This window comes from Gigantopelta aegis, chromosome 6 (genome assembly GCF_016097555.1).
Source record: "Gigantopelta aegis isolate Gae_Host chromosome 6, Gae_host_genome, whole genome shotgun sequence".
NCBI classification, from domain to species: Eukaryota; Metazoa; Mollusca; class Gastropoda; order Neomphalida; family Peltospiridae; genus Gigantopelta; species Gigantopelta aegis.
Window position 1 is genome coordinate 65,052,652 of NC_054704.1, and position 72,089 is coordinate 65,124,740.

The window sequence follows — 72,089 nt, forward strand, 5'->3', positions numbered from 1 at the left end:
GCAGTTGTGGTATGATAAATTGATGATGTCACAATGATGTCATTATATTTTGTTTATTTTAGTTCTTAAGTCCAGTCCAATCTGCATCTGGTAAGAGTTTATCTATTCTGTGCCCTATGTATCCATTTTTGATATCTATATATCCATTATACCACTATATATCCCATTTCTTTATAGATGGTCGTATAACTGTTAATCATAGCAGTACTACCAGTAGTGATAGTGGAGTGGTAACTGGTCTGTCCAGTATAACCAGTCCTGAATTCCAGTTTTCCCTGTCGTCTCCTAGTGGTTCTCTAACTGAATATGCTGATCAATATCAATTTGGTTGCTCTACCTCAACTCTCAGTCCATCTACAACTTCGCTAAGTTCTCTAAGTGCCACTCCTAGTTCTAGTTCAATTAATTCTGGTCAGAGTGGGCGGAGTCCTGCAAAACTTAATGTATTTGCTAAAGAGTTTGTCCCGTCTACTGTGTCTAATTTATCAATAATTACAAAAAATGAGGTAGGGGTTGGTCCCCAAGGCAGTTTTCACGTTCCTCCATTCCAACCTATACCAACTCAACCATTTGTGTTTCATCCTTTTAATCCTGTCATGGTCCCTTTTATGGCTGACCCTGCCCCCTTTCCACAGCCTTTTCCTCTTCACACAATAGGTCATACTACAGCTGGATTTCGCTCTACAGGACCACAGGTTGCCGTGGTTGCACCCTACCATCAGACTCCAAGAGACCATCGCCAGTCGGTACCTCCAGTTTGACAAGAAAAATCGAGATAAGTACAAAAGGTCAAATTTTACATCAGATCAGACTGTTCCTATTTCAAATCAATCCCGCCCCATTTTTAAACGAGACTGAAGGTATTGATATTAGTCAGGTCAAATCTATCTCTCTCTCTCCTCCACCTGCTTCTTCTTCCTCCTCTCGTCCTTCTTCAATAGCAAATAGAAGATCATCATCAACTGGTGATATTGATACAAGAATATTAGATCATGACAATAGTCCTAATGATACACCTAATAGAACCACACCTACTCCAGAAGAACTTGCTGACGCACACCCATCTATTGAACCTATTTCAACCACACCCACTAGTCCATATAAAACTTCACTTTTGCCAGAGGACTCAACTTCACCTGATAAACCTGTTAAACCTGATAGTCCTGTTGATAAACCTGACTGTCCTGTTGATAAACTTGACAAAATTGACAGTCCTGTTGATAAACCCGTTAAAGTTGACAGTCTTGTTGATAAACTTGTTAAACCTGACAGTCCTGTTGATAAACCTGTTAAACCTGACAGTCCTGTTATTATACCTGTTAAAACTGACAGTCCTGTTGATATAACTATTAAACCTGACTGTCCTGTTGATAACCCTGTTAAACCTGACTGTCCTGTTGATAAACCTGTTAAACCTGACAGTCCTGTTGATAAACCTATTTCTAATTCACCTGTCCACTCTGATAGATGCAACAACAAATCACCTACACCAGTCTCTAAATCACCATCACCTACATCATCTCCACCTAGTATAGAATCTACTACTACCCTTGTCAATGTGCCTACTCCTGTTATTAACACTAGCAAAAATGATCAAAAATCTCCATCACCCATCAATTCTCACACTAGCACTATTCCACAAACAACAAAGAAATTCATTCTCCCAAAATGAAAAAGTCACGGTAACAGCAGTTATTGTTACTGATAAAAAGTCTTCCACTAAACCTCCACCATCAAGATCATGGGCGTCAGTTGTGGGAGCTGCTTCCTTAGTTCAGCCACCTAAGACACTTACTAATGTTGAGGTGCAGGTACCAGGAAAGCCGCTAGCTGTTGTAGGTGTGGTTAATAAAGTTAATGTGCCTGAAGTTAGTCAAAAAGAAAATGAGTCTGAACTGGAAGAAGTGAATAGAGAAAGATTAAAGTTTTTTGGTGGTATGTGTTGATCCATTAATATTGTGTTTATCCATAATATATTTACATGCATCCATTTGTGCAATATTTCCATCTGTTTATGTGTCCATTAATGGAGTGTTGATCCATATAACATTTGCTCACTGTATTCATTTGTCCATTGCTTTTATTATGTATCCATTACAGATCAAATAAAGGACAAAGCTATCAATCATGATCCAGTCTCTATTCTCCCCCGTGGTCTAACCAATAGCGGCAACATGTGTTATATGCATGCAGTATCCTAATAAATAGTAATTAATTACTATACCACACCCACTAATTAAGAACTATAACACACTCCTTAACTCCACCCCCTAGACTCTACAAGCTCTTATTAGTTGTCCAGCTTTTAGTAATTTATTGCGTTATTTAAAGTTACCCAAGGAGTCTTCCTCATTGTCAATAGCAACCATTGCAACAGAAAACATGTAAGTTACATGTAATTATAAAATGAAATCAATTTTAATTATATCTTAATTAATAGGGTCAAATTTATGCAATATTTTCAGAACTATCCCAAACCTAGTTTGACTGATGGTATGTAGCCATGCCCCCATTTTTAGTAATAATGGTTTTAACATATTCTCTAGATGCTAAGAACAATGGTCGACGTAAGAAAGGAATGAGAGATTTCTCATATGAAAATCCATTCAGACCAGAATTTATGTATGAAATATTACCTAAAATAAAATCACATTTATCAATTCAGGTAATACTGGTAATGGATGTATGATTAAGTAATGATGTGTGAATGGATTGATAGATGGATGAATGGATGAATGAATGACATATAAAATAGTCTGATTTTGATTTATGGATAGATACTCTATAAAATGGAAGATGGACAACGCTAATGGATAAATAGTGTTAAGATTGTTATCTCTCTCTCTTTTGTTCAGGGTCGCCAAGAAGATGCTGAGGAGTTTCTGGGTTGTATTTTAAACAAACTACATGATGAAATGGTAGCTGCTGTACAGTCTGTAGCCACACCCACTTCAAGTGAAACCACTGATTCAACAACTGAGGAGGAGGGGCTTAAAGATGAAGAAGAGGAGTGGCAAGAGGTGGGGCCAAAGAACAAATTAACAATAAAACGTCAAGTGAGTATATTAGTTTATTACCAATTAGTGGGTGTGGTTATTGCTGTATGAGAAGCCATTTTTAGCACATTCATTTAATGAGTGTGGTCTATCAATGGAATACAAAGCAGCAATAATAATTATTTCTACTATGTGTGGGTGGGCTATTGGATGTGATAATCACAGCTCCTTATAGTAGTAAAAAACATGGGTCATTAAACTCTCATACCCCTTTAATAATTTGGTTTAATTAACTTACTCTAGACCGTCCATGTTGATTCACCAATTAGTGAAATATTTGGGGCAAGCAACAATCCTCTCTTCATCGACAAGGCATGAAAGTTTCAGCTACTGTAGAACCATTCTTCTCTCTACAACTAGATATTCAAGTATGTGTTCATTCCTTTTATCATCTAGCTAGCTATCTATTTATCCATTTATCTATTCCATCTATCCATTCATTTATCTATTTATCCATTTATCTATTCCATCTATCCATTCATTTATCTATTTATCCATTTATCTATTCCATCTATCCATTCATTTATCTATTTATCCATTTATCTATTCCATCTATCCATTCATTTATCTATTCATCCATTTATCTATTCCATCTATCCATTCATTTATCTATTCATCCATTTATCTATTCCATCTATCCATTCATTTTTCTATTCATCCATTTATCTATTCCATCTATCCATTCATTTATCTATTCATCCATTTATCTATTCCATCTATCCATTCATTTATCTATTCATCCATTTATCTATTCCATCTATCCATTATTCTAGTCTGATGAAATACGAACAGTAAAAGATGCTTTAGAATTTATGGCTTCAAAAGAGGCTATTCATTTTTCTGACAAAGATGAGGTAAGACCAGTTAATTATCATAAATATTTATCAATATTTGGTTAACTTGAGTCAAACAATCACACACAGATTAATGTCTGGTTGCTTTCCTTGTCTCTCTCCTATTGTGTTAAGTAACTAGATCTTTTATAGTATTGTTTCTCTATTGTCTTGTGCGTTAACATATCATGCTGACAGATATTAAAAATGAATTGTCACAATGACTCTTTGTGATGTTATAATGATGTCATCAAGTCATTAATATTATGTTATTTAATACTGATCATTAGTAGATATCATATTTCAAGTTCAAGGTTAAATTGTCGGGACATTGTTTTTGACCCAAATAACTGTACGACATATTGTACTACATACTTGGTCATGTTAATGCTAAAGTACAGCTGAAATCAGAAATAACTGGTTGAAATATTATTTCAAGATATGTTAGTATAATATATCTCACCTTTAATAGTCTAGTCTAGCTAAATGCTTTAAGACATTACTATAATGATGTCAGTAGTAATAATATCTTTAATTCTTGTGTGATATTGTTTATAAGAACTAACTGGTCTGCTATTGAGTGATTGTCAAATTAGTGAAAACAAATTAGATTAATTAATAATTAAATTACTAGGATCTTTCTTGTAACAATATGACTACATTAGAATGAGGACAATCTACTAATGTAGTTTAATATACTTTTAATATAGTTAAAATCTTAATCATTATACAAAGAAACATAATGTTATATTATATTGCACAATTACATTATATTATGTAATAATTATTATTACACGCTTCATTAATTCTATATTAAATAATCTTGCATAATACGAGGACATACAATAGTCCAGTCACTAACCTCATTAAATTGTTATTGTAATGATTACTGACTAATGGATACCCAGACTAGTCTAGTAGACTCGTTTCTATAGTAATAGTAACCTTGTTTTAATTTGAGGTTTGTAATTGTGACATGTGGTAAGAAGTAATAAGTATATGAAGTCTAAACATATAATTATATATACCATATAATATGTGGGTACATGACATGTAAATGTATTACATGTAATTACATATACCATATAATATGGGTACATGACATGTAAATGTATTACATATAATATATATATACCATATAATATGTGGGTACATGGACATGTACATGTATTACATGTAATTACATATACCATATAATATGGCTACATGACATGTAAATGTATTACATATAATTATATATACCATATAATATGTGGGTACATGACATGTAATGTATTACATATAATTATATATACCATATAATATGTGGGTACATGACATGTAAATGTATTACATATAATTTATATATACCATATAATATGTGGGTACATGACATATACATGTATTACATATAATTACACATACCATATACATGTGGCTACATGACATGTACATGTATTGTACATGTATTACACTACATGTACATTTTTGGCATTTAGTTAATTGCTATATAATTAAAATGGATGATTTATGATAATATGGATTATTCCATATAATACATCCTGGTACATATATGTATGTACATGTGATGGCTGAACTAATGAATGTGGGTAGATATTGATTTATTCATCATCGGCTATTGGATGTCAAACATTTGGTAATTTTGACATATTCATGTAGTCTTCAGCTAGATTTATACCTCACCTCCGACTCTTGTCGGCAAGTAGTTGACTCGCCCAGTCCACCTCCTGTTTAAACCTAGTCATAATTTTTCAGTCAATTCAGTATGATTTTAACACAGTTCATATATTTTAGTGCGTGTTCGTTTAACGCTTTTTAGTTTACCTAATAAAAAAATAATTAAAAAAATCAGTTGCTCATGAGGTCAGCGATCAAAGTAAGCCTATGAATTGACCTTTAGAGAGAAAAGCCGCTATTTTTTTTAGTAGTAGCAAGGGATCTTTTAGGTCCTGTATGCACCACTCCACGTACATGATCTTTTCAATCATTTAAAACGCATAGAATATACATATATTAATATTCTAAGTACTACTTTAAAAGCAATATAACTGTTTGTAATTAAAAAAGACTGTTCACGGGGAACATAATTGCAATGGCTACAGATTCAGGACAACCCCTTTCAGTGAAACGCTTTTATAGTATAAAGTTACAAATACTAAAACTATATTAATACCTTTTTACAAAAATATATAATAAAGTACACGTGTCCATGAATCTGCGTATCTACCTCACTAAAACTTCGAAACACATTTCAACTTATTTTTGCGCTTATATCCAATTAAGGTTCAAGCACGCTGTCCTGGGCTCACACCTCAGCTATCTGGGCTGTCTGTCCAGGACAGTGGGTTAGTAACGTTGTTAGTTGTTAGTGAGAGAGAAGTCGGTGTAGTGGTCTTTAATACACCAACCCACTGAGTCATTAAAACTCACTCTGGGTGGGAGCCGGTACCGGGCTGCGAAACCAGTACCTACCAGCCATATCTCCGATGGCTTAACCACGACACCACCGAGGCCGGTGAAACACATTCAGAACTGTTAACAATTACAGTTTCGAAATTCACTGTTCACACATTTTCTTTTCTGAGGTGTATTTTTTGCAGGTGTAATGCATAACATTGGAACATACGCAAGTAATATAAATTAAAATTCTTTTGTGGTAAACTAAATAATACTAGTAAATAATTATTGAAATAATTACGTGCATTAACAATAATGTTGTTAATTCCAGTTAAAATAAAAAATATTATTATAATAGATTACAAAATAAATTGTGTTATGTGAACAAAAATCCATGTAAGGCTGAGTCACTGTAAAGGCTGTGCTCAGCCTTAGGCGGTTTTATTATATCGTAGGCGCTAAGATAACTTATACAATTTTTAGCCAGGTTATTAGTCGCATTCAAAACTGACCTCGGTGGTGCCATAGTTAAGCCGTCGGACATAAGGCTGGTAGGTACAGGGCTCGCTAGTCTGGTATCGGCTCACAAGTAGAGCGAGTTTTAATGACTTAATGGGTAGGTGTAAGACCACTACACCCTCTTCTTTCTCACTAACAACTAACAATTAACAACTAACACACTGTCCTGGACAGACAGCCCAGATAGCTGAGGTGTGTGCCCACGACAGCGTGCTTGAACCTTAATTGAATATAAACACGAAAATAAAATGAAATAATAACTGAATGATAAAGTTTAAGTTTCTTTTGTCACCACTGGAACACATCGATTAATTAATCATCGGCTATTGGAACTCATATATTTGGTAATTCGTAGTCATCATAGGAAACCCGCTACATTTTGTGTTCTAATGCAGCAAGGGATGTTTTATATGCACTTTCCCACATACAGGAAAACATACACCACGGCCTTTTGCCAGTTGTGGTACACAGGTTGGAACGAGAATAAACCCAATCAGATAAATGGATCCACTGACGTTGTTCGATCCTGCGACGCAAGCACCTCAAGCGAGCACTCAACCGACTGAACTAAATCCCGTCCCCTGTAAAGGTATGACTTCAGCTTATTTGTCGGAATAATTACCTAAAACAGTTGTGGAACATTCTCGATACCCATTACGTGATTCCTTCTTCCCTTCAGGAGTTAAATCATGGAACAAACTACCAATCAATATTAGAAATTCTTTATCCATAAGTTGCTTTAAAGAACATTTAAATGCAATAAAATTAAAATTCCATCATATTTTTACACATGTGAGAGGCGATCTGAAATATTACACTGTCATCTTCGCCTAAGTATTAATGATCTTAATGGACATAAATTTACACGTCTTATCACAAACAATCCAATTTGTGCCCGTGGCCATCCTATAAAGAATTCTGAACATTTCTTACTCCAATGTCCAATCTACGACAGACAATGTTAACAGTATTTATCTGCCTATTCCAATTTAAACTTCAGAACACTTTTACTTGGAAACTGAAATTTCAACGAGCAAGAAAATGCTGAGATGTTAAAAATGATTCAACAGTTTATACATGTAGTTGCAAGCTTATCTGACAAATCTCTCTCTCTCTCTCTCTCTCTCTCTCTCTCTCTCTCTCTCTCTCTCTCTCTCTCTCTCTCTCTCTCTCTCTCTCTCTCTCTCTCTCTCTCTCTCTCTCTCTCTCTCTCTCTCTCTCTCTCTCTCTCTCTCTCTAGCAAAGGTCTGGCATCCAATAGCTGATGATTAATAAATCAATGTGCTGTATTGGTTAAACAAAACAAACACACTCTGACACTCTTACACTAAATGTGTAATAACCATTTGTTAGCAGACGCGCGTGCGTGCGTGTTTGTATGTTAGGGGTTGAGTGGGGTGAGGTAGGGTTGTACCTCCCACTGCTCCAAGAAAATTTCTTTATTTAATGTATTTCTCGAGGGAGCATGATCCGACTCCCCTTACCTAAATTCTTTGCTAGCCACAGTGTATATCCACCCTTTCAATAATGTTCCAGTTAAATACGTATTTGCTGACGGGTTTCTTCCTGTAGTGTGTGTATTAGTGATTAATATGTGAAAATATTTTTATCAGGGAGCTCGAAAATTATCGATGTAAAGGTATTACCTATTACCAGATGGTAGAGTCCATTATGATGTCAATTGTTTACACTTCACTCCTCTGAACACTAGACTTACTGACTACACAAGTATAAACCTATTTATTAGACATTCATCAGTAATATAATATATCTATTAATAAACCAAACTATCTTTAATACGTGTGTGATATGTATCATAATATATTCCACCTCCAGATCTTCTTGCTCCAACTGTTAAAGGAAGTTAACTCCATCACAACGTTCCTATAAGTTGTGGGCAGTGAGTAAATTTAGTACATATTATGATACATAGTAATTTGATACTACAATTGAATAGAGTTGTTTGTTATCAGACTGTTATAAGAGTAGCATATTTATAGTTATTCTAGACGTGTCACTGTATTCCTTGTATACTTGTTATGGAATGGGTTAAGTGTCAACATTGGTGGTGGAGTGAAGGTACTTAGTAATATGTAGGAGATAGACGGTGGTCTCCTCCTCTTTCTCTTGATAAGTTATATTGAAAGTGGTGATGATGGTTATAATATCACACCTGGATTAATTGGTGGCAATAGAGAGTTTCAACAAAATGTAATATTAGTGTAGTGTGTACTAGACCAGTTGATGTTGTGATAGTTATATATACTGGAGTATCAGTTATATTTATATTCAGTGTTTTTTAATGTATTACTGGAATGACTTGATATTTTATTAATGGATCATATGTTCTGTAGTAATTTAATGACAAAAATAATGTTACTATAATCACTAGTACAATAATGGCTACAATAAAATTGGCTAAACAACAATATATTTTTAATGTCTGGTTTGCTCAAATTTCTAGCTCCACCTGTAAGTCATTGTAGGAAGAAATGTTTATTTAACAGTGGTCTTGTAAATATAGTACTGCCTTTGATGTTCTGTTAAAATTCTCAGTACTATATATCCTTATGTCATTCCTATGAGAACAGAACTAGGTTACTATGACGAGTAATTTGTCTCTAGACACACCCTTGCCTGAGATCACCATATTGATGATTAGGTTATTATTAAAACTAAATTACAATTGTGTTAATGTCGTTTGTTTATTGTTACGCATGCTTGATCTGAACTTAGACTTAAGCTGGCTATAATATATATATGTGCCAGGATATACATACATGTACATGTATGATATACATGTACATGTATGTGTATTTATTTGACTGTTATTGTATGTGGTATTTATGATTGAGATCAGTGCAGTGAGGACATAACAGTGGTCAGAAGTATGAGGTGAATCTTCAATATCCCTATCATGTAATGACTATATTACACTTAAAAGGAGTTAGTGTTTCTATAAAGGAAATAAGATCTTTCAGTGTGACTTATGTACTGAAGACATTCTTGTGGTCTTGTGGTTAACAGATATAAGTTTTCGCATCATAAAGCCATTAGCTGTTATTATTTGACTAAAAAGGTATTTGGCAATTCACCTATTGTTAAGTATATTAGCTACGAAGCCTTTCTTTGGGAGTTACCTTGATGTTTCCCGTGATCAGACGTCCCTCATTATAACATCAGCATTATCGTATCGAATGACGCTTTGGCCCTTTGACTAACTACTGTTGTGTCTTTTAGACTATAGGATGTTGTGTACACATTAGAAGTTAATGTAATGACCATTTTTAGCAATGTGTTGTTTATCTATTTATCTTGATACATGTACATGTACCAGCTTATGTTTACATGTACATCTATTGTTATAGGTTCATCTTACACCGTAAATTACATGTACATGTACATTTACATGTAATTCTTTAAAAGCTCTATTTGTTAGTAGTTTGTATCTATTACTACAATTATAATTGCTATTAAATTATAACAAATTAAGGAATCTTCCTAGTAACTCATTTCTCTTTGTCCCTATCTCTCTCTCTTTTTAGTTGTTTATCATAATGGTGATACACCCAATGGTGGCCCATTACACATGTGATACCTACCATCCAACCGTCGGGTGGATGGCTAAGGTTTGACGACAATTACGTAAAACCGGTTTTCTCCTGATCAAGTTTTCCACCCCAGGCCATCGTGTGCCATATCTGTTTTTTTAATCGACAGGTAGATACCATACACAGTCGTTGATATGTGATTTGGTGGTTGCTAGGCAACTAGTTGTCTTGTTCATTTAGCTTGAATACTGTTTTTTCAATTCTTCAATTTAGTAGTGAAATTGTAAATTAATAGCTCAATGTCCTATAGTATTCCTACAACAATAGAAGTTATATATATATTAGCTGTTTGTCAAAAAACAATTGTATAATATTGGGTTTATAGTGTGTAGTTATTTGCTTCTTCTCTTTCCTTGTTGTATTTTCTGAATTGATTGATGCTTTTTTTTTTTGTTTTTGTTATAATTTTTTTAACTGATAACTTTAAAAAATATAATAGAGTAATTAGATTTTAGAAATGTCCACTTGATTTAGAAGAAATTACAATTATTTTAAAAAAATCTGATAGAAATTAGTATTTGAGTTAATAAGTTATTTTAGAGAAAAATCATATATCAGAGAAGATGAAATTAGAAGTTTATCAAACTCAAAAAGCGAGAAATAACAACTGATGAATCAGTAAGTTAGTATATTGTAGTATATATAACATGCACATAACAGTATAAAAGTTATAATTATGCTAATAACATTTTTTGAACATTCTCTATAGGTTCATCACATTGCCAACTTGTCTTTACCCTCATAGCACAATTGTAACAACAGACTGTATGACCACAAGGACAGAATGTTGCTCCCAACGGCTGCGTCCTACAAATACGACAAGTCATTGCTGACCTAAGTCGTTGTAATTCAGTTTTCTAGTTCTCTTGTACGACTTAAAACTTCTGTGGTATCGAAATTAAAGATGCTGTGTTCGTGTGACATGTCACCACTGCCATTTTGTAGGATTCCTGTCATAGTGAAGTTTTGGGGGTTTAGAGCGAAAGGACGAGGTGGTGGTGAAGGTATATCTTGATTAGGGTCAATTTCTGAAATATACTGGAGGAGGTGATGGAGGTTGATCGAGACTGCTAGAGCTGATGTCAGATGTTCCACTATTAATATAGGTATCAGATCCAGCCCCAGCATAAGTATCAGAACCTGCTCCTGCATATGTATCAGACCCAGCCCCAGCATAGGTATCAGACCCCAGTATAGGAATCAGAACCAGTCCTGATGTAGCCACTGGTACTTCTCATGCACACATATGTATCTGATTCTCCTCCACTGATGTAGGTACTACTTTGATCATCTGAGTCAGTGTTATAATCAATACTGCTGGCATATGGATTGAAAGGTGATTGAGGTGGTCGTAATGTTGGTTCTGTTATTCTCCTGACACTACTGCTGGATACAGGGGTGACTAATCCAAAGTTGGTTCTGCCACTCGTTCTACTGGTAGGTGAGGGACGGATGGATAGGAGTATCAGTGGGATTAAATGGTGGAGGAGGTGGGGGTAAGTGTCCTCTACGGAATGCATTATCGGTAGAAATGCTACGTTGCATGAATTTTGAAGTCTTGTTGAATGAGGGTTGTGACTAGGAAGACTACGAGTAGAACGTTGGGATGCAATGGACATCATACTAGTTGTGGGAAATCCAGCAGGAGGAAGAGGAGGAGGGCGTGTCTAGAGGATTGACGGAGTTTGGATAAGGATGGGCCATAGATGATCTACAACTTCACGATGTGTCCGTACCACATCAAAGTAAAGCGATCAGGAGATTGTCCTTTTAAAAGATCCAATAATGGATTTACAATAGCCAGCATTTTTCACAACACCAGTGATCTTGTCTTGTTGAAAAAAAGGTATGAAACTCAGTGACAGAGCGATACAGAGCTTGTGCAGCTGCACGACTTTTTAATTCAAATTCTAATTGCACAGGTCTGGAGTCATCTTCAGGTTGAACCAGACAGTAAACTTTCTAGCATGAAATGCTGTATAATGAATAGCAGAGAAGTTGTATCTAGTGAGATAAAAGAGAGAACATGATGATTGTGTCAGGGAAGTACAAATTTAAAAACATTAGTAAGCGTAATTGTACTAATGACCATTGTGGTTCACTAGCATGCTGTTTTAGACAAATTGAGGCAAACCACACTCCTACTTACTGTCCAGTCTGTCTTGACAAAGTTATACTACATCAACTTGAAGCTGTCTTACTAAGTAACAAACTCTTTGTAAAAAGATTTGTCTGACACTGTTATGAAGGACCATTGAGGTGTCAGCAGGATATGCTTTTAACTTGGTTGGCTTGACAATGCAGGTTAGTGCAGTTTTTTAATAAGGCTTCCTATTAAGTAAGCAGAAGCTGGCTGCTGCTGATAGACTATGACAACAGAAACCAATACATAGTAAGTAGGATTGTGGTTTTATAGTATTACTCCTCTTTATATGCCTTTCATCTTTTAGACACCGTATAACCCATTAAAAGTGCCTAGAGATACAAATATTTATTCTTGTTGTAACAACTGCAGGTCAAAACATTCTCATATTATTGATCAATGAATATCATAAAGTCATGGTAAGTTATTTCTGAGAGATGTGAATTTACAGATGGGAGAGAGTGAATTTACCAGATGGTCATTTAGAGTAAGTCTGTTACCTAGTTCAATCATGCAAACATTCCATACATTAAAATATCTAGTAAGACTGTGACTAGCCATAATACATTGCAATGTCTAATGGGTCTTCTTGCTGACTAAGACCAGCAAGGAGTCATTATGTTAGTAAAATAACCAATTACACAATTTGTTTTTTGACACCTACCTGTGCAAAACGTCCTCTGTGATGACAAGACTAGAATACACTCTGGTCCAACAGCTACTATCATTTTATATCACGATTGCCATCGACAACTTGATACATCTCCATACATCTAATGCTCCAACGTAGCAGCTCTTCCATTTAGAAACTTCTCAATAGCCACCTCTGGTGGTGTACTGATTAGCTTATAATGTTCACGGCGTATGCGAGTTTCATAATTTTTCCATGTCAGAGCACTGCATGGCACTTTTGTGACGATATTGAAAGTTGCTATGGTAATCCCCTTTATCAATCTGAGCCATAAGAGCTGTTAGTCGAGCTCTTTTGCACTATTGACCTTCAATCGCCTAGATGAGTTCTTTACGCAAGTGCTTAAAAGTGAATCCTATGTAAAAATAAGATACTGTGAACAAAGGTCTGATTGTATCGGAGGAGGATGATCAAATCATAACTGTTATTAAAAAGGCTTCTGTGGAAATAAAAGATTACTAAACTCAGGCAAAGAAGGTCACATGATCTTGGCTGGCTACATAGTTATGTGTTTTGTTACTCTTGGAGATATATTTTTAATTTTTCATTAAACTAACTACCACCTGTGAAGTAATAACAGATTGTCTTATATTTTTTCATGTCATTAGCTTGCTTTGACAACAGAGTAATGAGAATGAATGCTTACGTAATAGTACAAGTCATATTAGCATGGATCATTGGAAGTTAAATGACAAGAAAACAGCTCTTTGAAAAACAAGTTGTTTTGTGGGCTATCGTGATATTAGAAGTGTTGTCTGCAAGTTAAGGCTTCTTGAGGAGTGGTTAGTACCACCAGACCCAGAGTGCATTTCTTAAAAAGGTTTATTAATTATGGAATACTAAACACCTTGTCATTAGTGTTTACTGCGTCTACATATGTCACAACAATAGATCATCCCATTTCTTTGATGAGATTAAGATCTTGCTGCAGAGTAGCCAAAACAAAAAACAGGCCTCTTTTTATATCAGCACTGAGCTTTGAGTTTTTATCATGCATACATTATTATAATATCATACTCTACTCTCTCACCTTGTAATTGGTTGGAATCAACTTCTGAGGAGCAACAAAGTACTTCACTCGCATTTCAACAGTCGGTCGAAGGCTATTTTGAGGCGCTGTTCTTGAAGTGGGTTACGAAATTTTATCCACAAATGGTCTCCCATTTTTGTCTTTGTACTGCAACCCAAAGTAGTCTTTCTCCAGTAGTACCCAGAGATTTACACGCCTGTAAGAAAACCAAAAATATAAAGATAGTTTTGTCTCCTGCAGAAGTTATTTACTACTTCTATAACCATAATGGCTGGAGGTATGCATGAATATTTACAATTGCCTCCTTGTAGTCTGTAGCCTAAAGCAATTTATTATGCACACACTATTCCTTGCGATCTATCTTCTGTTTACTTAGTAAACTTTTCTCTACCCTATCTAAAAGATCAGAGCCGTTAGCTTTCTTGTCTACTTGGGTAAATCTTGATCAACACCATCCAAGCGGCGGACTAGGTAAGTTCGCAGGGAGAGCATCGTAGAGACGTTTAGAATGACACGACATTTTTCTCGGCGGTATGTGTCTTTAAAATGTTCTCTCACTCACGCTGAAACTAGGTCTTTCACACTGTTAAACAGACAAACTTTCAAAATATAGTGCATTCAGCACTAAACAAACTATAGATTATAGCAAGCAGGCAATCTTATGCACGAGTCAGTAGCGCACCACAGTATTTATATAAGTGAACGTCGGTTTAATCTAATTATTTGTGATAATGACGTATTGTGTGTACATCTTAATTATTAAATTGTTATAATCCCTTTGGTTTGTATTCCTACAGAAATATCTCCCGGAGCAATTATTCCTGGAATAGTAAATCTGTGAATGTTCCTCCACCTGCCTTTTTGTAATGTGTCCGGATTAATACATACGCAACCATCTATCACCTTTGTTAGGGAAAAAAGAAAAAATGAAAATGGCATTAGTGGACAATTATTATGTTCCATAAATGGTGTGTGGTTTTGTTTGTGATCACACACCAGTCAGCTCATAAAAATGAGTTTATCATCTCCATCTGTCCATAATCTATCTTCCCTTTCCGCATGCATCCATTTCCTAGTTGGAATGGACCACCTCCACATAATCCTTTAAATTCATAATCTCATTGTTTATGTAATGGATAGATAAATTTAAAGGTATGTGTCAGATATGCTTTTATAATGGTTTTGAATTTCAAATGTATAATCCATTTTGGGGGGAATTATCCAATGGATGTATGGATCAATGGAAGTGTGTGTCATAATTACCTTTACAAATGGCTTCAGATCAGATGGCAAACCAGTATGTCTGGTTTAACTGTAAAAGAGCATGTCCCTCATTATATGCTAATAACAGATCTAAATTAACTTCGGGAAGATGTTCTAAATAAGGGGTGGAGCTTGATTTAATATCAGTAGTAGCTTGGTAAACCGTTTTCTTCCCGAACAATGGAGGATAAAGAGGATAGTAGCTACTGAAAGGAAAATAAAACATAACAAGAGAGAGTAAAGTGAACATGTGACAGATGTATAGAGGAAGTGATCACAGTATTGTTATCACATAATCATTGATCTTTACCTAATCATTTAACTTCCTCACCACAACAGGTAACCTGAGGCAACCAGTCCTGGATTGACACACCAGATAATACCCTGATGTAACTCTGGATACATACCAGAAAGGTTGACACACAGGTATATATCAAGAAGACTTTAATGAGGCTGACCATTGCTACCAACATCATATTAGTGTATTTGAAATCAGTAGAGATATATTTCTCTTTTAATAAGTGTGGGCTGGACAATAGCCTCTATTTTTTAATGTCTTACAAAGACTTTAATGAGCCTGACCATTACCACCCACTCATTAATTAATGTTATTTTGAGATCAGTAGAGACAATTTTCTCTTTAGTTTCTCATTTCCAACTTATAATATAGTGTGGGCTGGACAATGGCCTCTATTTCTTAATGTCTTATGACAGTAACATGATCTTTTCAGTATCATGCAGTCATCTTATAATTGTTACATTTTTCAAAGATAGACAGGTTCCTACACTATACTCTAGCATCAACAATTGTCATGTTAGAGACTAGCAAATAAAAAGTCCCTATATATTGTAACAAAAAGCTCAAAGGTAAAGTAATCTGTACACCTAACATACTACTAAATTCTACTATGAAACTGACCACTACTAATAATAGTCTAATGACATTTGAAGTATCAGATTTCAAATGTCTCATTTCTATATGTAATAGGGACTTTTCAAAGAGGAAAATAATTGAATTCAAAACTTTTACCACCTTACCAATACAGGGGCAGTTACCTTTGTTGATGGAGGATATGAGATACTAGTCTTGTCATTCTGTCTCCATTAGATCTTTAACAATAACTAAATTAAATTGTTATAATATTGGTGATGTGTTTACCCAATAAACATGGTACGTGATGATAAATGAAAGAGGATTATCAGTAGAGGAAATACCAATCCTAACACCCTTGTAACAAGAGTGGCAGGATCGCTAACAAAAATGTTCACTACATTTGATAACTACATCAAAACATGGCATAATATTTCTTTGAAGTGACAAATATTTCTTTGAAATGACATCCTTACATTGTCATCTGTAATTGAGAAAGGTGGTTGAGGTATAACCATCCAGGATGACATATGTTCTTTTTGAGAGGGAACTACTACACCGTGTATTAGATCTCTAAGGATATAAAGGGATAATGAGAATGGGTAGTTGATAGATAGATTGATACAATAGTGAACCAATGGAGAATGGGTAGTTGAGATAGATAGATAGTGGAAGGACCAATTGATGGATGGATAGAGAATCCAAGTATTGAAAATTAATTTACTTTGACATTCGTCAAATATTGGCTTAAGAATTTCCTTATAAAAAAAACTTCAAAACTTGTATGAAAGCTTTGGTCCTGTTCAAGAAACATAGTTATGTCACCAAACACAACTAATACAAACTCAAACAATATTATTTCCCACTATCTCAATATGTATAATGTGCTCTGACTAAACTTCCTAACCTTTATTGCTGAGTGGCCAATATCTATAAAAGGTCCTAACTATAGATAAGATGAGATATTAATTCAATTATAACAATATTATAAGGTTTTTGATGAAATTAATGAGATAAATGATATTAGTTACTTACTAGTAGTAATATATGAGGTTCTCATTTGATACGATAGATAGTAAATCATAGAGTGGTGTTCATATATAAATTATCTGTAACTGTGAATGGGCGGCAGCTATTATACCCGATAAACCTAGACAGAGGAGTGAGGGAGAGGGTGAAGAAAGGGAGAAATTTACCTCCTATTTTCATTCCAGCTTCTCTTGAGGGTGACAAAGGGATAGCACCCTGTATTATAATGTGTAAGATTTAATATATATATGACCTTCTGACCTCATCATAAATTTAGTAGGGGTTAAAATAGGCTATGATCTAGAGTACCCTCAACAACTACCACCTGTAATAAATAGTACATTGATATTAGTTAACAAAGGCATAGTGAAATTCACTGAAAAACACGTTACCATATGTAATACATTACTGAGATCACACCATATGTCACTACATTACCGAGAACTTACCATATGTTGTAAAACATCCATATAAGGTATATAGTATGTAAATACATGCACACAATAACATGACCATTTATTAATATACAGATGTTTTGTTCTAACCTGGTATGGATTTATATTTTTAACAGTCTCCTTATTAAGTGAAGTAATTAGCTAATAAGACTGGATAATTTAGTACTAAGTAATAATCTAGTAGTAATGATGGACTGATGTGATAATTACCATTAACAAAGAACATGAAAGGACTTGTATTTTTATTTGAGAAATTGCTTTGTAATTTGAGACAAAATTGATATGTACATTAATAGTAGTAGACAAAGTACTATAGTGCCAGTTGATACTATAATATGTCAATATATTATTTACCTGTCCAGGAAACAGAGAACAAGGGGGGAGTGTGTCCGGAATATGGAGCATTACTCTTGCTAATCTATGTCTCAGACTTGATTGAAAAGACTCCACCCCTTCCAAGATGCATGATGAAGGATAATACGACCTTCTCCTCACATGCTATTCGACCCACAAATATCGAAGATTCCTATAATTAAAACTAATACTGAAGAATTTGAACTTTGTTACCGTGGTAGCAGTTGCTAGGGAACTGATGTTGCTAAGATCAGGCAGTCATTAAACTAACATATCTTTGACCTAAGTCTTCCAAATGGTTCACTAGGACTATAATTTCAATAGCAATGGTCATGTGACAGTTCATGTGAATCAACTTACCCATTCTTTTTTGTGATGGTATCTGATACATGTGACGAGGAACTTGAGTATATGCTGATTCTGCATTATAGATGTCCACTTGTGTTATACTAGTTGACTCCACCCATTTATCAAGAATAGATTCATATTACGAACATATAACCTTTCCTTATTTGCCGAAGGTCATATTTTGTAGTGGTGTATCAGTTCTAATGAGAGGTACTATAATTATTAAAACCAAGTAATACTACATTGAATCATTAGGAGATTGGGTGTCTGAGTTTGGAATTTTGGGTACGTGCCTCAGTTTGGAGACTGGAGTGACAGGAGAATTTACACTCCTTTTAGTGCCCCTCTATAAATGACATCATAATTATATTATAAAATAATTGAAGTCATACTGTTTGCTTTGATGGTTGTCCTCCATAAGTACTCATAAGATTAATTGGGTCATCATCATCTTCTTCTTTGTTATTTTGTCACTATGAAAAAAAACAAAGTAATAAATAGAAAGTCATTAATACTTACAATAATAAATGTAAACTTTCTTTAGTGTATAATATATCATTGTGTCGTTGAGTGGGTGTGGTTTGTGAACGAGAGGTGGTGTTACGAGATGGAGTTTGTTGAGCCTTTTTTCGTATCTAAATGGTAAAGCTAGATAGAAATGGGTGTGGCTATTCAGTTACCTGAGATGTGAATCGCTCTATGTTTGGGATACTAAGTTGACACTCATTATTAGAACATGAAAAAGATACCCATTCATCAGCTAAGTCTTCTGCAGACAACACATGTCGTTGACCTACTTCCCATACTGAAAAGAAATAAAAAAAAACAAATTTAAAACTCTTACATTTTCAAGAAAAACTCTCTTGCTTTATGACAATGCCAAAATTTTCCAATTCTCCTCTCAGCTCCTCCATCTCGTGCAAAAAGTTATCAATTTCCCGCCAAAGAAGGCGCGGTATTGACCACGCCCATAAAATTTATCTTCATGTGCAGATGGCTGCTACAGTAAGGGCTTTGGAGTCATTAGACTGAGGTTTGATGACGTATTATTAAATAAATAAAAACAACTGATAATTTTAATGTAGAGCATTATGTTTCAGAGTTAATGCAAGAAGTCTCAGTCCCATTCTACAGTGGCAATGTAGGAATGGATATATGAGTCTCAGTCCTACAATATTTCCTTCATGTCATCAGCAAGCATTACAGCCATATTCCAATCTATATGTACATTGGTACAGTACTGATGAAGGTGAAAGTAAGAAGCTATCGAAAAGACAGGAGAGTCGTGGAAATTTGAAGAGAATTATTCGGGAATATGGCTTGGTGGCAATCCTGTTTCACACAGGGATGTCACTGTGTGTATTAAGTACCTGTTACCTTATAGTGAAATCGTAAGTGAAGACATCACCCACTCAACTAATTTATTGTGTACATTCTAATTAAGTGTGTGGTGTATTGTCCTTCCCATTAATATCGTTTTTCCTTTTAGTGGAGTGGATGTGGAAAATTTCTTAAAGTATTTCAATATTGATGCAAGTAGATACAAAACAGCATCAACATTTGCTGTTTCTTATATTGTTTATAAAATCACACTACCAATCAGAGCAACTGTTACTGTGACATCAGTCCTTTTATTGTGAGGTATCTGAGAGCACGTGGTATCATGAAACCTCCACCACAAACTAAAGATATCAGTTTAACAATGAAAATAAATGGTTTTGCTTCCATTTTGTATAATGCTTTGTGTTATTAATCAATATCACACCTTTAAACAATAGTGTTATTATCAACTAATATATTATCATAACTGGTACCAATAGATCACAGACTACATTGCTACCTAACAGGAACAGATCAATTATATTTATAGTACATGAAAATGGAGGCATTTTCCAGCTGTAATAACCACCATTCAATCAGTTCTAGAGATGGAATAAGTACACAACCCTAGAATAATCTGTAATAATTGATAGTTTTGAGCAAAAATTATGTCAACAGCTATTTCTATTTTTTTGTTCTTTTACTAATAAACTTGAAAGAAAATACTTTAGCAATACAATAAGTGTAGGATATACATTTTGTACAGTTTGTATTTAAGACAATGTAAAACACGCAATACATACATTCAACAGGTAGGTCTATATAGAAGACAATACAAATTCAAGAACGTGAATGAAATGTTGGGCGGAGCTTCAACAACAACGCCCACGTCCCTTATAATTTCCGCTTTTCTGTATTTTCAAGAATCCATGGATGTTTGAGAACCTCTTCAAGCGGAAGACGATGTGTGGATTCTTTTTAAGAAGCTAAAAAATAAAATTAAAAATTATAATTTTAAAAAAAGTTTACATTACTTTTGAAATAAGATCTTTAGCTCCAGCTGAAACAAATGAAGGACATTTATAGTCCACCATAACTATTTTCCTGTAAGTATCATGAGTATTGGTGATGGTTTCAAAGGGAGGTTTTCCAACAAGAAAACTCATAACACAGAACACCAAGACTCCATAAATCCACCTAAAATGAAACACATGATTTGGTTAGGAACCAAATAGATAATTTTTACTTTTTCATCATGGACTTTTTCTTCAAACCATTTCTGGAGGAAGATAGTCAAGTGTACCACATAATGTTGAACGAACGAGATGAAGGTGCATGAACGGACCACCCAAAATCAGCAATTTTTAAATCACCCTTTATTTAAATAAGAACTAAATTGACAACATTTTATTAAATACCTTTAAATTAACTAATAGGTTTTCTGGTTTAATATCACGATGAATAACCTTCTTTGAATGGCAGTATTGAAGAGCATCAGCAAGTTGACGTATATACTAAAAGAAATAATATTAAAAATAATTATCATAACTCCTCCTACTATTGCAGATTGTTGTTCACTGAATCGTCCTTCTTTTTGCAACACTTTATACAGTTCTCCTCGTGGTGCATATTCTAATATCAAGTACACGCGAGTCTCATCATAAAAGTAACCATAGAGACGAAGTATATGAGGATGTCTAGTAGGGGTTAAAAAATCTGTTATTAAAGGGGTGTGGTTTTACCTTAAGTGTGCTGTATTTCAATTTCTCGTCTTAATTGATGTTCAACTGATGCTTTTTGTAGCTGAGATTTAAATAGTACTTTTAATGCAACAACAAATCTGTTTTTTTCTCACGAGCAAGATAAACATTACCAAAAGTGCCTAAATTAAAGTGTTTATACTATAGAGAAATTGTCAGTTGAATCTTACCTCTTCCTAGAGGTCTACCAATATCAAAATCTGCTAAAGTCCAGCGTTTCCTACAATAAAAATAATATAATATTTATTTAATCTCATTACTCATCTATTTGTCCATCATTTATCTCTACATCATCCATCCATCTAGTGTACTGTTGTTGAGGAGGTTCACTACTAGTAATGGAGTCAGTTGATATCGTTGTCTTTGCAGCAATACTCTTGCTGTAATAGTTTCTGGTCTGGTACTAGAGCTCATAGAAACAGCCAGAGTAGTAGATGGTTTTGGTAAATCTTTTGTAAGTTCAACTGGACTGTTTCTCTTCGGTAAACCAGTTACAGCAAGGGCTAGAGGTTTATGAGTCTCTAATGATGCCTGTCCTCCATTTGTAGTAGCAGCAGGAATCTGTAGAATAAGTGGATTCTAGTTAAAATTTAGTAGTTTATATCTCACGTGATATTTCTTAGGTTCTTGAACTTTATGAGGAGGTAATAATCTACTTGAAGAATTAATGGAGTAATTTTCTTTGTTTAATGAAGTACCAAATTGTTAACCCCTCAACCTAATGAATATTACAAAAATAGAATCAAAGATAACGTCTCAAGTTTTACCTGAGTCGTTAGAGCTCGAACATTGCAGTTTTACTATCCATTCGTTTGTGCCCAGAGAGTCACTCTTTGAAACTGACCACCAAATCGGTTCTGCGCATGCGCAGTAAATTTGGTATTATCACATAATATTTATATCATAAAGGACTACACGTGATATTGATTTCTACCATGTCCACCATGCAACACCAATCTTCTGTAGACTTGCTAGAGGAGGTCACCAATTCAAAGGAGACAGACCCAGACGAGAGTTCACTTCTGGATAGTGCTCTCGGAGTTGGTGAGGAGGAAAATGGTGATCAAGAAGGTGATGGTGATGTTGATGGAGAAATAAGTTTGTTAGATCAAGATGAATCTAAGGAGGGTGTCCAAATAGAAGATCCGGTACACATTATAGCATTGTAATGTAACAATGCATTATATTGTGAACACTACATTAAAAGTTGTATTCCCATTTAACACTTAATATTAACTCTTGTGTGTTTGTTACTAAGTTGCTATGTTACTGACTTTATAGGAAATAGAAGCTATCAAAGCTAGAGTTAAAGAAATGAAAGAAGAAGCTGAAAAGTTAAAAAGAGAGCAAGGAGAAGTTTGAAAAAGAGTTAATGGGAGGGAAGACAGGTAAGACCACACCTACTTTATTGTTTCTATAGATGATGGTGTTATTGTAGCTGGCGGTGCTGCTTTTCCCCCACAATGGAAGAAAAAATGGAGTCTGATGGTCGATCGGTATATGTTGGAAATGTGAGTTTTCTTTATTGTAACCATACCCCTATTAATTGTTATTTAATTGCAGGTAGATTATCAAGCAACTGCAGAAGAACTAGGTCAACATTTCAATGGTTGTGGTGGCATTAACAGAGTAACAATACTCTGTGATAAATACTCGGGACATCCAAAAGGGTATGTCCCTGTTCATTATATAAAATTGATTTTTTTTGTATGTAGATTTGCATATGTAGAATTTACAGATGCTGATTCAGTAAAAAGCAGCTGTAGAGTTAGATGAATCGTTATTTCGTGGGCGTCAAATCAAAGTATTTAATTACTTATTGTATTTAAATTATTATTGTTTAGGTTGTCGCTAAAAGAACAAATCGACCTGGAATGTCAGCTACCAGTAGAGGGCGTGGTCGAGGACGTGGGCGTGGTATGAGGGGAATGATGATGGGATTCAACCCATATATGGGTGGGTATGTAGCTATGATGCCTATTAGAGGGCGTGGCAGAGGATTCCGGTATGACAGTAAATTTGATTTACAAATATTTTATATATTTTTTGATTTCAGTGGACGAGCTAAAACAAAACTGGTATGCACCTTATTAAGGATTATAGCTGTTATGGGATCTCATCTGGATAAAAGAAATAACCACACCACTACGTTAGTTACATAGCTTTATTCACCATTCACCTGAGAAAAAGAAATATACGAAAAAAAAGAAAAAAAAAAAGAAAGAAAGAAAAAAGACAAAAAATAAAAATTATTAGCTATAAGTCAGTGTTGTGTATTTTATTAATGTTTTACTTTCTCTCTCAAAGGAGCATATGGTCCACTTAAAGGGCAACCATTTTATCAGCTGACTAGAGAGAGGTTGATGACACCTGTTACTGTGATGATGATGATTATCAAGTTAATTGAAACACTTGTCAACATTAAAATAACATTAATATAACTACCTCTTGCAAAATGAAACGGACAATGTACGTGAATATACTAGAATTTACAACTGCCTGTGACATCCAACTATGAATATCATTAATCTATAATGACATTCATTGATCTCGACTGTTTATTATAATTTGACAAGACATTTTAATAGTACATAGAAGATTGTTTTAATAACAGTAGAACAATAGGTTGGCTAGCGTTTCCTTTTTTTATTACTTGAAGGTTTAGTATGTGAACGTTTAGCAGTAGTTTGGTTCCTACTACTATTGCGCGAGAACTGGTTGTGGTCTCTACGCTTTCTGGGTGTGGTCTCATTATCACTCATTCGCTCTCTGTCTCGATCAGCTAAAATACAAAAAGGGTAATAACAATAGCCCACAAGGAGGTCCCCTTATTAGTGGTAATTACCTTTCATGGCTTCTTCTTCTAATTCATCCCAATCTTACCACTTTCTTCATCTTCACTTTCTTCATACTCTAAAGAATAATAAATAATGTTTATAAATATCTCCTTTAAAAACAATTTTTTGTCCAAACATAAACAAGTCAGTTAGTAAAAGCCAGCTGTCTCCCATCATAATAATGGAACCATTAAGTCCTACTTAACTTTGGCTCATTAAATTATAACACTTTAAAGAACAATATTAGTATAAGTGGGTATATTAAATCTATATTACACTAGAAACAATACAATTTAAACAGGATAATAGTGTTCCAGTTAAATAAACCTATTAACACTAGGGGTACACTCATACCTGATTCTGATCCTTCAGATAAAGAGGTATAATCTTCATCAGAGTCTGTACCCCTCTTCTTCGCCTTCCTCTACCTCGTCATCATCTGTGGGTTGATACTCATCACTTTGTTCACTAGATTTCACCCTCTCCACCTGATTCCCCCTAACATAAGGATAGAGAGATTGCATCTATGTTAAGACACTCACCTCACTTTCTGGATCTAAGAAACTCCACCCACCTTGATCAAAAAAAAATTCCTGAGGGTTGTCATTAATTGTCTTCATAATTTTAGTCCAGTTTAAACTTTGAATACCCTCAGTATATCGAATGTCACAGGAACTTTAAAAAAGAGAAAAAAGGGGTGTATTAAAATACATGGTACTATTGTACAGAAACAATGATGGGCCGGTTTTGTGACCTGTTATCAAGATATGACCTTGAATAAACCTAATTATGTTTACACCAATGGTCAAGAGGGTTTAGGGTTAGAGTTCATAACATACATATATGTGTTATGAATAGCTTCTATTCTTGGGCAGTTGCATATCATCGCTTGACCATCAAATTGTACATGTACTTAATTTCAATGTTGATAACTACATTTTTTTGTAAATATTCAAACAAAAAAATAACAAAGAAACAAAATGGGGCAGCAATAACCTATGATGTCTTTTTAAAATGAATTATTCCAATCATGATCGTGTAATATATATATACAAAAGCTTTAAACTGGTAGTAGTGGTCTCCTCCATGTCTCTTCCTTAGGAGCCTCTTCTCCTTCTCCTCTTCTTCCTTTCTTCTTCTTTCTCCTCTTTTGGGTTGTCTTGGGATCAAAGCAAGCTACATAGCCATATGGTCCCCAAGTACGTTGGGTATAGCCAGGGGTCTCTTGCACAACGGGGTCCCATGTACCAAATGGCGTCACCTGCCAACCTGGCGGAAAGTTAGGCATAAGACCCTGTTCACTGGCACGACGTTTTATTCCTTGACTTGCTGTCCTTCTTCTGCTAGTTTCTTTTTAGCCTCTTCTTGTTCCTTCAAAGCCTTTTTCTTAATAGCTTGCATTTGTTCCTGACGTGCTTGCCTCATTTTTCTTCATACAAGCGCTTGCTGGCGTAGCTTTTCCTCGTGGACTTTCAAGCTCGTTGGCGATCTAACCAGCTAGGAGTGTGGTCAAGAAGCTGGTGGAAATGGAGTGAAATGGGTGGGGGCACCAAAGATAGGATAATTATCGTAAGGATGACCAAGTATATGAAAAGGACTGAAAATACCACCAAAATGTTCTTCATCCATTTCTTCATCTTCTTGAGCTTGGACACGAATTACAATTCGCAGAGTATCATCACACCAAGATGGGAGAAGGCAGTCTGCAATTCTAGATCTGAAGATACCGTGATAACATCACCATCAGAGTCTCGATACAGAAGGACAAGGTTAGCAGTACTCTCATTTTGAGGTTAGGAAAGTGAAATAATTGTGCCTTTAAATCTTCCAAAGAGAACTCCTTAGTATTATCAATTGTGAATTTACGAATTTTCATTACCCAAAGTAGCCTTGATATAAGTCATCTTGCCTAAGAGCTCCAGAAAAAGTTTACTCCTTACTGGATGCCTTTTTATAAAGTAATGATAAGCAGCTGCTATCCACTGACTACTAGTAAAGCCAGACTACTCGCCCTTTTATAGCACAGCAATTTTAAAATTTATTTTTCTAGTCAAAACCACCAATGTACTCTCAATAAGATAATACATTGTTCTAGAAACACACAAGAATATATTCATTTGGGTGACCTGGTACTATGACCAGTACAAGGTCCACCTCAATAGGGAATATACTAGAATACACTAGAATATACTAGCCATGGCAATTTGTAGAATATTCTAGAAATATTATTGTTCAACAGTCACATATTAACAAGGGGAATAACCTCATTAACACAGGACATAGTATAATATGATGGTGACCTCAAAGCTATGAATATCATTATAACTAATCTGCTTACTTTAACCATTCTTTGACTTGATCCAAGTTTTTCAAGGAATTGAGGTTACCATGGCACCTTGCGCTTGTAATCTTGAAGACCAAGGACCATATCAAAGTTCTTTAATTGAAACTAATAATGAAAGGGGCAAAGTTAATTAATCTAGTATAATAAAAATATAATAATAATATTAACTGAACTCTCTCAAAAAATGGAACTAAACTCTACTTCTCACTCTAATGTGACTACAAAATGGTGGCTAGAGAGAGAGAGAGAGAGAGAGAGAGAAAAAGCAATTACAAGAGGTGCTATTAGACCACACCCACTTGTTCTGTGAGGTTAAACTATACAGTTTGTGGTGGGCAGTTAAGAACACTGTATACGAAAGGGAACATCCAGGGAACCTAGTAAAACATAAACAGAGGCTATATATATATGTGTGTATATATGTCCTCAACTACCCTAAGTCTCTAAAGGTTTCTCAAAGTCAAAATGGACATTGAGGTAATTCTTCTACTTACGTCCTAAAAGTATCAAATGCTCCATCTAATTTCTGTCGTAATTCTCGTTCAGCCCTGTTAAGCAGATATATTATCCTGTATTGTTCTAAAACTGGACTAAACCTGTTCTGCCATCAAGTCATCTTGTCATGCATATGATGAGTACGAGCTAAATCTGGTTATAATTTCTCCAACCTACAATAAAATTGATGTCATAGATTTATAGTTGCTATGGTTACCTCTGTATAAAACGAAATATCTTGTGTTTCTTTTGCCAATAATGATGGGGCTCTGAAAATTAAAATTAATGAGCCACACCCTTTTAATTAATCTTACTTTCAAATGAAAATGTAATAGAAACAACATTTCTCCTTAGAAGGCTGCAAAAGACCACATCCACTTAATTAAATCAATGAGCCACACCTACAACTCACCGAAAGAAGCCATGTTTTATATTATTATAAATAGATCCACTTTATCTCCTTTTTAATGTTGTATATCGTAAACCATTAGTGTGAGCTTCAAGTGTACCCTAATAATAGTAAGAATCTATGTATAATAGAACATGTATAGTCTTTGTGATGAACTACAAATTTGTTGTTATTACAGTAAACTTTGTATACACATATATTGTTATTTGTTTGTTTATTGTAGTAAACTCTGTATACAAATATATTGTTATTTGTTGTTTGTTTAGTGTAGTAAACTCTGTATACAAATATATTGTTATTGTTTGTTTATTGTAGTAAAACTCTGTATACACATATATTGTTTATTGTTTGTTTATTGCAGTAAACTTTGTAACACATATATGTTATTTGTTTGTTTATTGTAGTAAAAACTCTGTATACACATATATTGTTATTTGTTTGTTTATTGCAGTAAACTCTGTATACACATTATATTGTTATTTGTCTAGAACCAATTATCACATGTATAATTCTAGAATCTTCTATGTCACATATTGAGTAATATATAAAGCATTATGATTTTTTTGTAAGAGAGTTCTTCTTCCAATTCTCTTGAAATTTAACTATGCAATTTGGAATTCTTTCATAGTCTTAATTTAATACTCCTATTAAAGGGGTGTCCTCTTGTTCAGAGGAAACTAAGAAAATCATATTCCTTAAATATTGAGGTATTCTTGGTAGGCAATACTCACTAGTATATTAGCAATTACATGTTAAATAACACACCCACATGTATTCGAGTGATCCAATGATGGTCTACATGTAAAGATCTTTAAGACGAGGAAGGGTTTCCTTTAGAAGTACTTAATACTAAAGAGTCTTGTTCTTGATAGCCTTCCAATTCTCTTTTCTTTGTTCTCTTGTACGAAAACTTTTTTGAACATCCTTTATATGATTTAAAAAACACTAGTAAGATTAATGTCAGCTTCAGTAAGACTAGACGAGGTATTAGAACACGAAAATGATCTAATAATTACAAATTATAATGATAGGTTTATCCTCATATTAAATTTGACAGTTCCTTGACAAAGGTAGCATCAGGATTTGGGAACACAACACCATCCATTCTACCCATTTGTACTTTAAAAAGAATAATTCATCAATAGCCACACCCATTCATTAGTTTAAGTTATACCCTTACCTTCCAGGATAAAAGAGATTAATACGAAGATAAGTATATGAGCCTTCTTCACTTTTACTAATGTTCTTTAACATTGATATATGGAAAGGCATAGGAAGACCAAAATACTGGCAGAATAACTGCCTAATGTTTACGATCTAAATAAGTGGGTGTGGTTATGACTACACCAAGATTTGCTTTACATACCAACAAAAATTTTTCAAGTTTTGGACATCTGGTTCTCGTGGTGGAAGTACGGAAATGTGCTTGTACGCTACCATGATGACAACTTGGGACGCTGTAGCAATAGTATCTGAGCAATCTTCTAACATTCGTTTCTAAGGAGATATTTAATTTATACTGTAATAATCTGTTCATTCAACAATTTTATCTATTTACTTTAGCTTCTCATTCATCTGTCGTCGAAGTTGTGCCTGATGTTCTTTCCTGCGATCTTTCAGAAGGTATCTCAGTCTGCAAGTGACATTCCTTTAAATTAATTTTAAATTACAGGGAGGGACTTACTCTTGTCCGACTTTCTAAGAGAGCAGTTTCTCCGAGACTCCTGGTATTAAACAGTTCTCCTATAAAAAAAACAATATTAATATATTAATATAACAAAGTTATTTTTGATCTATTAATAATATAATGCCAATAGTTAATATTCCACTATATAAGATTAATCTTACATCATTTTCTGTTCTTCACCATTCTTTCATCCTAATGTAGTTTTTTTTTTTTTTTTTTTTTTTTTTTTTTTTTTTTAAAAAGTAGTTAACATTACAAATACAGGAGTTTACTCACCCCAAGAAAAATAGCTATACTTGAAAGTTTCTTTTTGAAGCTGCTGTTAGTTCAGTAGCTGGTGTATTCTACAACAGTAAAGATGGAAAACTCTCACACTCTCTCTTTCACCACAACTCTCGCCCTCACCTCCTTAACTTGAACTAATATCTCCGATAAATAGTGCATATACTTTGCCTTGGTTCATCTTCAGCATCAGGATTAGAGAGATTAGCAAACCCAAGTTAACAGAGAATACCATTCCTTATCGAATTGTAGTACATACTATCATTACTGACTAATACATGTCCCTGTTTTACTGGAGTATCGTACACTTTGGTGATATTTGAAGAGAAGGCTCACGGAATTCAAGACCAGTAGCAAATCTAATATGGTCTAATAATTTATTATCCTAATTACAGGGTTTACCCTATTGTTTTAGTGGAAGTGGTTTTTTAGTTTCGGTTGTTCTTCTCTATATGTTGATAAGCTGAAGAGTATACTTCAGATAATGGGTCCCGTTCTCGTAACACATCTAGAATTTTCTCGTAATTGAGAGTACAAAAACTGTAATTGTCGTATTTCCTGAAAGAGAGAAGTAAATGTGGACTTCTCTCTCTCTTCTCCTTACTTTACTAGGTTCTACAAAACATTGTTCTACAGATGTTAGAACAATATGATTTATATCTCACTCAAGACAACATATAATTGTCCCAGAATGTAGTCGCTCATCAGAACTACCAATACAACAATATAAATTTAACCTGCAAACACACAACACACACACAACTACATTCAATCTACCTGACAGTATTGAAACTTCAACTGATAGTTACACACACTTTGTATAATAGGAGGCATAACATATCCCACCTATATACAGTAAAAATATATGTAACTAATTTACCATTAATCCACCTACTATATAATAAAGTTCTCCTACTCTGCTTACCTGTTCAGAATCAATTCCAGCTGGAAGAGTTTCTTATCATTGTGATAGGCTTTATCAATACCATCAGCTAACTTACTATGTTTTATTTTCTATAATGATATATACCTCTAGTAAATCATAAATAAAATGGCTACCTTTTCCTCATCAACAATAGTAGTAGCTATCTCTTTTCTCACATGTTTACTGAACACAAGTACAAGTTACCTGACAGGCTTTCTGCATAACAAGACAAGACAAATGAATGGATAAAGAGACAAAGGGACAGACATCTACATTGTTAGATGAATACCTTTATCAACTCAATTTCTTTCTCATCTTTTGGACCAGACATGTAGGCCAAAAGCTGAACTGACGTCAAACTATATGTCGTATGAAAACAGGTTATCAAAACTTGTCTAAACCTGTTCAAACTTGGAAGATTCGAGAGCTGATTTCAGCTATCCACAAACTCACCAGTAAAATCATCTTTTGTAAAAAACACCAATACGTTTTCCCTGAAAAAAAGAGAAAAAATAATTTATATTGTTTATATTACTGACATTTTTGCTAGTCTTTGTTGCTTAGTAGTATTGTCTCTAGTTACCAGCATCATTTTCACCCCTAAGTGGGTAGAAGACAATATATTTTAAGGTTAAGTCAACACAAACGAAGATCAAGATCAAAGATTTAGAAAATATAATCACAGATAATAATATAATCAACGATAATAAATAAATACAAAGAAAGAGCATATACTTAATTAATGCAATAATGCCTCCCTTGGTTCCTGAGGTGTAAAATTAAGTTCGGAAGATCAATTTTTTTCCTCTAGAGCTTCCTCAACTGGCTTCAGAAACTTGCCTTTTTTTATAGTTAAAAACATGAATCTCATTAGCACAAAACACGCATAAAGTGTCAGTCAGCTCATAACCAAACAAACCAAGTCTAACGAGGGGAATATAAAATAATAAGGACAGCTGTATTATTCTAATTAAAAAGCCCATTGTGTTTTATAGTACTCCACCCACCTGCATTGCTGTAGATTTGGCGTAAACAAACTTCTTCATCTCGTCCAACAACTACAGCAACCTATCAACATTATCCCACGATTAACATTTCTTCAGACTAAAGAAGAAAACAAGGTAAATGATGGGTGTGGTTATAAAAGATAGTAACTATTTCCTTACCTCCCAGTCTGCATAAAACCCGCTTTATCCTGTTAATAAAGGCAGTAGTATCAAACAGAGACCATCTTTAGGACGAGACGAGGAATTGACTAAGTTCCTCTCTGGACACGAGGCAGTCTTCCCGCCTAAATACGCGGACTCATTATTATGGGTGTGGCCGTTAATAATAAATAGTAATAATTATTAGTCTTGAAACACGTGTTTCCACGTTCCATGTCATTCAATAATAAAAGGGGTTTACTCCTCTCTCGTGTTAAAAGATGGATATGAGGAGATAGTGATACTACAGATATTGTTGAACTCGAGGATTTGAGAGAGAAAAAGAGGAATACGATGGTATTCAAAAAAGTAAAAAACGGAAGATTACACAATATCGAGCTAGCCTGCGAGTCTCGTTTGGCTGAAGAAGTTACTGAAAGAAGGTACCAAATTACTTGTAATTTTTATTTATTGTTATTATATTAATATTTTATTTTGTCTCTTTAGACGATCATCTGATAGGGGTTTTTGTCACATCAAATAGTATTAACTCTGATGATAGTGGAAGCAATAGAGAGAAATTGACTAGGTTGAAATTCGCTTAAACCTTTCAAGATCTTTCTCAAAATGAACTTGAATTAAAAGCCTCACTATATTTCATATTGGTAATCCTCTCAAACGATGGAAAGTAGAAACGACTTGTCCCGTACAAGCTTGTCTGCAAATTATTAAAACAATCTTTTTGTTGTTCAAGTATGGAATTGCCCCTTAAATAATTATTAATAATCCTTATTAGGTGATATTGTTCACATAGACAATACAAAAATGAACTTTCAGTCTATTTTACAAAAGTCAACATATTTTGAGAAAATTATTTATTAAATCATCACAGAAAATATCAGGGTATATAAATGCATATACTCAAAATGAAAGTTATGTGAGGAAATTGCCTTTGCTGTTAATCGGGTAATCGATTGTATGATTAATTAATATATATTGCATTTAATTGGACGTAAAATGAGTGTTGTCTCTTCCTCTAGTATTACCAGCTACCTAACCCTAAACGTTAGGTGGATATAGTTATTGTTTAGATAGCAATGAAGATACATTACAGTACAAGTTTTATTGAGGACAATACAAAATGGCTGATCTAGAACCTTCGCGACCATCATGTAATACTTTTATACTTTGACTCCACAGTCATCACAAGTGGAGAATATATAATATATCTTTTGTTTTAATAAACATATTATGTAGCAACATTCCAACTGAAATCATCTGAGAATATCTCCATACAAGAAACAATTAGAAAATAACGGTTTAGATATGGCCTTTAACAGGTACTGTTGACCATAGTAAACTATGTCCTCAATGTGATCTAACTGATGTATCCATAGACTGATTCTCACTTGATTTAGGGCTATCTATTAAAAGTATACACATTACGAGACAATTGCTGGGTCTGCCCTGAATGTTTCCTCTTTAATGTAAGGTAACCCCACTTAATATGAGATTACTACTAATGTTACTAGGAGTATACTTATTTGATCAAACAATCCTGATACTTTTACTGATATAAGTTACAGTATTGGGTGTTTTCTTTTGATATTGTCTTATGTATTTCCAGTTTCCTTTGACGTGTGATGTTCTAATCTCCTCCACCTGTTTAGTTGATATACTCTAATGAAAGCTCACAATGGGAAGTTGGAATATTTCTTAACAAATAATGTCCAAAAGATTGTCATGTAATGGACAAATTTTATCCAGTACTAGTAAGGGAATTAAGAAATCTTTTTAATTAATAATTTTTACCATTTCTGTAGAGCCTTCAATAGTTTTTACAGCATTTCTCACAATACTTGATGTCATAGTTACCATAAGTGTATTATCTCTATTTTATTTACATTACATTCATATCACAGGGGGTTATTACCCTCGGCAAAGTAAAGGGGATGCTCCACTTTATATCCTCATAATTATTATTAGGCTATGGGTGAGTTTATCAATGTAAAAGATTAAGAAATTCACTGAACTGGGGAGGAGAGAAGACATTTGTTTTCCATGTGGCATCTTTACATCATTTAGTGATGTTTCTTAATTACAGGGTCCCTTCTAAAAATACTCTTGCAATATAATGGAAGTATTGTTAATTACTTAGCTCTAGTCACATGATTTGGTTACTAGGGTGACTATGTTTAGGTAATTACAGATCCAGTCAGTGTACGAATTTTACTTGGCTCAACACTGATAATACAATCTGGTGCTATGCTGCGATACTTCAGTTTCTTCAAGCAACTCAATGTAAAGAGGACGTCCCTACTTGTGATCTGTAACTTTTAATTTTTATTTATAGGCATTGACTCGTACTTTAGTGCAGACATCTCCTAAACTGATCAAGTTTATGATATGTACTTCATTGTTATATTTTGCATTGCTCTCTGTGGTCTAGTAGTATTCGGACCTTATGGTGGAGAAATGGTATATTCAGTACTAGTAGTGAAAAATAATGAGTCTTTTTACTAATAGTTTGGTAATTTGGGTAATTCTGTGGAGATCTATTTCTTTGATCAATGGAGATAGTATATGGCTTGTGTTCAGAGCATTTACATATGATAATTTAGCTATTTATATTTACAGTCGAATTTTTGTTATTCTTTTTGTTTTTTATTTATTTATGCTGTTCTTAATCTTTTTACTTCACTGGTCAAAGCAGCTATGATGCATCAATTGTAAGTGTCCATTTTAATAGTCTGTCCATTTACACTATGATTCCTCCCTTTATGATCAATATTCATTTATTCATTATAGTTCAGATGGTAGGACAGAGCTACAATAAATGAAGTGCATCGGTTTGTATTCTGGTCCTTAACTCCAAATGGAGGTGCACTTCGAGATGTTACTTATGTTGAAAAGTTATGTGATTACCTAACTGATCTTAAATGATGGAATAGTGTTTCTAGAATGTTGAGCCTGCTATGATCCTCTCTAGAAAGAACCAGACGACGCAAGCAATCTATTAGCGATTTAGATTAAAACATGTTAAGTTAATGAAATCACAAATTATTACATCTTTTTTAACACAATCAGTTTTATTCAAAAATATGGTCACTAATATTATATTACATGATGTCTATTTAGTTAATGATGAATATATTAACAGGTGGTGGATTGAAATCTGATGCTCCTTATTTCTAATTAAAAACATTTTTTGCATTAATTAACACTAAATAAGTTTATTCATATGACAAACTGGGGCGTCGGTTCTTATGGCGCAGTTTGCAAGATATCCTTCATGAAAGAAGATCACCACAAGCTAGTAAGAGCTCAACATATTGATGAAGAAAATGAAGATGAACCCAGGTAAGTTATATTGCAATGGTGCAATAGACCATATACATAACTATTAATGTGTATATGTTATAAGGACTGCTGCAAAATATTGTATTACATTTTAGAGAAGAGATTGATCAAGATCATCCTAACCCAAATTTAAATCATAATAGATTAACTCGCTTGATGAGTATTATATAAGGGTCGATATAAAGGACCTTGTTAACAATGAAATAAATTTGAAGGAAGCACTTTATTATCATATTTGTGACCCTATTCACAAGAGGAAAGTGAAAAGAGTTGTACATACAAATTTATACTGCAAATTATTAAGACTGTTCTCATTCTTTTGCAAGTATGTATTTATATTAAAAGACATATTATCAATGGAAGACGTCATTATTTAGGTGTCATTATTTATATATTCATTGCCAAGTAACAGATCAGTGTTTTTCGTTGTGAGGCTCGCAGTTTTGTTCAACCAACTATTTACAAGAAATAATTCGCTTTATACTCAACAAAACTTACTAAATGAGATCACATATGCAGTTGAAAGAGTAAGAAGAATTGTGTCATGATAATCTTCCACTTCTTTGTCTTTCTTTCCTAGTATTACCAGCTACCTAACTTAACATTAGGTGGATATAGTTATATGTTAGATAGTAGTGGAGATTATACTACCAGTACAAGTTTTACTGAGGCAATATAAAAGAGTATATCTAGAACCATCCAACTATACTGTGTTCTAGATTGACACCATTATCGCAGGTATTATATTGCATTCTTACTATTTTCATGATCACTTGTTATAGTAACGTTTAATTTGATGGCTGACAGTAATAACTCTGTTACTGAACAACTAATACAGCAGGCTTTGCTATTGACAAGTATTGCTACATCTTTAAAATATCACTATTTTTTTCAGATTTATAGATATGACTCTCCTTTTATACCTCAATAACATTCGTATTGTCAGTAAAAAGATTTGAATGCTTTCTCTTTACTATCACAGTGCGTTATTCTTATTAAATCATGTGACTATTATGTGACAATCATGTGATGTCTTTAGATCAAATATTCAAACTTGGAACATCATGGTATTATCAAGCATTCACTAGATGTTGATGAGAAAAAAACAAAATGCAATGTCATGTCAAATCAAAATGAGTGGTATACAACTAAAAGATAAAAAGAAAAATGACCAATTTTTCAACTATAGCTGGAGAAATTGCTCTAACTATATCCACTATTATCATGATGTTACAGTTATCATTCTGTGTTTTGTGTCGGCAGTATTTGTTATCATCAAATATTGCAGAGCATACTATTTGGGGAGAGTATGGACTATCTCCTCATAAAACACTTTTAGTATTTTTACAGGCAATGAGGAAGTTTTATCACACCAAACTTAATCAAACATTCTCCTGGTGGAATTGTCGTCCTCTCTTTTCTATCTGGCTTTTTGTTAATTTTTTTATTAGTGATGGTTTTCTAATTTTTGGTTCACTGTTATAAGATAACTGTTAGAGTTCAATGTAAGCTAATTATAAAAAACAGTTTACTGGTTTGTCTTGTTTAATAGGTTATTTTTGGATCAGCCAGTATACGTATTGTATTGGGTACAGCTGTTTTAGTCAATACTGCTACCATCTTACGATATATTAGTCTGTTCAAATCACTTAATGTATATAAGTAGTGTTTTATAATGATATTCATGATGTTTAAGTCATTTAATGTATATATGTAAATTAGTGTTTATAATATATTCATGATATAGGTATTGACTCGTACTATGAGACTTGCATTCCCTGAGGTGGTCAAATTTATGTTATGCACTTTCATTTTGTTTATCTCCTTTGCTATTTGTGGTTCAGTGATATTTGCTCCTTAATAATGAGAGGGTTAGTACATAAGAATGGATAAATAAATGGATGAATGGATATGTATGATAGATGCATAATCAGATAAATGAATGGATGAATAGATGATGAATGGATACTTTAATGTTACAAAAATATATCTCATTTATTTCTAGTTCAGTGATTTTTCTAAAACATTACAAAGTTTATTTGTTCTAAGTAATGGTGATGAGATCTATCCAATGCTTCGTTTCCTTTGACAACACATATGATATTGGAGTCTATGTATTTGGTCAAGTTTTCATCTATATCTTTGTTGTGTTATTCATATATGCTGTCCTCAACTTGTTCACTTCTCTGATTATCAAAATTTATGAAAATTCATCAAAGGTAAAGTTATTTAGGAATGAACTTTAAAACATTTTAAAATTACTCCATTCTATACATAGCAATTTACTTTTTGATGTTTTTTTTGTATAAGGAGGAAAGTGCTACTGCTGATGAAGTTAGGAAGTTTGTTTTCTCAGGACCATTAACAAAAGAGGGTAGATCATGCGAGATCTTTATGGTGGAAAAAGTTGATCAGTAAGCAAATTAGGTTGATGAATTAATGAAAGTTGCTTTCTCCCAATGCAAAGATATGTACATCCATCACTAATTTTGAAACAATCTGAGGTGTGGGGACTCTGTATCTGAAGATAGAAAACTCTGTGCCCAACAATAGAGACTCCATACTTGAAGATAATATAGTACATCTTGAAATTCAAGAGTTTGTTTTATGACAATTGAGTAATTATTGATCACATATTTATTGGCTGTATTAGTTTTTTTAACATTATTTTTTATACTTGTTTTGCTGCAACATTGTAGAAGTATTTTTGGATCAGCCAGTATATTATATTGGTACAGTAAGGTACATTTGTGTATACAGTAAAGGTACATTTGTGTATACAGTAAAGGTACATTTGTGTATACGTAAAGTACATTTGTGTATGCAGTAAAGGTACATTTGTGTATACAGTAAAAGGTACATTTTGTGTATACAGTAAAGGGTACATTTGTGTATGCAGTAAGGTACATTTTGTATACAGTAAAGGTACATTTGTGTATGTAGTAGTACATTTTGGTAACATATTAGAGCAGTAATACTATTGTCACTTAACAAGACCTATATAGCTAACTCCACAAACTTTTCAAGTAATTTGGTGATGTTGAACCAATTCTCAATTTTTAACATTTGGTCCATGTATTAAGCTAAAAATAGCCTAAGATGATAGGCAGCAAAATCACTTCAAATTTTTTATGAAGTTTCTTAGCTATATAGGTCCTTGTTAAGTAAAGTAATTGTTTGTGTTCAGAAACTGTTGTTAAAGTCTGTAAAAAAAAAAACTAAAAAGATCCATTAATTTCATGTACATTTACTAGTAGAACAAGGACATTATATAAATATTTTTAATATGAAACACAACATTTTAGAGCAGTAATACTAATGTCACTTAACAAGAACCTCTGTAGCTAACTCAACAAAAAATTTTAACTGATTTGGTGAAACATGAACTAAATTCTCAATTTTTAACCTTTTGGTCCATTGGTATTGAGCTAAAAAATGGCTTAAGATGATAGGTAGCGAAATCACTTCAAATTTTTTATGAAGTTAGCTATATAGGTCCTTGTTAAGTAGAGTAATTGTTTGCGTTCAGAAATGATGTTAAAGTCTTTAAAAAAAACTAAACAGGTTCATTAATTTACATGTACATTTATTAGTAGAACAAAGGACATTATATAAAGATTTTTAAATATGAAACGCAATATTTTTGAGCAGTAATAATAACATTACTTAACAAGGACCTATATAACTAACTTCATAAAAAAAGTAGAAGTTAGATGATGTTTAAAATTTGTCCTTTTTAAACTATTTTGAATGTAATAGCTTAGCATTTGATATAGTGTAAACATGTAATTTGAATTGTGAGTGGCTTAATATAAGAATGATAAAAAAATTAATAGGATTAGTATTGTTCTAGTTTGTTTAAATAAGACTAGTTTTATTCCTGACCTTTAAAATATAGTTTTAGTTCATTCTTACTCCATCGAGTCATAACAGCCGTTAATGAGATTCATAGCGCTGATCGACGCGCCCCACAGAGCATGAAGAGAAAATCTGACGTACATATAAAAGAAACTGAAACAGTCATGAGTGCCAGTGTGTTGTGGGCCAGCGTTCTGCAATGCATCAGACCTCTGAGATGGTTACCAGCATACTCTACGGAGTATCCGAAAGGCCGACTAGGATAGGGCTGGTAGTCTCCCTTTAAACGAGATGAGGCTGGTGTATTTGTGGTTCCCGGTTCCTGAATGCGAAATTCCCTAAGAGCTGGAATCCGTACGGCTGGTTTTAAGTTAGGGCGACGCTCCAGCCAGGATTACCTCGCGAAGACGAGGGTTACCAAGCCAGGTGCGGTCCCAGCTAGCAATAGCAGGGAATCCTGGAGCCTAAGTGGAAGCCTGAGTGGGGAGCGAGTAGGAATCGTTTGGGCAACACACAAGGGTTTTTTTTTGTTTTTCTTTTCATAATCTATTTATATATTTTTGTTTTAAAAAATCTATTTAAATTACTTGGACGAAATGTCAATAGAACTGGTCGGTCTTTAAAATGTGAATATAAAATGTTAGGCTGGGCCCATCCATGCAAATTTAAGGTTTAAGAGGAAAAGTGTCTAAGTAGCCTGCAAAGAAAACCACACTTTAATATGAAATGGAATTAATAATAATACTTAGCATTTTAATAACAAAATACACTCCACAGTCATTAACAATATATTACAGGGATGTTCTCTTATGAAGGTGATGCTACCAGACCAGCTGGTCTTGGCCCAAAGTTTGACCAGCCACTGTACTTTGCAGAGGCTTGAAACCCAATCTTCAACAGGGACTCCAAAACTTGAGAGTTTAGCTTCATAGGTTTGATAAGATCATTATGAGCCTTTACATAATAATATTAACAATAATAGTGTCTTAAATTTGTAAATGTACCTTGCAAAACTCGAGCTAGTTCATATTGTAGGTCACGAATAGCACCATTTTTGGAGTCAAAGAATCCTGAGAAATAGGAAGAGGGAGAGAAAAAAAGAGTATGTTTTGAGGATGCTGTGTGAAACCTTGTACCCTCAAGTTTTCTAGTCACCATAGTCAATGCTGATGGATCAAGATTGGAAGCAGCTAGCACCTCATTCAATTGAAGCCTCCTGTAATAATATATTAAATAATTAATAATTAGTTATCTTTACCTTCTTTTCTAAAGTATCTGCTAGTGCTGTGAGCTTCTTTTCAAGAAGTAAATTTTTGAATCCACTTTTTGTGTTGCACTTCATGAATGGCTGATACAAAACGACTGTATAGTTCATCCCGTTCTTTTTGAATCTAAAAACAGCATAAAAATAATGTATCTAAAACACACACCTTAATAGAGAAATAATGGAGACAACAACAGTTCTTTATCCAGTATACCTGTGTAAATCTCTGTCCTAACACTTCATGCTCCCAACGTAGACTCTTCTTCAGTTCAGATCCTTGGACTTTTAATTGAGCCTTAGCATTCTATAATAGAATATGAGATATAATATTAGTAGAACTAGACGCTTTATGAACTTGCTTGAAGAGAGACTTTGTCACGCTCATAACTTGACAATTTCTTCTTCTGTAATTCAAGCAACTCTTCTCGTGCTATACAATAAAATATTGAACTTTATTTCTTAAGACTGTTAGGATATCTGTGACCTTCTGTAATGGTTCCTGCAGTCTTCTCTTCTCTGCTTGTGTCTCTGAAAGCTGTTTCTCAATCTCTTCTTGATCTTTCTTCATTGTCTCTACTTGTTCCTATTCTGTGTATGACATTAACTGGGACCCTCTGTTACTTACTTTAAGGAATTGATGAGAGCAAGATTGTTTAATGTAATATCATTGTAATAGTTCTTAATATCACTGAATGCTTTCTCATGATTCTTCATTAGTTGATTGATCTGAGCATTTTTACGCTATTTAAGAGAGAGAGAATAAATTGAACAGACGAGGCCAACAGACGGATTACTTCTTCCACTTCATGAACTTCTGTTTTTCTAACTAGCAGTTCTAGTTCATCCCTCAAAGCTGACATTTTAACGATCATATTTAGCTTCCAAATCTGAAGATCTTTGCTCAAACTGTTCTTTCATCACAGTAATAGCTTGATCATGTTCCTAATAACAACCAATAGGAGATATATATAGCAAGTAACTGCTTACTTTCTTTAAAGCCTTCACTGTTTCTTGGTGAGCAAGTTCCAGCCTCTTTTGAGTTCTACTTTTAAAGATCTTTTTCTGTCTGTAGTTCAGATTCTTGCTCTCTGTGTGCTTGCTTTGTTCCAATGTCACAGCCACGCTACCTATAATGGATAGATGGATGGATAGAAGATAAATGAATTACTGACCATCTCTCTTTAATTCAGTAATATTGTTTTGATGTTCGTACAATAAATGCTTCACTTTTGCTTGTATACCTGCAATTAATAATGATAATAATAAAAGGGGTTAACTCTATTTACTCACTTTAATTTCCACTTGATGTCTCTCTTCAGCATCTTCAATTTCTCTCTCTTTGTTTCTGATGTGCTTGAGCCTCTTCTAACTGTCTCTTAGTGATATCCCAGAATGTATTCACCTAATGTGATGTGAATAAGTTAATATTAACAGATCATATTGCTGACTTTGTCTCTTTCAAGTTGGAAGAAGTTGCGCTCATCTCTCTCACGATCTACTTCATCTCGTAATCTCACACAATGTTTCCTCAAGCTATATCAATATTAAAAGGTAGTACAATAAATAAGTATTACATTAATACAATAACTATACTATAGACAATACCTGTTCTTTAGTCATATCTTCTGTTGAGATGCCATCAATGATAGCAGTAGCTTAGCTTTTCCTTTCCCTTTTCCCTTCCCTTTCCCTTTTCCTTTTCCCTTTTCCTTTTCCTTTTCCTTTAGGCTATTAGAGAATATTATAAACAATATCTTATCAAATCTTCTTACCATTTTTCGAGTTCTATAGTAAGTGCAATGCTCGCTACTTGTGTATTAGTTACCCATAACAACCTGGTCTAGGAATACGGAGTTATACGGAAACGTTTCTAAAATTTACATTTGTACAGAAATGTAATGGGAAATGTTTCCGTATACTCTCTCCCATGTCATGCATAGCAGCCCTCCTTATCCTCTGAAACAGGATATTCAGCATCATAGGGGAGAGTACAGGATAGTGCCCCTCACGCCATAGTGGCTATTACTTTCGAAATTAAGCAATTAGAAACCTAAACCTAGTCTCGTAGAGAAACCCTCAACAATAGCTATACGTGGAGCAGTTGTATGATCTCATCATCTTTCCAGTCACGACCGAGCAAGTATATATCACCTGCTGCTGTCATATGATGTCTATAAATGATCTTATATAAACTTTCTTTTAGTTTTATACAAGTACTTTGAACTCTTTTAAATTCAATAGTAGTCATCATTAATAAAAATTATCATCCTAACGAGAGAAACTATCTTAACTGCTGTAAAAGATTCTATCTCTGTTCTTCAATCCAATAACTTCAATCCACTAATTTAGAAATACCTAAAAAAGTATTTGATTTTAGCGGAATTATTTTGTTTCAGAATGTGACCTTTGATTCACGCTATATGTCAGCCTAAAGTCTTCACTACATTGCTACCAGCTCTCTCTGTAAACCAATATCTCTTATTGATGCTATTCCTGAAGTCAATGACTGGCAACAAGGATTAAAGGCCTTGTTACGTTATCCTATCAATTTATTGTTAGCACCAATAGACTTAACTCAAACTTGGTGAAAGTAAGTAACTATTGTATTGATAAATATAAGTAGCATTTATTTTCTCCGCTAGGTTAGTACTTCCTATTACGTGTTTCAAGTCCACAAAAAAAAAAAAACAAAAAAAAAAAAAAAACAAGCTGAAAAGTTGCAGAAGCATTTCTCAATCTCATGGGATACTTCAGATTACAAGGATCATCTATCTATTCTCCATAAGCTTTCACAGCAGATCTTTATTTCAATTGTTGCTGATATATTGTTATACTTCATGAAGATCTAAAAATTATACTATTTTTATTAATCATGTCTCTAAATGGTCCTCGTGTTCCTACTGACATTCAGACCTATGTCATGTTAGCAAGAAAATTAGGTCCACCTATGAACATCCATGTTTGGATTTTATCATGAGTGGTCATGTAGTATCAAAAGTGATCACTCTCAAATCAGTGAACAAAGAACTTTAACACCATCTAGTAAAAATTACGATATATTAGGACTTCAGTTAGATGATTAGCCTCGTCCTCAATCATTTGAGTTACCACCTCCTATTATGACGCAAAGTCAGTTACAATATATGATGAGAGGAAGAAGATCGTCATACCCATATAATAATAGTCCTTTTGACAGAGAGGAGGTCATCCTCCCACACTAACTAGATTGGATCATATCCTAATACCGTGCTACTACCAGAAAGAGAAAATAGTTTTGAAAAGACACCTTTTACTGCTTCAATGTTACGCCGCCACTAGTCTGACAGTTTCTGGTTCATCAGGCACATCTTGGGTCAAAAGGCTCCTTTACCACGTAACTTATATCAACCTTTTAACAATCAACTCATCTCTATGTTTAAAATTGGTGTGGAAGACACCCCTTATAATGAACGAACATCACTACCTCTATCAAGACAAGGTAGAACACCTTTACTTCAAAGGGTCTTTATGTTGGCAGTTCTATGAGTGATTCAGCTTATTATTCAACCCAACCTTCTAGTCAATATCCTAGCAACCAGTTTGCTACTTACCAGTATGACGGTCAATATAATCAGCATACCAACCAATATGGTAGCCAATATGATAGTCGCTACAGTAACCAATATGATAGTCACTATGGTAACCAGCTTTCAAATACTTGCAACTATCCTCTTAATAGTCGAGACAACTTAACACTCAAACAAAATAAGAGCCTACTATTAGGAAATATGTTAATGTTGATATAGATGAAGTAGTTCAAGAAGCCACAAAAGGAATCGCACTTCAGTTTTAACTCATCATCTCAATCAACACATCATGATTACTAAAAGTTCACAGTATTGACAGTCTTTTGGATATGCAGGCCCATGGCACACTAGACTCATCACCTCCTCAATCAATCACAAATATCAATTTCATGTGCAACAAAGGAGTCATAGTGCAAGCAGTCTTATGGAACCCGCCATTCAGTATCCTAGTGGACATCATACTGTATCCTCATTACCAAGGCCATCTACACCTGCACTATATAAAATCTCACCCAAGACCATCTACAACATGTAAAGGTTCACTATATTTAAACGTCTAAAGTTGGAGCACAACACTGGACGTGTTATTATTGCATGAATGAAATTATAATAATACAAATATATGTGATGTTTGTATGAGATTTATGGTGTAGAGTTAACAAAACAAGAGAGGGAGTTTGAAATGAAAAGACGAAGGCTACAAGAAAAAAATGTACAACTTCAGACTTTAATTTGATAGTCTTCAATTTGAAAAAAAGTCATCTAAAAAAAGAAAACGAACATCTGAAGATTCAGAAACATAGCTTTGAGATACAGATACAACAACTTGACAAAGAAAAACAACATCTTCAAAGAGAGGTCACTGATCTTCAAGCCTCATATACTCAACTCCAAAGAGAGAAAGATCAATCTGAGTCAGAATTACAACATTGGGTAAATTGTCTAACAGTGAAAATATGAGATTAAAAGAACAACTTGACTACAGTTCATGGGGGAAGTGAGTCATGAAGAGGTCACTCTTACTAAAGAGAAGTTAGGTAAAGGAGCTTGGGGTGCTATATGGATTTGGTATCTTTAAGAACAGAGAGTAGCTGTGAAGCAGATGCATGAAATTATCATTAAATGAAGATACTCTCCAGTTATTACAATCGTGAGATCAATACAATGGCTCAGTTACGTCATCCTAATCTTCTCCAGTTTATTGGTGCTGTATTAGATGATCCATCTGTAATCCTATGATTATTACTGAGATTATGATACATCATTATGTAATGCTTATGAGACCAAACAACTCATCCCTATCCATCTTGTGAACGCTGTCATGTTGACTATAATACGTGATGTAGCAGTAGGTCTAAACTACTTACACTGTCTACCTGATCCTATTATACATCGTGATGTGAGTAGTGCCAATGTCCTACTAGAATCTAAAGGTCCTAATAAATGGAAGACTAAGATCTCTGACTTGGTTCTGCTAATAAAGCTCGCCAAAGCAAAGACGCGTGGTGCAGGTGCTCTAGTGTATGGTGCTCCTGAGTCTGTTACCAAGTCTAGTTAAGGTCCAGAAAGCTCAGACAACTAAGATGGATGTCTTTAGCTATGGTGTTCTCTTCTGTGAAGTTATGACTTGTTGTTTTCCAGCAGACCTTCCTATTTTCCAAGAGATGTTGCAACAAGTTTGTTCAAGATCTCCATCTCTTTATGACTTAATATTCTCTTGTATTAAAGAAGATCCCAGTAGTCGTCCAATAATGAAACAAGTAATTGAATGTCTTGATATATACCGACAAAAACACTAGCATTCAAAGTGATCAGACCAACTGACAATACTGATCTACTACTTAAATAGTGTGTGCTTTTCTATTACTGAATTTTAACTATTTTTTTTAATAATAAAGTTCAATGTTAATTGATGCATGTTAATTAATATTTTATTGATCATCTGGGTCACAGCTAAATTAAATATGTATTCCTATATATTCATGATACGATTTATGAGTCTAGTTTATTGCAGAGAAACAGACAAGGAACAAAAACTAAAAAAATAAACCATGCAGAATATTATAATAAGGAAAGTAGCGTAAGTACGACAGTATGATATGTTGCTATAGCAACGGGTTAAAGACAACAAACGGTGAACAGCCGTGACTGATAAACAGGATATTAGAGGGAGAGGCAGGAGGAGGGTAAACCCCGTAGTAGCCATCGCACATTACTTTTATTCGATTGAGCAATCGGTAAAGGAGCGCTCAGATTCTTTATATACGTGGCAGTTGGTATGACGCTCATCATCTTGTATGTCCAGTCACGACCAGACCAAGTATATATCACCTGCTCTGTCATATGATGTCTATAAATGATCTTATATAAACTTTATTTTAGTTCTATACAAATACTTTGAAACTCTCCTATATTCTATAGTAGTTATCATGGATTATCATTCTGACAGAGAAACTATCTTACCTGCTGTAAAAGACTCTGTCTCTGTTCTTCAATTGAGTGAACTTCAGCTCACTGATTTAGAAATATCTAAAAATGTATTTGATTTAGGACGGAATTATTTGTTCAGAAAGTGACCTTTGATTCACGATTATGGTCAACCTAAATCTTCACTACATTGTTACCTCTCTGTAACCAAATATCTCTTAATGAATGTCCATTCCTGAAGTCAAGAACTGGCAACAAGGATTAAAGGCCTTGTTACGTTATCCTATCAATTTTATTGTTAGCACCAAATACCTGACCTGAACTCAAACGTGTGAAAGTAGTAACTATTGTATTGATAAAGTAATCTATTCACATGTAGTTGTACTATTCACACATCACATGTGTACTTGGACCACTGCCTTTATGGTCACAGGTGCTTCTTCCTTTTAAGAGATAATTTAAAGCCTTTGATGGGAAGAGCATAGTTTTAAAACCATATTTGGTTAAAACTTACCAGCTTTAGCTTTATCCCATGATATCAACAACACTACTAATAATAACAATACTTAATATAGTAGATAATAATAATTATTAATTGAAGGGTCATGTGTTTTTTTCCCCTAGATTAGTACTTACTCCTATTAACGTATTTCAAGTCCAACGTAAACTAAAAGTAGCAGAAGCATTTCTTGGTCTCATGGGATACTTGAGGTTACAAGGATCATCTGATCTTATTCTCCACAAATTTTCTCAGCAAGATCTCTATTCAATTGTTGCTGACATTGTTATACTTCATGAAGATCTGAAAGTTGTAGTATTTTTTTGATTAGATCGTGTCAATAAATTTTCTCGTAAATTAACTGGTGTTTCCTACTGAATTCAAACATGTTATGTTAGGAAGAAAACTAGGTCCATCTATGAAACATCTATGTTTGGATTTTATCATGAGTGGTCATGCAGTATCAAGTGATCACTTTCAAATCATTGAACACAGACCTTTAACACCATCTCGTGCTGGCTATAATTCACCAGCTCCATTGACTAGTACTCCTAACAAAACCCTTTTTTATCTGATTCATCTCACCATATTTATCACAGGGCTTCTCAGGAAGCACTCAATTAGAAGATAGCATGTCCTCTGAACTCCGTCTTCATTGGAATTACCACCTCCCATTATGACACAAATCCAGTTACAAAATATGATGAGAGGAATTGGGTCTTCATATCCATCTAATAGTTCTTTCGACAGAGAGGAGGTTGTCTCTCCTACACGAACTAAGAGTGCATCATATCCTACTGATAATGCCACTCAACTACCAAAAAGAGAAAATAGTTTTGAAACACCTTCACCTGCTTTTAATGTTACTCTCGTCATTCCTCCTCCTCTTCAAGTATAGCTAGTAATACATCTTGGGGTCAAACCTCTTTCACACGTAACTTATATCAACCTTTTAAACAATCAGACTCATCTCCTATGTTTAAAATTGGTGAGGAAGAGCCATTATAATGAACGAACATCACCACCTCTATCAAGACAAGGTAGAGTACCATTACTTCAAAAGGGTCTTAGTGTTGACAGTTCTATGAGTGATTCAGCTTTTTATTCAACCCAACCTCCTAATCAGTATCCTAGTAACCCATAGTATGGTACTGACCAACAAACATGATGGTCAATATAACCAGCCTACCAGCCAATATGATAGTCACTATGGTAACCAATATGATAACCAGCTTTACAACTATCAACCTACTAACCAACCTCTTAATAGTCGAGACAACTTAGCATTCAAACAATGGAAAGAGCCTACTATTAGAGGATATGTTAATGTTAATATAGATGAAATATCTAGACGTAGTAGTACTGAGAAGTGTTACCAAGACGTGGTAGTTTTGATGTATTAGTTGATGTTGAGAAGTCTCTAAAACCTCCTATTGCTACTCCGCGTAGAAATAGTAGCCATTCTTCTCATCTATATCGTAAACAAACAAGATATTTACAGCCAACAAGGGGGAATACCAGAAGAGGAAGATGTCAGGAAGGAATCTCACTTTCAGAAACTAGAAATATGTGGGAAGGAAATCCATCAACAGAATGGGGACAAATGAAAGGAATATCCCCATCTCAAAGTGGAAATAGGTATCAAGGGTATGAACTAAAGAAAGGAATTTCAGTCTCAGAAAGTGGAAAGACGTGGGGAGGAAGTAAACAAGAAGGGGACATGATTAGACAGCGAATACTCATGGAATCATCATCAGGAAGTCTTGAAGCTAGTAGAACTTGGGGAAGGTGGGAAACAAGAAGGAGAAAAAATACGACAAAGGATACACGAGGAAAGTTTGAGAGCTGGTCAAGGAAGAGTGTGTTAGTGTCTGCAGATAGTTCACACTTTTTGAACGAGCACCATTACTTCAACAGGAGCATCAGCTTATAGTGGTAGTGTTATAAATGATAGCAGTTGGGTATGTCAAAGATGTTCAGAGCAGAATCAGAGAGATGATAACAATCTGCTTGTAATAATGTGGGAAAGTACCAAATTGGGTAACAAGTTCATCTTTTCAATACAACTATGGTAATGTTGGAGCATTGAATACAGTACCTTCATCATCACACTATATTACTGAGCGTGGTCATCCTAGTATTATTCAAAAACAGATTCATTATCCAGTCCAATTGTGAAAACGTTTTCCAATACCATACCCCTTTTATTATATCTGTACCTCAAAAACAATGGACTTGTTATTATTGTATGAACGAAAATTATAATAATACCAATATATGTGATGTGTGTAACGAGATTGCTAGTAATTAAGAGTTAATTATATTTATTATATAGTTCTTTGTTTTATTAGGTTTCTATATGTACTCTTAATTCTATTAATTGTTTACATTCTTTATTGATTAGCACTTAAAGTGTAATTCTTTGTATGGACATTGCTCATTCTATTGTATGTAACACGCAATGTATTGTGGCTGGTCTAGTGGGTACAGTTATAGGAGTGTATGTCTATAAATGTAGGGTATGATATATGTGCTAATATTTGGCTACCTGTCAGTAAAGATTGTAAACCTAAGCATTTTAGATATATTGGAGTGACTAAGTCACTTTTAATGATATTCATAGCTGATGGAGCTATAGTGGTAGGGAGGGAGTAACCTGAAGTCATTTATAATATAATTTTAATGATATTCATTGATATGAAAAATTCGCAACAGTCATTATAACATGTGCCCATTTAGATAAAATATTTTTCAGTTTATTAATACAAAGAATTTCTTTTAAAAACATGATTATAATTATTATAGCCATTACAAGAGACGTACTCATACAATTGCTGTATTAATAAGAAATGACAAAACTGACATGAAAATCATAACTTCTGTTAAATAATTACTATTAAATAATATTAATAAGGTAATAGTTAATTAACTAACATGTCATGCGCAGTTCGATAAACAGAGGATGAGTTAGCTGACCACAAAAAAATTGACTTGAAAATTAACAGAGAGAAGAGATCAACAAAATAACACAATATGTATAAAAAACTACAGCAACAAAGATAGAGAGATTTGTTCTTTTATCCAACAGTTAAGAAATTATTCCTTCTAATTCTTATAATAAGGTACAACAACCGCCATCACCTTTTTTTGACTTTGTTTTAAGTATCTCTCGTACTACATCACAAAAATTACTTCAACGTTCTTCTTAGTTTGGCAGATGTTTCAAAAAAAGGACAATTCCAGGATTGAGCTAGTACGTCTCCATCCATGTTAGACACAGCTCTCTCTGCTTCTAAATCACATTTATTTCCGATAAGCAACATTGGTACATTTTGAACACCTTTAACTCGTAAAATTTGATCTCTTAACGGTTTTATATCAATGAATGATTGTTGATTTATGATTGAATATACCAATAAAAACCTTGACCATTTTGATATAAAGATCTCGCATTGATGCAAATTGCTCAGTGCCTGCTGTGTCTAAGATTTCAATCACAGCCGGTGACCCATCTAGGTCGATTTCTTTCTATAAAAGTCTTCGATGGTGGGGTCATATTTTTCACACAAATTGTCCTGCTACGAATCTTACAGTTAGGGCACTTTTTCCGACGCCACCACTACCCAATACAACTACTTTATATTCCTTCATTGATATACTTTGAGAATGAGAGTGAGAGAGTGAGAGAGTGAGAGAGAGAGAGAGAGAGAGAGAGAGAGAGAGAGAGAGAGAGAGAGAGAGCGAGAGAGAGAGGAGAGAGAGGAGAGAGAGAAGAGAGAGACAGACAGACAGAGACAGACAGACAGAGAGAGGAGAGAGAGAGACAGGGTGAGAAGGAGAGAGGAAGGTATAATAGGAAGTAAAGTATGATATAATCTATAGAGTATAAAACTTTGGTCTGAGTTGTGTAATTTACAAAAATATGTAAATCATCCATAATATCAACTGATAATACAATAGCATATTAAATGTCATATAACATCTTGTAAAATATGACAAAGACATTTGACCAATAGAAATGAGATAGTGTCATAATGACCCTATTATCAATTACCTAATTAACAACATATGAGGTTTAAACACTACTTAGTATATATCTATGCTATTAACAAAGACATATAGAGTGCTATAGATTAGACACAAAGAATCACTAAAACTATATTCAAAAGAATATCTTAATATTTAAAATTATTATTTATAACACATAAACTATATCACTATCATCTTTACTATATGCTGATATTCTAGTCAAATCGTTTTGATAGACTACTATATCATTAAGTAACTTATCTAACCTTCTTTGTCTCTGTAGAGGTTTGTCTTTAACTAGTTACAGATCTTCAGGGCTCCTTGATCGGTAGAAAGAATTGCTTACATTCACTGACCACCCAACCTGTTGCGAATGATAAAAATAGAACTGAATGATTCTATTTTTAGTAACAAGCATTCAAATGGCGTCTTGTACGAAATAGTGGTATTTCGTACCTTTTCTAGTAATGATGCTATAAATAACGCGGTTAGAGTGTCAATAATCTGTTATTAATAGTAGCAGTAAAAATTTAATATTAATTATTTATTGTAGTTTGTATTAATTTTATTTATGAAAAGTAATTAAACATTAAACAACTTTCAATTAATTATTATATATATTATTTTTAGGTAAGTTTCGTTTTATTGGATCATTAAGGATTTGCATACACGAAGCACTTCAGATAAAATCCAATTATAACATCAAATAATTAAGGGGCATTTGAATTAGGTCCCTTCTTGCGTCCAAATGTAGCAACGACATTAACAAATCGTCGATTGTATGTAGACGTCTCTTGGCACGTCCTGTCTTCTTCTTTTTTCTTCTCCTGTGGCTCAACTTTTAAATGCCAAAAATAATAAAAATATTAGACAGTAATTAAACAGTAATTACCTTAGGGTCCTGCCCACGAACTTTACCAGCACGGGCTAGAGATCCATGGACTTACCTAAGAGTGGATAAATGGTTAAATAAAGGCCTAAAGATGTAAGGAGTTACCTCCATCATTCTAGCAGTGACAGAAACTGTAGACAAAATAGGTACCACTTCCGTAACACATAGTTCGTTATCAAGTGGTACACCTCCAAACGAAATCACTTGTTCACTGATGGGATACCCCTCAACCTAATGACAGGGGCACACCAATAACAATACCCAAATATAATGAATGCCTATACCTCAGACAGAATTCCTTGAGATCCTCAACCGTTGTCTCCTCACACACTTGACTGTGTGTAGCTGCTGGCCTTGAACAAAGATCTGCATGTTCTCTCTCTTATCTATTCACCGAAATTACCACCACCTCTTATAATGTCAGCCAAAGAGATTGCAACACATGCTTGTAATACTCTATTGCGCACGCTCAGTTGTAGGGGGCGTGGCAGTGATCACTTATTAGAAGTAGAAAAATGGTGAGTAGAGAGTTATTACAAATAATTTATTTTCTTATAGCCAAGGAAAGGAAAGGAGAAAGGGTCAAAAGGAAATATACCAAGACAACCAGTCTACTTTGAAGTTTATTTGAAGGTTTTCAGTCATTACAACAGTATGTTAATTCTCAATGGACCCAATCAATTTAATGATTACTTTGTAGATAGTCCAATTGACACAGGTAATCTTCTTTATATGGTGGTACAATACCCTGTCACTATAGTATCTATAGTAAGTGTTAATATATATGCTATTAAATGTACAATATATGTAGTTTGCAGTTGTATTTGCTGTTTTTAATCATGGGTGTGGTCATTGGATGCTACGATACCTCAGTCAAGCAAGTTTTAATGATAAAGGTGATGTAATTGATGCAGGGGCTGATCTGGAAGATTCCTGGATGTCTGAGTAAGATTAATCTCATTAACTCAAAGATTACGAGGACTTTCCTCTTAGGTACTCTAAGGATGTCATTTACTACTGTTCTCCATTCTACAATGTTTATCATCTATCAGTAATTATATTTGGATTCTATGGTTAATAGTGAGTGCAATATTACTTTTGTATTGTTAATTAGATAAACAATTCTTATTTCTGGTATAGATCCCAATATTTGCATTTTATAAGCTCTGGGTCACACTATTTGTGGCCGTGGTTTAAGGCAAGGATCAGAACCAGTACATGATGATAAAATGAAAAAGAAAAAAAGAAAAATCAAAAAAGATTTATTAACATAACTGATGTTAGTTGTCAAGGGATTAAATTTAATTTGCAGGTATTATTATTTTAATACAAAGATATGTTCAGTTTTATATACAATTTATTACCTTAAACATTGTCATTAGTATTGGGTAATCCAGTTTGGTGATGTAAGAGTTTTCGCTAATATCTGGGTGTGGCCAGGAGGAAGACAAGCAATAGCCGCTTCAAATTGTTGACTACATTGAATATGCAAAGCATGTAGTATTTGAATCATTTGAGATCGGAGATCTAAAAGATAAGACATTTAATAAGAACAACACATGTATAATACTGTCATTATATTTACCTGATGGTAATTTATCACCAGATAATTCTGTAGCAAACGCTTTAATATACAAAGATCCAAGTTATTCATGATCTAATAATAAAAAAGTAATGTAACCACACCCACTTGAATTAAATGACCTCGCCCATTTCTTACCGCTATATTGCCTGTATTGAGTAAACTGAACATACATCTGTAAACTGTCTCATTTTCCTCCATATCTTCTTTTAATGGTAAATTTTGTAGTAACACTGGTAATACCTATTGTATAAGTTAATAGTACTCTACATTAGATAACTCAATTATAACTATAGCCTAATATGGACTATATTACTCTCATATAATGAGTATGCCCCTTCATTAGTAATCTATGATTACTTGTTCTAAAGGTACTCTGTCTTGTTGCTGTTATCATGCGACAGACAGCTGCACAAATGTTGTCCATGAGACGACCATTATGTCGAGTTTGGGCTAGTCCAAACAGAGCACCTCAAGATCTCCGGATATTGACTAGATGAGATCAACATGACATTATAACCTTGTCATGTGACATGATGACATCATAATGTGGTTATGACATCATACATTGTATTATCATAATATTGTTTTGTAACATCACATGACATCATCATGACATCACAATGCAATTTATCCCATATGATGTCATGTGATCTTATTATATTACTAAATGATGTCATGTGAGATCACAAATAACCTTGCCATTTCAGGAAGGGCATTAGCTGCTAATGTTCCCATTTCCATAACACTATTACTAACAAACTTCATCATTTTTTATCACTCATCCCTAGTGTGAACAATGGATAAGAGCACCAGCCAACTCTGAACTAGCAGAGCCACACCCATCAACTATTCTAATTGATAAACTTTAGTTAATTAACCACTTATTAAGGAGCTTACCTCAGCAAATGTTCCAATAACAAATGATCGAGTAGCAAACAGAACTATCATGAGTCTAACAATAATAATTAATAATTATTAATAGTTATTAATATTGATTACCAGTTGTTCATAAAAGCTCAAACATAGGTTTTAATAACTTCATTATATTAGCTCCGCCCACCATAGTGGCTAAAGGACCATAATACTGCCAGCTGTCTCATAATAACAGGCCATCAATTTCTGCAACATCACTGTTTTGAAATTCAAATGTTGTTTCCTCACATCGTCTTTCTTGACATTGAGCCTAGAAAGAAATAATTTCTATACTGATAAATAGAGACCACACTTACCTATTATTAAGGATATCTTCCACTGTAACCCACTAAACTCTCAACTACTGTATGTTCGAGGACACACCCACGTCCTTTTAACCCTTCAAAACAGTCTCAATACTATCTAATGTTGCCAAGACAACTGTAGAGACACCATCAGTACGAGCACTTGCAGACATGTTGTTCAAAGTCGAATTAATAAGCATATTAATGATGCTATATAAGACATATAATAAATTATTTAACCCTTTAATAACTAACTTTTTTCTTCCCCGTTATATCCAGCGATAATGACAGGGTGATACCACACAATACATAATCTGCCTAATGATGTTATCGAGGCTTTTACGTACGATATAGCTGAATGCTAAATTAAAATAATAAACTAAGTAATTAACAGGGGCATACTCACATCACAAGAATTCTAATCTCTTTAAAACAATCATCAAATAGGGCAGAAACAGAGTGCTTGTGATAAAAAAAATGAATTATAAATTCAATATGTAAAAAATACTTACTCAACATTTTCAGCAATCTCTGCTATTTGCATTGCAAGTGTCCTCTTTTTCTTCACATATATGATTTTCTACTGCATATCCTGTATGGTCACATGACATATCACATGACTACCTATGACTCCATACCCCTCAATATCTTGGTCATCTTCTAAGCTGTCAATAGATTCATCACCAGGTTCATCATCAAATCAAGAATGGGGACAGCAAAAGATGAGTAGTAAGCCTGTGATAGTGTGAAATGTGAAGGAGAGGGAGATACTGACTTGTACACCTTCATCACAATTAAGAGCATTCAATCATTCGTGGTATAATTTTTGGTAGATGTTGGACCATATCTTGACGTAAGACTTTTGATACGGAGGCTAACATACCATACCTGTGTGTGTGTGTGTGAATAGGACCATATATTGTACTATCTGACGTACACTGATCTCCGTAGATCTGATCTTCACTGGTCATAAGAGACTAAATAATAATAAATAAAAAATCAGTCCTCTGTTCAATAATCCATTCATTCATACCATTCCAAGTTGCACACATTCTTCAGCGATAGGTCTAAAATTACTCACACCCATTGTTCTAGCCATTGTCCCAAGTGTATCTAGATCACACCCACACACATAATTAACACAGTCAACAATCACATACCAACAGCTGTGCCTGCAGTACAATCATGTCTTGTTGATACGGCAACAAGATAACTCTATTTATACATAGAGTCACAAGTAAAATGAAAATTCTAAAATTACTTTTAAAGACTCAGGGTCTTCTGAAAATAAGGTACACAAACCTTCACCAAACAGCATAAGCTACAAACACCATTACTATATTATTGTAATATAATGGTCTTACTACCTATTGCTCCCGATACAGCTGATGCCAGTTCTTTAACAATTAAAGTTCTATTAAAATATACATATGACCATCATATGACATCACAATGACTCATTTACATAGTCTCTGTAAGTAATAAACAAAGCTTGTCCATCAATACTGGAAGATATGGCAGAAGATCGGCACCTATTACCGGAGATAATGGTGAATAACTTTTTTTGTTGTACTTGCCTAAATTTTCACAAACATTTCTACAGCATAAAATGTTCCGAGTGATAGAGGGTCCACCACACCCCCTAGATTGAGGGCATGGTCAAGAAATTGGAACAAAGCCGTAACAAGTCTGAACTGAATTGACTTATTTCAGGCTACACAAAGAATAGTGATAATATACAATAATATACTAGTTATATTCTCAAGTATACTAGTTTATATTCTCTAGTATACTAGTTAGGTATATTATCCCTGTAAAATACTCCGAGAACTGGCCCAATGAAAATAATGCAGCATTCTTTACTTTTGATCAGATATTCCAATCCCAGATAAATAAACTGAACTAACTTGACAAATGACTATTGAAAAAAGAGAGAATAAAATTAATCGCCCCTGCTATTATTCTATAATTACTTTTTCCTAATATATTCAGCACAGCCTTCAGATATAACGCCAACAGCACTGAGAGCACTCTCTCTGTAAAGGAAGGCACTCGTTTTGTAGCCATGGTTGTATATATCCAAGCTATAGAGACATTTTAAAAAATACCTGTAATAAGTACAACTTACACTGAAGTGAACCATCTTCTCTGAAGGTAAATTCAATGCTAGTTGATCTAGAACCAAAATTTCATATACATGCTATTAAGTAGGGGTAGTAGATAAGTACCCGACTGGCTTCAGCTTGAGGAGAAGTGGGTGTGGTCACTCAATAATCGTCATCGTCATCAGAGTCGTCATTTTGTCCAGTTTGCCATTATAGACAAATATAGTTTGAAGTATTGGATAATAATTTAACTTTAACAAAGACTATAATATTTAAAACAATTAATTATATATAATAATTATATATAACTTACTTTTTTCTTTACTTCTGCTAAAAATCCTAGTGTTTGATAAAGCTTTGACTCGGATAGGTTCATCAAGATTAGGATCACTACCGATCTAAGTCATATACGCATAATGTCAGATCACATGATAGTCCTGTGACTTACTTCCAAGCAAAATTCCACTAATTGTCTAATAAAAGGGACTAATTAAATTGATATCGCATTCCATCAATTCATCAATAATTCCATAGCATCACATGCTTTATTCTATAGACCACATCAAAGTAAAGTACAGACCACCATCAGATAGAAGGGGTCACTGACCTCGTCCTCTGATATCAATGCTTTGATGGCCTGTAATGCTTTAGGAATGAGAGTTCGAAAGTGAGGCTAATAAATAACAACCAATCATGTGATTGTCATGCGATACTAACCATATTCGTCGTCTTCTTTTAAATATTCTACCATTGATGTTAATGATCTAAAGTTGATTACAAATATGGTAATGGGGAACTCCACCCACTACTTTAGTGCATAATAAAGGTCCCATTTTACTTCTTTCGTTACTTAAAGCTGATGAAAATAATGTTAATAATTGGATATATTGTGGGTGGAGCTAGAGAGGATGGAGCATCATAAATGATGTAATTATGAGACGAGTTACCTGGAAAGCAGCTGTTTCCATTACTTAACTCAAAACAGCATACCAATCAGTGGGTTGTGGTTTCATCCGCCTTGTCGTATTAGGTCCTCATTTTGATTAATTACCAATAGTATGTGAGTAACAAAAATGGGAGTGTGTTTCACATACGAAAAAAAAAATCCGAGAAAAAAAAAAAAAAAAAAAAAAAGTCGTATTGGGTCATCATTTTGACAATTTTGCATAATAAATACCAGATACACTCTGGCCATTGGTTATGAGATAGAACTCAAAAAAAGAAATTAGCAAAAAAAAAAAAAGAAAGAAAAAAAAAAAAGAATACAACTCACCTAATACTAGGGACCAATGAGTTCTAAGTACTCATACTCAAACCAAGTTGGTCTGATAATGAACTAACTCACCAAATTAGGCAGCAGCTCTGAAACTAATTGAACTATATGAAATGTTGTATGTGTCATGTGTACCATAGCAACCAAACAACTCACTGCATTTCACTGGACAAACATTGGAACAAGTAATTCTTCAAACTAAAAGGTTTCCATGACAACCATTAATTAAAAGCATTAATAATAGATTACCTCTCACGATATTCCTGCGATAACTGCCTCCAAACTTGAACAAGCTTCTTACGTAACACTACACCGACAATTGTTCTATCTCAAAGTCATGTACATTACTTTGTTGAACGTATACATAATATTACATACATAGGGTTCTCAAGTTCGTATCACGTGACACAGCCCATCTAATAAAACCACGGATTCTTGTAAAGGGCTTGAAGTTCAGCTGTCCCCTAAAAAAGAGTTATGACAAAGTTATATTAAATCTGACCTACTTGTCGAATAGTCTCAGTGTCTGGACTAAGGAGAAGGGGAGAAATACGCTCTAACTCTCCTGCCATCAGCACCCTTCCAGTGTTGTACCACGTGGAATGTATACGGACGTGACGGAAACATTCTGAAATTTTATACGCAAATAAAACGGGGAAATGAACCCAGATCCGTATACTAAAGTTAAAACCTAATGCAATATTTTACACATTAATTCAATCTATTGTTAGTTTTCTTGGCCCAGAGTTGTTCTCGCCTCGTTGCATCCATTGATTCAATCTCTTCAACAGTTCGTGGGACATCAGTCAATAACTCCATTTCCTGATGATGTCACAATGATATCATCTTCAATTCGTAACACCACCAAGCCTCGAAATTTCATTAACATATCTTTATTTAGAGGAAACATGACTGCTTTGGTCAAGAAGAGCTTTATCAAGTAACTGTAAAAAATCGTGGATAAATGGATGCATAACTAGTTAATGAATGGACGTATAACTCATCAATTAATATATAGTATTAATATATGGATATATGATCCACCCACACAATTAATGAAATAGCAACCAGGTTCTATTGTTAGACACATTCCCTCTTGTAGTTCACGGACAGTACGAAGACTCTTTAACCAGGCTCATCAATTCCTTCTGTACCCTATTAATCAAGCAATTAACAAAGTCCACCCACTTGAATGGGTGTGGCTACTCACCTCAGGAACCTCCCACGTCCATGTACATCACATCCCATAAAGTGTCCCAAAACCATGAGGCATGAAAACAGCTCCAAGACGGACTTTCATCATCTCAGTAACGTCACCTACTAACAAATCCCATTTCCACACGTGCCGTCAATAACTCATCTCAGCAGATAATGCATATCGACCCCACTTGATACCAGGTTAACGCAGACATTACAGCACGATTAGCACGATAACAGCATTATATATCAAACTTTTGATCTTCATAAATTTTACCATTAGCAGGAAAGGAGCAGGTAAATCAGCAGAGAACAACCAGTACTCACAGCCCATATCAAAAAAGACTTAAGGAGAGACAATACTCAAAGAAAAGGAAATACTAAACTTACCACATGTCTCCATCTTGAATGACTCGATCATTAGGAGCTCCAGCATGTCCATAATGAAGGACTGACGAGTTATTCCCTCTAATTATGATAATCAATGACAAAGTTATTATAAACTATAAATTAACATACGATCCACAGACACAAGTATAGGATACATGACGACAACCTCCGTTACTATAGCAACTATGGAGAAATAAACTCTCCTTTGATACTCAATCATACCTGGCTTAATATTACGCATAACCTAAAATAATCAAGCTAAACTCCGCCATCTAACCACACCCCTACCTCACATGGGCTTTTGCTACTGATGGATTTGAGTAAACGTAGGACTTGTATTTCCATTGCTGTTTTGATCACAGAACGACTATCACATGATTAAACCAGTCAAACCAGTTTTTTTAACCAGTATATCTTACCATTCCATAATTCAGGATGTAAGAGCTTATTATCAATAAACATCAGTGAAACTATAACAATTAATATCAGGTGACAGTCAGATGATAGTTAAGTGACTTAATTACCCCTTCCAATGCCATCAAACCACGCCTCTTTGCAAGTACTTCCACTGTCTGTATTGACGCCATTCTGTGAAAGAGAGAGACAGAGAGACGTCAGACAGAAAACAATCTATCTTACCAAAAGCATTAACATAGAGGGCTTCATATCCGCAAGTACTGTAGAAATCTATAGATATAGTAAAAATCTATTTTTTATCAGAGATGACCTCCATCAACAAGAACACAGAGTCTACACAATATTTCTTTTTAAAGTATTCTGGAGATAAATTCTGAAAAAATAAAAATTTCATTTTTTATAAACTTTTAATGGACTAACAAAATGGACATATTGCAAATATGGATCAATAAAAGAACTTACTCTCCCATCCAAACGCATACTCGTCAGGTAGGCGTGGCACAAATATAATGGCACGCCCACTGTCCACATCTAAAGCACCATAACAATTCTGTTCACTTAAACCAAATAACCAATTGAATAAGACTCCTAATTAATGGGAGGAGTTGTATACAGAATGAATTTCACTGACTCCATCCATTTACCTGACGAAACACATGTGCTCACATCAGAACAATACCGCAGAGTCTCTTTGCCTCCCTCTAAAAAACAACAGCCCCAGAGGGGCTCCATCCATTATCTTTAAGTCGTTTCCTCAAATGTTCCCTATTGAGGCCAAACACCTCATTGGTACCTTGTAAGTATCATGTCCCATATGATAACAGCTCTCTGCACTAAAGAAAGAAAGCATTTACAAAATAGATATGCACTCTATTACCTTTCAGCCATGCTTGCAGACTGTGGGTGTGGCTCACGATATATAGCATGGTATAGGGTGTGGTCTGTGTGAAGGGGAAGGATCTACGTTCTAGAAGTCTCCATAGTAGCGATAAAACGATCGTCGTTTCAAACTTGTCATAAATATTCTGTAGGTTTTTTAATCACGTGATCATGGCTGATACCGAGTTATATGATATACTTGAAGTCCCCCAAATGCTTCTGATTCTGATATCAGAAGAGTAAGATCAGATTTGATTTTTCTCTTTATTTTATTATTATTTTGTAGTCATATCATCGCTTAGAGCAAGACTGTACCATCCTGATAAAAATCCAGGACAAGAAGCTGACGAAAAAGTAATAAAAATTTAAAGAATTTATTATTATTTTTTTATAATTCCTAGTTTAAGTCCATTCAATTTGCATACGAAATCTTATCTGCTCCTGAGAAAAGAGAATTGTACGATCGATTTGGTATGATGCTTTTAAAGATGGAGACTCTGGAATGGAGGCATGGGGATGATGGATTTCCAGGAAGTGAGTCATAATGACATCCATTATTAATGTAATTATTATAAATAGTGTTTTTTGGGTGTAGGTGGGGGTGGTTTTGTAGGCGGAGATATCTTTTCAAGTATATTTGAAGGAGGTCTCTTTGGCGGTAGAGGTATTGTCACAAATGTAATGTGATAATCATATCAATTGAATTTAACAGGTGGTTATAGGAGGCAAAGATCAAAACCTGAGCCCTAATGTTTCCTTTAGAGTAAGTCACATGACTCTCACATGACTGTCATGTGATATGTTGTTTTTAGAGTAACCTTGGAGGAGCATATAATGGCACTACAAAAAAACTTAGAATTTAAAAGAAAGTGTTATGCTCGCAATGTTCTGGGTAATTAAATTCATCTTCAAACCCTTTAATTTTAATATTTATTAGATCAGGGGTCGAAATCAGGAACCAGTGTGACTTGTCGTAAATGCCGTGGACAGGGATACAAGTTACTCATCGCCAGCTGGGTCCTGGAATGGTTCAACAAATGAGAGGTCAATGCAGTGATTGTAATGGATCAGGTAAATAGTTTTTGTGAAGTAATTGTTGAAGACATATTCTCTCTCTCTCTCTCTTAGGTACTTTTGTTAAGAAAAAGATCGCTGTAAAAAGTGCAAAGGGAAGCAAGTGTTGGAAGAAGAATGTAAAATGGAAGTAAGTCACATGACAATCATATGACATTAATTTGACATCACATGACTATCACAGGTTCCTATTACTCCCGGTATGTTTTCATAATCAAAAAATCCAACTCAGAGGTGCTGGAGATCAAGCTGTAAGTTAATTAATTGAGTAAATAACTAGTCTCCGCCCCTTTTAGCCTGACATGGATACTGGTGATGTCATTGCAGTCATCCAAGAATTAGACCATCCTCTTTTTAAAGGAAAGGAGTCGATTTGTTTATAAAGAAAACTATTACATTAGTTGATGCTCTGTGTGGTTTTACATTTGTCCTTGATCATCTTGATGATCGGGTAAGATCGCCATTCACAGTACTCCTGGAGAAGTCCTCTTTCCAGGTAAGTATCTGTCCATTTGGCTATTTAATTGTTTGGTCTGTCCATTCATCTATCTGATTAGAGGGTCTATTAGAGGATTGATTGACGAGGGTATGCCCACCACAAGAGACCGTCATTAAAAGGGAATTTATATTTCAAATTTGATGTCCAGTTTCCAGAAGATAATTTTATTAATGATGATGATGAATTAGCAGTAAGTCCATTTACAAACTTATTCATACCATTTACCTGCCCATCCATCATTCTTTATCCATCCATTTTTAATAATAACTTATCAACTATCTATCCATTCCATTCCTAGTCTCTGAATTCTCTACTTCCTCAAAAACTAATGACTTAGACATAACTGATGAAATGGAAGTAGTTCATCTTCATAATTATGAGGAAACGAGAGGGGCTGGGGAAAAGAAATGAGGTATATGATGGAGAGGATGATAGAGACGAAGGACCAGGCGGCATGAGGTGTGCTCATCATGTAATTTTAATAACTTATGTTAATTAAGTTATTAATATACTCGTTATTTATCAATGGTCCTAATAATAAGATTTACATTGAGTAATTTTGAAATATTATAAGGTCTGTCATGGCCACACCTCTTATTCAGTTTCAATTAGTACGTTGTTTAATTTTGAAAGAGTAGGTAGGTGTGGTCAAGACCACACCCCTCCATTCATCTAATTCACACATTGGTTACGAGAGAGGTCAAGTTCTTCCAGCAATAACAAAGATTTTAATGTATTAATGACTCCACCTCTTCAATATCTAAAGTGGGTGTGACACAACCCTGTAATTAATTAAATTGATTAGTTAATAAACTTACTATTATATTTGAGTGATAACATTTTAAACTAGTTAATTCACTAATTACTGAGGGAACTGCCCCTAACTGATTACCATCAAATAAGAGGGTCTGATACTCTTTAAATTTCGTAGCCCCCCTAATGAATTAATAGCAAGGCAATTATCAGTTAATTTTAATTGTCCTATAAAGAGCATGTGTTTAAGTATAATCCAATTTAGTAAGACCCTGCAATTTAATAATTAATTATATATATTTTTCAGTTTCAGTATGAACTGACTTTGTTTGATAAATCAAGTAGTTTAGACTCTTTATTTAATTCTCGTCTCAAATCATACCTGTCACATGACGACTTCCTTATAAGGAAAATACACATGTATTTTGAAATAGCTTACATCTACTTACTAAGGTCAAGATAATAACCTCGTCTTAAAGGATCACACACTAACAGCTTCTCAAACAATTCCAATATTTCTTCATGATGTTGAGCAATGATCATAGCTTCTAACAATTGTAAAGTTTTTAACAAACACCCTATATTAGAAATAATTAATAAAGGGTCATCCTCTTTTAAACCATACATTTATTATCAGCGTTCCACTGAAGTAATTCTCGACACATTGCTAACTCTGATGATAAGACACACTTGATGCTACCCATATGACGGACTTGAATATATCATCCAGATTACCAATCCATGAACTATGGTCACCATCTACAGTAACCATAGCACTATAGTAACCATAGTAACTACTTAAGTCCAACTTTATATCCTTCTTAATTAATTTGTTACAAATGTTGCTAAAGGAACAATAACAATACCTTCCACATAGAGTCACTTTAACAGAGCATTCTCCATTTTTGACACTAACTATGGTGTCCTCCATATATGGTATTACACATTCTGACAGGTCACATGACCACATGCTTTTTGGCCAATCAGATTCAGTGATATGTATCGAAGGGAATTTCCAACAGCAATGACAATTGGATGTTCCTTTGTAGGCTGTAATATAAATGACATCATAAACGACATCATAGACTCATAATGATATCATACCTTGATTGGTTGATTAAATGAGATATAAATTGAAGGGGTGTGGCCTCTCTGAACTAATATACAACCACAGAAACATTTTTATCTCCTATATATTATACACAATGACTCGTTGATAAGGATGATGTTAATAATTACCTCGCCCTAGCAACCATTTGTGATAGAACCAAGCACTTTAGGTCATTAGGATCAGTATAAAACGCATTTGCACCAGTTCATATTCTAAATGGATGCATAAAAAAAATTATGGATAGATAATTAAAGTGAAAAGATACATAAAAAATTAATGGACGAAGTAACATCAACCTTTTAGTATGCTTACATTTTCAATTCCATTTTTCATTGTTGATGATGGGTGGAGCAGGGGAGGATGCTTACTACGATAATGCCAAGCTGAATATTAGAAAAATTGTTGCTATTTTATCAGTAGAATATTGGAACTCTTCATTAGGAGTTATCCCCCCTTCTTAATGACGTAACGACGATAGTCCCAGCAATGAACTAGAAAAAAAGCCACACCCTTACATAAGTAACCCACACCATTCTCTTACAGTTTCTCTCATCATATTTCAAGAAAGATCACACAAAGATTTCTCATTGTTCCAGTTAGGGATTTGAGAATGTTCCATGATCCAACGTCGGTGTAACCAGACACAATAGGCCTTTGGGTTGCCACGGAGACATTGTTTGCCAGTAACAATAGCTCTTTGTTACATAAGGAATCTAAATTTCTTTAGAACTGAAAGGATAAATGACAGCATATAAATATTAATGACATTTATAGCTACAATGGATCATATTGAGTAAAATGGACACATAATATTTACATTGTCTCTAGTCTACTTTCAAGTATCTCTCGTCTATAACTCCATAAAGTACCAACGTCCGAGTTCTCCTTTAAAATATCCTCTGTCATTTTAAGAGCATCGTCATCCTTATCACCATCAGCTCGCTGTATATGATATCACATGACCTACACATGATTAATCATGTGATAACCAATACCTTAATAAAGATTGATTCATCTGGGGGGGGGGGGGGGGGGGGGGGGGGGGGGGGGTTTCACGATACAAATCTTCACTTTCTTCTCTTTTTCTTTTCTCTTTGCTTCAGCTTGTTCAGCACTAGTACGTACTTTAAGTTTCGACATGCTGAAATAAAAGACTAATAATATAAGAGAATTATATATTAGCCTAACCATCTTAATACGACTAGCTTAAAGTTGATTCTGGGGATTAAATTATTAGCCAAACACCTCCTTCACATGCCCAGTAGAGTATGGTCCTTGTATTAATGGTAGCTGAGAAACCGTCTTTGGCTAAGTCTATTGCTGAAATACCTCTCTCACAACAATGCCATCGCGAAAATCATCTTGTTACTGCTTGTGATGTCCTATATGAATTGAGGGAAAAATTGCCCTCTTTTAGGGCAGGGCGTACCCCTATTAGCAGGCAAGGCATCAAAATGACATCAGTGTTGGTCCTGTGAATGTCATGGTGAACCCCCCCCCCCCCCCAAAGTTAACTATGGGACCCCCCCCCCCCGGTACTATGAGTTAATTAAATACCCCCTCCCATATGCCTAGTAGGTGTAGCTTTATGATGCGGATCCCCCCCCCCACCCCCTCATTGAGGAGCCCCCCCTTCCCCCCCCCTTCATGTGTGGTGATGCCGTTGTGATGTCCATGTGACTTTCACTCAAAGTATAACAAATTGAGGACACATGATCCGGTAACGTCGCTATTTGGAGTGGAATAAAGTCCCACGCATCACTATAATAGCTCAGTGAGAGCTTTATGATGCAGATGATAATGAAGAAAGATAACGGCAGTACCCTCATTGAGCGATACTTACTTTCCATACCGACAAGAGGTATAATGTATGCATATATTATTATTTTTCAAATTTCCTTATAATGGCAAGAGGAGTGGATTATTTAGTTTTATGTGGCTCGTTTAGACTGTGATAAGAGGGCGAAAAATATCTGTTTGTGAAGTATGATCCATTGTCTCTAGTCCGTTCGTTCCTTAAACACCATCTAAATTTATACTAGGTAATTTAATGAAGTCCAGCCTGTAATGAAACCACTTAGATCACATAGCCTCTCAGTGCGATGTCACATAGATTTATAATTACAGTATTGTAAAGATTGTTCTCCGTGCTAGATTCTCTGCTATCACTGATGTAGCCCTATTTCAAGCTTTTTAATAACCTCATACTTCCAAACTGGAACGAGTCTCGGTCTGTTGATATGCTCGTCAAGACTGGATCTGAGGATTGGGTGCTCTCGTTTACTATGATTTCAAACTAAACTCTTTCAAGTTAGCTCCCCCATCCTTTAACAAGCCCTTTATATGCCCTCTCACAGTCTGTTATATTCTGGACTTAATAACAGTGTGTTATTTCATATGCCGTCCATGTCAGACACCAACTCTTGGTTCTGTGTTCACGTCATGATGACAATACACAGTTTAAACCATTGTAGCAGAATATTGGAAACGACGATGTAAGGTAAGAAAATTTTTTATTTACTTGCTAATTAGCGTATTAATAGGTCGCTTATCTGTGTGTATCTCGTTGAAACTTAAGGTGTGTGGGAAAGAGAGCGTTTGTTTGTATCATAGGTAATCCAATTGTTCTACACTTTATTTACATAATGAAAAGACAGCAACAAGGTGCAATAGTGTTGCCATGGTAACTAAGCCTTCAAATTTACCAATAGTGTTGAGTCAGTGAGTGAGAAATCTCGCCACTCAAGGCTCCTCCCCCTGCTCTACACACAGTAGCAACTTTTAAGAGCCTGTTTCTATATTCATCTTACATATGGGACCCAAACAAACAATGGATTTGCAGAAGAACGTCTCTATACTGATACTCTTTAATGATATTCATAGTTTTCAGTCTCATTCCAGGGCTATATTAGTTATCCTTCGGCTACTGAGACCACAAATATCCAACTGGATTTGATTTTACCGATCTGTAGTCACTGACTTGGATAAAAATCATGAATTTCATGAATTTACATCAAAAATTATAACTGGATCTATTAAATCATCAGGCTAACTTGTAGTCCCTATTAAATTACCACTTATTAGAATGTTCAGATTAAGTTCCTCGTATTAACAGTTAATATAATTTATTCAATATGCTATTTGATGTATGGTATTTCCTGTTTAGCGAGAGGTAAGGACGTGGGTGATCACCCTCCAATAACTCCATTGAAAAATGTATCGCGAGAACATTTTAAGTGATATACAATGGAAAGTGTACTCTCTAATAACAAACCATTACCTAGCAACAGGTATGATATTTGAATATATATATGTGTTATCTCTCTCTCTCTCTCACACACACACACACACACAACTGCCAGCTGCTTCCCAGAGTGTAAATATAAACAAACTGAAGTTTGTTTAAATTTGGCGGGAATCATTTCATTGGTCGGAGTAATAGATTAATTGACCCCAGGGTTTATACTGCCATCCAGACTTGGCAATCTATTATAAGGCTAAGGACCTGTATTTCAATAGAGTTTGTTAAAGGAAAAATGGGATATAACACAGTGGGTGTGTCTCTACATTATTAATACCATTTTCTTCATAGTTAAGTATATCGGAACATTTGACCACACCCCCCTGGTTATTTATCGGAGAGTGAATTGATTAGTTTAATGGAAAAACATGGAATTGGCACAGTAAGTGATTAATATCAGCAAGACTGTTATTCACCTCTCTTCTCTCTCTCTCTCTCTCTCTCTCTCTCTCTCTCTCTCTCTCTCTCTCCATCATATTACAAGGATGCTAGTATACCAGATTCATATTGAAAATATAAGTACGCGTAATTATGCCTACATGTTGATAGTGGGCGGAGACTAGTGCCAAACACAATTAGGAATAGTGCTAGTTCATGGATACCAAAAAGTACATGCTTATATATCCATTTTTACTTATGTATATGTCCATTTTACTTATGTTATATGTCCATTATGCTCACGTATATGTCCATTATACTACTCTATGGATGATTTGCTCATTTATGTATCCATTTTACTCTTTTTATATATCCATTTTACAGATAGATCCCGAGTTAGTTCAACCACACATGATATAATGCTATTGATGAAGAACAACTCAATTTAATAGCATTAGGAAAGGTATGCCAATAATGATATATAAACTCCACCCACTGACTCCACCCATTCAGGTAATTATAATCAAGTTTTAGATCACACTTTAGACATTTTTTAGACGAAAAATTAGTTATTTTCGTGATAATATTCCAAGTATGAACGAGTTATTTGAAGCCACTTTTTCATCAGTTTGCTGGTTCTGGTCGTCCAATGTCAAGGTAGTATTCTAATTAACAGTACATGCATAAGAAATTATTTCTCATAGATGTGGTAAATGTAATCGGTTACATGACTTATATTCCAGCTAAAACCACAACGCTTGTATTGTACACATTGTGATGAAAACTTATAGTCTACCTCAAAATGGATCCATAAAACTATACAAGGTGTGTAAAAATGGTTTATAAACTGGTTTCTAAAACCTGTTTTGTTGCATTTTTAGGAAGTAAAATGTCCCCTAGATAATTTTGAAATTGTTGTTTTTTCTGGAGCTCATGGAAAAGTAATTTCTATTTTTTAATATTAATTAATTAACAGGGTCTACCCATAGACTTTCACTGTTGTCCATATTGTTATAATAATCCTCCAATTCCCTGACACACCCAAAACAATGCCTTGTTCCTTTTGTCCTCACAATTGTTGTCCTCAAGGACGAGATCAATTAACTATTGATCATTGTATCACATGTGACACAGGTGTACTTCTCCTTGACCCCCTCTCGTAGGTCCCAATGGAAAATGTACTGCAATAATTTGAAGTGAGTGGAGCCCCCTCTTATTATCTAGTTTATTAATAAGTTAATTATTATTATAGATGTCCTGTAGTTATTCATTTTTTTGATGGAGCACATAATATTGAAAGAAACTGATGAAGAGTGTGACTGTGGAGCATTTAAATTAATTGTTGATTTCAAAAAAGTAAGATCATGTGACTAGTTATTAATAGTTAATATTACCTATGATGTCATTACAGACGGAGACTCCATTAGTAGGTGGAGCTACTAAACATACCGGATGTTACCAGTGTGATACGTTATTGAATTCTCTTGTTAAATATCCGGAATCTAGGGGGCACTCCCATTATCACCGAGGACGAGGGAGAGGGAGGGGAGGGGGAAGGAATAAAGGGGAAGAGGGCGTGGCAGAGGTGGTCGAAGGTATTAACAGTACTATTAGTTTGTAATAATGAATGGGTGGTGGTCATCTCTTTTGAAAAACAAATATTAAGTAAAGTCCAATAGCTTCCCATTCTAATGTTGAAATTGATCCCTAAAAATAACAAGGTATTTAACCACCATCCTTGTTGTCATGGCAACTTACGTCTTTGTCGAATGCCTTCATTCTAAAGAGTAAATGTGCATCTTCAGGGTTAAATTTGTGCTCTGAGAAAAAATCATAAAAATTTTGATGAGCTACTTCCTCCATATCAAATTCTTTGAGCATTCTAGAAAGAAAATGGATAGATGAATAAATGGACAGATAGATGGATAAATGGATAGATAGATGGATATATGGACAAAATAGATGGATAAATGGACAGATAGATGGATACATGGATAGATAGATGGATAAATGGACAGATAGATGGATACATGGATAGATAGATGAATAAATGGGACAGATAGATGGATAATGGACAGATAAGATAGATAAATGGACAGATAGATGAATAAATGGATAGATAGATGGGACAGATAGATGGATAAATGGATAGATAGATGGATAAATGGATACACTACTTACTCTACAAGGAGTGGGATAATGTAACGACAAAATTCAGTAAGTTAACAACACCAGCAAGTTGAAAATGATATTTACATCCAAACAATGGTAATTGATCATGCGGACTAAATTCAAGAGTCACAGAATATATGTCATTACCAATAGTCCAATGACCCTCATCATTTTGATAACCCTACATACGTAACACGACGTCTAAAATAACAAAGTTGAATTTGAAGCATTGTCTGAGATATTCTTACATCAATTCATAGGAATCTAAGTTGTTCCAATAAAGTAAGCTCCAGGCTTTAAGTTTTCAAAGCATTTTGTAACATCATGTGAGCTTATCATAAGATTCAAATGAATAATGTAATGAAATTGACAGCTGGTCATATTAAAAACGCCTCGCAGGATTTTCATAAACATCTCGTAAACGTGTCTAAAATTTTTAAAAAAAAAATTAAACATTACATAAATTTATTTAGGATTTATCATTGTACTGACAACAATCTGCTGTGATAAATTCAGCTTCAAAAGGAGGTTTTACCATATCTTTTAGTCATTCTATTACTTGTATAAACGCTCTTTACATTGCTCAATAGAAGCGTCCATATATCTAAGATAAAAATCATGTCATCATTACGGTTATGTCATGGTCTTTTTACCTGCACATACTAAATATTTTATGCGTCCTTCTTTCCATTTATTAAGATCTCTCCACCTTTACACAACATAAATCTAACACTGTTGAGGACGGACCAAGATAGCTTCGTATTAAAACGCTTTTCACCCAATTATTAAAACTTCTCATATGTAATATGGGACTCTATAGTATAAGGACAGGAGATGACCCATATATAGTATGTTGCTATGGTGACCTTTCTGTTGTCTGCTCCTGGTTCTGCTAACTTGTTTGTAAAATTTCTGAATCTTTTCACTTGTTCAAGAGTCTATGGATGTTCAAAATTTTGCACCATTATCATATCAAAATTGACACTTAAATACCTCGTTATCTGTAGCTGACCACACCCCTCATCATCATCCTCGCTAAGTAGGTTTTTGGTTTTTTATTCTTCAACTATAAAATGACTTGACATGGCTGCCATAGTCATTTACTTACTTCGCTGTCTGTATCACAGAATCACTAACTTCACCTTCTTCAGGTGTCTCCCTTTAATCTCGTTCTTTCCTTTCAATATCTTCTCTATCTTGTCACCTCGCTGTCTTCTGCATCATTTTCACCTCCACCCTCCACTTCTATCTTCGCTCTCACTTCTTGTTTCCCTTCACATCACTCCCTAGTTCACCTCACCCTCACTTTCCAGTTCGTCTCCACCCTCACTTCTTATTTCCTTTCCAATAGCACCCTCATCCCACCCTCACATTCACTATCTCCTTTCACTAATCCTTTCTCTCACATTGTTTCAAAGGCATGTGCTAGACCATACTGGTAGGTAGGGTCAAGATCAAATTCATCTTGACTACCAAACTTGTCTGATGTCATGTAACATTAGAGATGAATTTTCTCAGATAATTGGACTGCTTCCACAGACATATTTACCTCTTTGTTCTGATATAGATTTCTCTATAAGAATAGAAAAGCAACTATGTGTCCATTATTGCTAGGACATGTATCCATTATAAAATATATCTCAATTTACCTAAGGTTTCTTCAAGTTTATTCAGACTTAGATCTCTTGGTTCGGTCGATAAAATCAAGATAAAGGTATCGTTTGAGATCAGGAGGTCTAGAACATGTTCCAACAGCCACTACAATAACATCACATTTCTATCTGATGAGAGTTGGACGGCTAACTTAGCCTCACGATTACACCTGAAGAGTGTGAAAAAAAAAATGTGTCAATTTTGTCCATATATGCATCTATTGTTACAACAATGTACATTCATACATGCATCCATTCCTACCTTGAACTATTGATATATTTTGGGCTCAAACTAATAATGATGACACAGCTCTCTCTCATGGCTTTCTTTATTTGTCATCATCATAACAAGAAGCGTCCGGCATAAAATGGTAACTTGCTGTTACT

At 34.5% G+C, this 72,089-nt stretch overlaps 1 protein-coding gene and 6 pseudogenes across 1 annotated transcript; 2 read left to right on the plus strand and 5 right to left on the minus strand.

Moving 5' to 3' along the window:
- Positions 1-12,326: 12,326 nt before the first annotated feature.
- LOC121374674 lies at positions 12,327-22,545 on the minus strand (annotated as a pseudogene).
- Positions 22,546-22,615: 70 nt separating this feature from the next.
- Positions 22,616-24,903, plus strand: LOC121374675 (annotated as a pseudogene).
- A 14,926-nt stretch (positions 24,904-39,829) lies between these two features.
- On the minus strand, positions 39,830-41,222 carry LOC121376448 (annotated as a pseudogene).
- Positions 41,223-49,890: 8,668 nt separating this feature from the next.
- On the minus strand, positions 49,891-50,429 carry LOC121374676 (annotated as a pseudogene).
- An 8,161-nt stretch (positions 50,430-58,590) lies between these two features.
- On the minus strand, positions 58,591-59,707 carry LOC121374677 (annotated as a pseudogene).
- A 4,936-nt stretch (positions 59,708-64,643) lies between these two features.
- Positions 64,644-65,339, minus strand: LOC121374678. The gene is made up of 3 exons (XM_041501784.1): positions 65,261-65,339; positions 64,741-64,764; positions 64,644-64,690 (listed from the first exon to the last, which is right to left on the minus strand). Exons 1-3 carry the CDS (start codon positions 65,337-65,339, stop codon positions 64,644-64,646), a joined length of 150 nt encoding a protein of 49 aa, XP_041357718.1.
- A 645-nt stretch (positions 65,340-65,984) lies between these two features.
- Positions 65,985-69,078, plus strand: LOC121374679 (annotated as a pseudogene).
- Positions 69,079-72,089: the final 3,011 nt, after the last annotated feature.

Excerpts from the sequence above, each read along its gene's own strand:
- LOC121374678 (XM_041501784.1), bottom strand. The coding sequence starts at position 65,339 with ATGTCGAAACTTAAAGTACGTACTAGTGCTGAACAAGCTGAAGCAAAG. Across the intron at positions 64,765-65,260 it reads AGAGAAGAAAGTGAAGATTT|TCTTGAAATATGATGAGAGA; the intron begins GTATCGTGAAAC and ends TTGTGTGATCTT. Across the intron at positions 64,691-64,740 it reads GAAATATGATGAGAGAAACT|TTCATTGCTGGGACTATCGT; the intron begins GTAAGAGAATGG and ends CTTTTTTTCTAG.